This window comes from Adiantum capillus-veneris, chromosome 11 (genome assembly GCF_014529385.1).
Source record: "Adiantum capillus-veneris isolate H3 chromosome 11, ASM1452938v2, whole genome shotgun sequence".
Lineage (NCBI taxonomy): Eukaryota > Viridiplantae > Streptophyta > Polypodiopsida > Polypodiales > Pteridaceae > Adiantum > Adiantum capillus-veneris.
This window is the reverse complement of record NC_140941.1, coordinates 3,640,106-3,712,194: the sequence shown is the minus strand read 5'-3', so window position 1 is coordinate 3,712,194 and position 72,089 is coordinate 3,640,106. Positions and strand designations below refer to the sequence as shown.

Here is a 72,089-nt window from a genome sequence, read left to right as displayed (position 1 = left end):
TCGGAGCTTTGGACAGCTAAATTTTTAATCTCCTAAAGGCCAGATCACATTCCTACGTCCATTCAAAAACTTTGGCATGCACTGCCTGATTAATAGGGATTGCCAAATGCGCGATAAACCTCAAATGCCTCCCATGGCAACGAGCTTGGCCCAGAAATACTACACACTTCTTCGAATTCACCGGCAGAGGCGCTTCCATAATGCAGCTATTTTATCCGGATCCATTGAAATGCCATCCTCAGAAATTACATGACCCAATAATCTCCCACTTCGCACTGCGAATGCACATTTTAGAGGATTTAAACTAAATTTCACCTCTTGGCATTTCATAAAACATAACCACAATTGCTTCAAATGCTCTAATTGCGCTCCAAAGACACTGAGATCATCTAGAAAGATTTGCATAAAATCTGTCAAATAGGGACCAAAAATTTGAACCATATCCCTTTGAAAAGTTGAGGGCACATTCCGTAATCCAAACCACATTATTGTGCATGCAAAAACAACCCATGCTATAATAAAAGTTGTTTTAGCCTGATCACCTACAGCCATCTGAATTTGGTTATATCCACTGAAGACATCCAGAAAAGAATACATCTCATGCCCTGCCACATCATCCAAAATAGAATCTAGAAATGGAAGAGGAAAAGGATTTGGAACAGTAGCTGCATTCAGCTTCCTATATTCCACACAAATGCAAATTTGCTTGTTTTTCTTTGGTACCACCACAATAGGAGAAATCCATTCAAAATTATCAATAGGGGTAATAAAACCCACCTGCAACAGACGATTAATTTCCATCTTAACTTGCTTTGCTACATTCGGATTCATCCTATATGAATGTTGCTTCATTGGCACCGCATCTGGTTTTAAATGAATCGTATGCTGATAAAACTTTGGATCCAATCCATTCATGTCCGCATACTCCCATGCAAAAACATCCTTGAATTCTGTCAACAAATTAATCAAGTCTCCTCAAAAACTTGCCTCAAGCTGTTTATTAATATGAATGGGCTGAGACTCTGCTTGATCTCCTAGAAACCATCTCCAGTTCATCTTCCTTGACCCTAGTAATTTTACCCATCTGTGCTTCAAACACACGTTCTTGCCTAATAATTTCTTTCAATGATTCGGGAACAGGCAAGACTTTTTCTTGCTCCCCTGGCTCTGCTATTTCTGGGACCCCTAAAGATTTCCCCTCCAAAACCATAGAGACATCTACAAGATAGGGAGAAAATAAATCCGGGTTAGCCTTCAAGAATTGCTCCTCTTCATCCTCTTCTAATCCTTCCACCATATTCAGTGTCTCTGCTATCACAGTCCATGCTGCTTGAACTGGTTGTCTGCATGTTCCCAACATCACCTGAACTTTCCTGCGACCCTTTTTAACTACCTATAAGCATATTTGACTCCCAATTATTCTTTACCCTGTCTTGATGTAACCATGGTCTCCCCAAAATAATATGATAATCCTAACTGTGATCCTCAATATTTAAGACTACTAAAAAAACAGCAAAAGACAAGCCAGGTGCATCTAGCACAATGCCTCGGAGTAATCCTACTGGTTGTACTCTTCTCTGATCTGCCATGCGAACTACAAAGGGTGCAAGTTCCCAATCACTAGGGCCAAAATCATTCACAAGTCGCTTGAGTAATGATATTCACTCTTGCACCTCCATCTAATAGCACTTTGGCAATGTATGTGCCATGATATCTTACTGAAAGCTCCGAATACGAGTATCCGTGATTCTAGTTGCCGGCAACGGGACTGACTCATCTCGCTCACCCTCAGCTACCGCAATATCAACTTCCATCTCATTCATTGCTTTGGACTTCTGACTTAGCAAAGCATTATGAAAATTAGGAACCAATTTCAATAACGAGCCCAATCGTACTTGTAATAGTGATTCTAAAACCTCTTTCCAAACTGAATCCCAATTATCCTCTTCCATAGTATCTACCTTATTTTGCACTTTACCCTCTTTTGTTTCTAGAGAAGAGGTTGATGGTCTTGATGGTTGCAATGGTGGTACTGAATGTGGCATCCAAGTTACATTCTTTTTAGTACATTCTCTTGAGCTGCCCAATCCAAAAGCTTAACATCAGCTGTTGGTACCACATTTTTACCAGAACAAGTAATCAGTGAAACCGCCGGGTTTGATTCCTCTAGCCCCTCAATCTGAACCATAGCCACACTCGGCTGCTTTCTACCAGCATGTTCCTGTTTCTTCCGAACATACTCCATAGCCTCTGAACACTCGGACCGCCAATGCCCATCTCCTAAACAGAAAATGTAGGTCTTGGGTTGATTAGGATCTCGGCCACCTCTTCCGCGATCGCGAGCCCCTCCTTGACCCCATCCACTGGCTTGTCCTTGAAAGGGCGTCTCTAATGTATGAGCGTGAGCCATTGCCACCACGGGCTCTTGTCCATGCCCTGACTGTTGTGTCTACCATGTAGAAGAATCCCGACTACTAGGACCACGACCATTGTAATAACATTTCATTGTATTATGAGTGTTGGCTGTGCAAATTGCACACCATTTCTAATTCATTGCACACTCTTGAGCGGCATGTCCCGGATTCCGGCACTGAGTACACCACAGTTCCTTCAAACTTTTAACTATCACAAAAGATTCCGTCGGCGATCTGGATGCAACACCTTTCCCTTGACACTAGGATTTTCTTCGAGGTGCTTCCTTTGATTCTTTCACCGAACCACTGTTGCCTGAATATGAGGATTTTGAGTCTGCAGTCTTCGACTCCAAACTATCACTGCCACTTCCCTAAGATTTACGAAGAGATTTCTTGCGATCCTTTTTCTTTGATTTCTTTGGGAATTTTGTATCCTCTAAAGCCTCTCCTGGTACTATAGCCCTTGCAATCACATTATCCAATGGAGTGGTTACCTTATCTATTGTTGTCATAGCAGTTCTGAGATCCTTATTGAGTCCTCGCAAAAAAAACACCTTGGCTCTAGCCGTTGTGCCTGAGGTACCCGCTGCAAAAGCATCCGAAACTTTGCACCATAATCCTCCACTGGCAACGACTTTTGGCGTAGCGTCTGAAGCTTTTCCAAATGTTGAGGGACCGTCTTTTTCGTTCTAAATCGTCGCTTTGGACCCTTCGACATACGTCTGAAAGTGATCGTCAGGATACTCTGACAGCCATTTTACGGCTTTCCCTGAAAGTGTGTATTCAAACACCGATTGTTGATGGAGAGGAACCACTACGCCAGGATGATTCAATCCATACACTTTATTGAATTGTTGAAAATGTGCATAGGGTCTTCCTTTGAAAGACCTCGAAAGTGGCTATACTTAATTTGACCACCCACCACTGACTGTGCTATAGTCCCTTGCCCAATTGTACCCCCTCTTGGAGAAAGTTGTCGAACAGTAGGAGGCGGGGACAATGGCAATGAAACCCCAGGACTGCTTACTAGAGTTGGTGGTGAAGCAACATGAGTGGGTGAGGGAGAGCTCACGGTAGGAGGACATGACTGACTACGTGGAGTATGCCGCGCATGCCAAAAACGCCTACCCCGCGCCAGACTTGGTGATGGAGACACATGTTCCTCAGCCTATGGTGTAGAAAAAATGAATTCATCGAACCGCCTCTCCTCCGACGTCTCCCCAAAATTGGAACCACAGGGTCAGGAGGACCCTGCGGCCTAATACACATGCATGTTCACAGCAAATCACCCATCATGCATCGTGGTCGCTAGATGTAATGCCTAATGTCCCACAATGGAGCAATAAGCATTACGGGAGTGGATACCCTCACGCTGCCTTGAATGGGTCGCTCTTGTTTCCCCCATGATCGGAATCCCATTTAGCTTTCTTGAAATGAGATATACCAAAGTCACTTAAGATATCTTTGGCTCTTTAAAATGATAAGTCTTTATTGTCATCGGCTCATGCTCAAGTTCTTGTGATCTTGCAAACTTTGGTTTAGATGACATCCTTTCTCTTGTAATCGTTAGATTGTCTTCTAATTGGATTGCATTTGTAGTGATTGCTTTCCAGGTAGTGATACCTCTAATGATTAGGCCATTCTACATATCCTTAAGTAGCAACACTCTACTTATGAATCTATCAAGTAGTTGTTTATTGTTGAAATGCTCATTTGGAGTATAGCAAGAATATAGATTCTTTAAATGACTAATAAAATCTCTCACCAACTGCCCTTCCTCCCGTTTGGCTTTTTGGAGTTGAGATGCTACGTCCCAAAGCACACCCTCTCGTATGTACTCTTTCAAGAATAATCTTCTAAGAGTAGGGTAATGCGTGTGCTCTTGAACCCTTGAGGTTCTAAACCAATCTCCAACCTTTATGCGAATCCCTAGCCTTCTCGCTCAGGCTCAAACCGAAGGCCTTACATTTATGTAGCTCATTGTGCTCTTTTAGGGAATCACATACGTGTTTGAATACCCCAATATTATTTCTAACATCTGTTTCATCATTGAATTGTTGTGTGAGCTTAGCCACTTGTACCATCTTGCTTTTAGACACTCTCTCTCTCTCTCTCTCTCTCTCTCTCTCTCTCTCTCTCTCTCTCTCTCTCTCTCTCTCTCTCTCTCTCTCTCTCTCTCTCTCTCTCTCTCTCTCAGGTATGCCATGCATATTCTCTGTAATAGATCGACTGATAGTTTAAGCAAATGTTGCAGATATAGCGGTTGTAGGTGCTCCCAAAACTACATGTGGAACAGGGATTAGCATTGGACTTGGCATATGCATGGTCCTCGGGTCTCATGCTTGGTATGATGTTGTTGGGTTTCCAAGCCCGTGGGAAACTCCCCATATGGCATGCAAGCAGGCTCAGTTAAAAGTGGAGTTTGCATGGTTAAAATCTCTTTATAGCTGTAAGGTTTTTTTTACAAAATATACACAATACAAAGCGTTGTTTTTTTGTTGTTGCTATTTTGACTCCTGCTCTCTCGTTCTTTGCACCTACACCCGTCTCCAAGCTCGCCATGGCCCTATGACTCCATCCTCCCTAGCCTCAAAGCCTAGACATTGGTATTAGAGCTTGGTGCTCTTGGCACTGGCAAGGCAAGGCCAGCCTTGGAAGGCGTTTTAAAATGCTGCAGAAGATGCATGCAAAACTGTCATCAAGGCAAAGCGACATCTCTTGAAACGTTGCACTGGTGCAGAGAAGAGGGTAGACAAACACACTACGTTCTAAAAGGTTGTAGTGCTTGTAGACAGCAGTCCTGATTGGCAGTCTTGTGTGGGCATATCAAAATGCTCCCCAACACTCTCAAGCGGTTCCTAAACAGTGCAGGAGGTGGTGAATTGGTGAGGAATTTTTGCAGCATATCAAAAGGCATCCAAAATAGTTGAATAAGGCATTAGTAGTGAAAGACAAAGCATCTCAAAACAGATGTGAAGAGGGAGTATAACACATCATAGTCGACAAGCACACTCATAAAGAGATTGACTAGGGTGGTTTCTTGCATATGAATCATAGAAAAGCATATCAAAACGCTGCAAGTCAACGATATACACGAGGTGAATCAACCCGGGTCTATCGAGAAAGACAACCTCTCAACATATAAACAAGAAGGTAAAGACGGTGTAATAACCAACAATAACCCTCGTTACCAGGCTTCTTGAAGGCTTCAATATGGCATCAAAAGTTCATACGTTTAATGGATCCGGCTTCTACACTTGGAAAATCAAAGTGAAGGGATATCTGATGCGAAAGAATCTTTGGAGCATCGTCAAGCCTCTATCAACAGACGAAGCAGGCACATCTGTTGTTACAAGAGTACTATCTGCTGAGCAACAACGCAAGGGCGAGCAAGCATCAGGTATTATTCTCACATCTCTCGAAGACTATTTTATTCATTACTTGGATGATGTGCAATCTTCTAGTTGTGCATGGATACAGCTAGAGAAGGTTTTTGGTGCTAAAGTTAAGTATTCTATGATGAGTCTAAAGATGGAGTTGTACTCTCTTGCTATGCATGCCGATAAAGACATTACATCTTTAGTTAACCGACTGAAGAGTATTAAAACTCAACTTGTTTATGTCAAAGCCCCAGTGCCAAAAGAAGATCTCATAACTGTTTTGTGAAAAAGTTTTAGTAATAAATTCCATCAGATTGTTACTATTGTAAAAGAGAAAGATCCGTTGCCCTCCTTGGATGGTATCATCAATTCATTGCAGGAAGAAGAAATAAGGATATCCCCTACCAATTCTCCCATTATTCCTAGTGCATATACAGTCTCCCCTGCAGTATCCCCCATAAGTTCTTCTGGTACTCCCAGTGCCTATGCAGTCACTAATTGTGCTTCTACGTTAGCTTCAACTCGACCATCCATTAGTACAAGATCTTGTGCCATTTGTGGACGCAAAAATCACCACACAAAGGACTGTTTCAAGAAGAATCCTTGTGTTCGATGTGGTAAAACAAATCATCCTTCAAATAAATGCTTTCAAACGGGTAAAAACCAGTGATCCGAGCCTATCACAAATTTTTTGTTTACTATATTTTGTTGGTTTTCCCTGCTTCTAGAGGTTTACAATAAAAGAAAGAGTGAGAACAACCTCTTGGAAAAATTCAAAAAATGACTGGATGGGAATTTTTCCTTGACTAGTTCACAGGAGGTGAAAGGTAGAACCTAGTGGTAAAGGGAAGGGAAAAAATGTAAATGTGAAAAGAAGGATATGATGTGTTTGTGGAGCCATGCACCCATGATTCAAGGGTCATGAGGGGTTCATATCATCATGGCTTTGGAGCCATATGATGATTCAAACAGATGAGACCCAGGTGGAAGACTTGGTGAAGGAAGGAAACAGACACATGATTTTGCTGGATTTTTTTAAAATACGTCCACTCTGATCCAAGAAAAGTTGTCTTCATCAAAGTTGTAGCTTATGAGCTAGAGATTTTGACCATATTTTTTTATAATTTTTGCAACTACGGTCTAGGAATTATGGCAAAAATGGTGGACGCCAGTTTTTTATACTGTGGTGGAGACCACCCCCTCTACCTTTACACACACACCCTTCCTTTTCCACATTGATTCCTTCTCTAAAAATCATCCATTAGTCTCCTCACCCTCCCCTCCTTCCTCCTCTCTCTCAAGCTCATAAAACCATCACAAATTCCTCTTCTAATCACCTCTCAAATCATGCTTAATCTTGTTGTAATTCATAAGTTGTCATTCAACCCCTTCCTATTATCACCAGATATGCATTGATTTTATGTAGATTCTTTACATTTTAAAATAAGGAAGCTCTTGGACTCAAGATATGGAGGAAGGAGTGAAGACAACACAAGTGATGATGGAGCCAATTAGTTGCAAATTGGTCAACAAATCACTTGGAAGGAGCTTCTTCATTGGTGGAATGTCCCTAATCAAGCTTCATTTGTACAAATTGCACTTGGATCTTAACCTCACTCCTAATCACTCTCTTGCCTATATAAAGAGCCCCCCCCCCCCTTTGTAATTTCAAGTCTCCCTCAGCCTCCTTGAGTCTTCGTATCACTCATCATGAGCCCATAAAGCTCATTCATTCACTCTATTCTTTGCACATTATAGAGTGCAAATTGTTTTATGCTAGTAACCTCCCCTCCTCTTACTTATGTTAATTAAGAGAGATCTTTTATGTGTGTGTGAGAGTGATTGATGTGATTTTGGCTAAATCTTGAGTTGTTGTTTAGTAATCTACATGCTATTTGTGTTGGGAGTGCTTGAAGTTATCCATTCCTTGTACACACATTGAGCTTAATGCTTCATTCATAGTGATAGCTCTCTCTCTCTCTCTCTCTCTCTCTCTCTCTCTCTCTCTCTCTCTCTCTCTCTCTCTCTCTCTCTCTCTCTCTCTCTCTCTCTCTTTGTGTAGCGGTTCTAGTCCACGCTTCCAAGACTAGCTGGTGCCCTCATCTCATTTCCCTTGTGGCGTAATGGAGTTTGTTTTGGTGTAGAGGCTGCCATTCCAAATTTCCTTTGTCATAAATTGGTGCCCCCACTGAGGAGTTCTCAAGCAGCGCTCTGCCAATCCTATGAAGGAAGGTCCATCAAATTCTCCAAGACTTCCACTATGGTCTTCCCAAGAAGCTCAAGAGAAGAAGCGTCTTTATCGACAAACGGCACGTATGCGGGTAAAGAGAGTTAACTACATATACCCTTCTTTGGTTCAAGGAAAATCTTGTAGTCATCAAGTCCCTAGGTCAAAGCATTGTGTTGAGTGCTTCGTGGCTAGTGTGAAGACACTTCCTTTGAAGCCTCGACTTCAGGTGGTGAAAGCACTCTCAAACTCGGGTATTAATAATTTTTCGGAGGGGGAGCTACACATCATGTTAGGAAATAAGACGTAGCTAAATAGATAATTGAGTAGATTACTTAATGGAGAGAGACAGATTCATATACACAAGATTATAGAGTAGAGAGAGAGAGAGAGTACACACGATATACGTGGTTCACCCAATGTGGGCTACGTCCACGGAAAAGCAGCCACTCAATGGCTTTAGTACTTCAAAACAAGAAGTAGTTTACAAAGGGATTATACCCTTAATGGAGCTCCCGCCTTGCTTCACTCTCACCACCTCACACTCACCTTGTTGCATCAACTTCACACAATGAAATGTGTGTAAAAATGGCCTCCTTTTATAGGCCAAAAGGGTTGCCCTCTCTTATGAGAGACAGCCATGTGTAGCCGCCCTTGTGCGAATAAGTCCAAATCAGACCCTCAAATCCCCATGTGTGGCCACCCTTGAGAAGACAAGTCCGCTTTTGAATTCGGCCATCGGCCACCGGCCATTGACTTCCGACCACCTGCCACCGGCCATTGACTTCCGACCACGGGCCATCGGCCATTGACTACCGGCCACCGGCCAACCGACCGGTTGTTTTCTGACCACTTTCCGGCTGCCGTCCGGCCAAAATATTTCGACGAAAAAGAATATTCCGGCGAAAAAAAAGTCTCGGGGGCCTCCGCCCCCGAGGCCTTTAAAGTTGCCCCTGATTCTTGTCCGTGAAAATTTTGGTTTCCGGTGAGTGATTTTCCTTCACGCACGATGGCTTCTCCTCATAATGGGGGCCTTACAAATCTGCGCTTTTACCGCAGAAAATTACAAGGGAAATCAGGCTCCATACTTAACAATCTCCCACTTGGAGACTGATCTCCAAACCAAACCTGTGACTGCTTTCCATTCTGGCTTCTTATCCTTGAATGCCGATTGAAGATGAGCAAAAGCTCAACTTCTCCTTGTTGACCACCTTTGTAAACATGTCTGCAGGATTTTCACTTGTATGCACCTTTCCTAGCTTTAGTTGTCCCTCTTCCAAAAGAGTGCGTATGAAGTGATATCTCACCTCAATGTGCTTTGTCCTTGAATGAAAGGCTGAGTTCTTCGCAAGATGGATAGCGCTTTGCCTATCACTGTACAAGACACAATTGTCTTGTTTGAATCCAAGCTCTTCTAAGAATCTGTGAAGCCACAGAATTTCTTTGCTTGCCTCCGTCATTGCTACATACTCTGCTTCCGTGGTAGAAAGTGAAACCACTTTCTGCAGCTTTGAAGCCCACCTTACTGCTGTGCCTCCAACAGTGAACACATAGCCAGTAGTGCTCCTTCGAGTATCTTTGTCACCTGCCATATCTGCATCAGCATACCCTTCTAGAAAAATATCAGTTCCTCCAAAATACAAAGCGTTTGTTGTTGTCCCTTTTAGATACCTAAGTATCCACTTCACAGCTTGCCAATGCTCTTTACCTGGGTTGTCCATGAACCTACTCACAACTTCCACTGCATGTGCAATGTCTAGCCTTGTCCAGACCATAGCATACATTAGAGAACCTACCGCTGCAGCATATGGCACTTTAGACATATAGGCTATCTCCTCTTGTGTCTTTGGACACATATCCTTCGTTAGTTTAAAATGACCAGCCAAAGGTGTAGAAACTGGTTTTTCATTTTGCATTGCAAACCTTTCTAGTACCTTCTTGATGTAATCTTCTTGAGATAGCTTTATTGTCTTCTTCGTCCTGTCCCTTGATATTTTCATACCAAGTATCCTCTTTGTAGCACCTAAATCTTTTATTGAAAAAGATTTGGACAGCTCCTCTTTTAGGTCTTTGATGTCCTGCATGTTAGCACTTGCAATCAACATGTCATCAACATACAACGTTAGTATGATGAATTTCCCATCTCCCAAATTCTCCGTGTAGACGCAGTGATCCGAGTTGCATCTTGTGAATCCATGATCCAACATCCATCGATCAAACTTCAAGTACCATTGTCTTGATGCTTGCTTTAAACCATACAAGCTCTTCTTTAATCTGCAAACCATTTTCTCCTTACCTTTTACTTCATACCCCTTTGGTTGAAGCATGTAGATTTCCTCCTCTAAGTCACCGTGAGGGAATGCCGTATTTACATCCATTTGCTCGAGATTTAGATCATGAGTAGCCACAAGGCTTAAGACAAGCCTAATTGAGTTCATTTTTACAACACGAGAAAATATTTCATTGAAGTCAATACCTTTCTTTTGAGAAAAACCTTTTACCACAAGCCTAGACTTGTACCTTTTCTTCCCACCTTCTTCTTCCTTTAGCTTGTACACCCATTTGTTTTGAAGTGCCCGCTTACCTTTAGGCAACTCAACCAACTCCCATGTTTGGTTGCAATGTAGTGAGTCCATCTCCACTTGCATGCTCTTCGTCCATTCTTCTTTGGATTCATGTTGCATAGCTTCTTCATATGATTCCGGCTCTCCAGAATCTGAGATCAAGAGATGGTTGAAGGAAGGAACAAACCTTTCTGGAGGTCTACTTGCTCTTGAAGATCTTCGAGGAATAGGTTGAGGCTCCTCATTTGGTTGACGTTGTTGCACATCGTCACCGTTTGCAGTCCTTGAGTCTTCACCATCCTCAAGCTCCATGTACTCATCACCTGTTTCTTTTGTTTGTTTTCTTTCCAAGTAATCTTTGTACATATTTTGTTCGTTAAAAATTACATCCCTACTCCTTAAGATTTTACCATCTTCAGGATTCCATAGGCGATACCCAAAGTCTCCTTCTCCATAGCCAATGAAGAAACACTTTTTGGACTTTGCATCTAACTTTGATCTTAGGCTTCTATCTATGTGCATGAAAGCCTCACACCCAAACACTTTGAGAAATGCATAATTCACCGGTTTACCTGTCCATGCCTCTTCTGGAACTCCCCCATCCAATGCCGTTGAGGGTGACCGATTGATTAAGTACACAGACATACTTACAGCTTCCGCCCAAAGCTCAAGCGGTAGGCCTGCATGTAGCCGCATGCTTCGTGATCGTTCCATGATTGTCCTGTTCATCCTTTCCGAAATCCCATTTTGTTGAGGTGTCCTTGGGGTTGTCCTTTGCCTCCGAATGCCATTGCTAGCACAAAAGCTTTCAAAAGCTTGGCTGCAATATTCGCCTCCATTGTCGGATCTGAGGCATTTAACCTTGGTACCTATTTCATTCTCCACAAAGGCTTTCCACCTTTGAAATATGGAAAATACATCGGATTTATTCTTCATGACATAAACCCATGTTTTTCTAGTCACATCGTCTATGAATGTTACATAGTACAATGAGCCACCAAGTGATGGTGTACTTGCAGGACCCCAAACATCAGAATGAACGAACTCAAGTTTTTTATTTTTTCTTTCATTTCCTGATTTTTGAAATTTTACCCTCTTTTGTTTACCATAAACACAATCTTCACAGAACTCTAAGTCCACTTCTTTCAAACCTGGTAGAGCTTCTTTGTTTGAAGGATTTGCATTCCTTTGGCACTCATGTGCCCAAGTCGGTAGTGCCACACCGCACTGTCAACTTCTGTAGTTGCTGCACAAGCTGAAGGTTGCGTGCTAACAGTACACAAGTAAAGTGTACCGACTTTTTCACCCTTGGGAGCCACCAAAGATCCCTTTGAGATCTTCCACCGTTTGTTTCCGAATGCAATGTTGTGACCTTCATCGTCCAATTGTCCTGTAGAGATCAAATTTTTGTGAAGAGAAGGAACATGCCTAACATCTTTAAGCTTCCATTCATTTCCGTTAGCAGTTTTGACAGAAACTGTACCTTTGCCGACAATCTCACAAGCTTCATCATCTCCCAAGTATACATACCCAAAATTACCTTTGGTGTAGTCTTGGAAATGTTGCTTGTGTGGTGTCGCATGGAATGAAGCCCCGGAATCTACTATCCAGGAATTAGACACATTGTCTAATGAGAGAATTAGAGCATCTTGCTCTACTTTACCTGCCACATTGGCCTCCGATGTTGGCTTATTGTCTTGAGACTCTGTCTCCTTCTTCTTCTTGGACCAGCAATCCTTCTTGACGTGGCCCTTCTTGCCGCAGTTCCAACATTCAAGAACTGACTTTGTGCGTGACTTGCTCCGCCTTGAGCGATCACGACCCTTTTGGTTTTTTAACCTCTCCTTAAGCCTTCCTCTTGTTTCCACTGATAGTGCAGCACTTGATGATTCTCCTGTGCTTCTCCTTCGCATTTCCTTGCTTAGGAGAACACCCACAACATCATCAAACTTAAGAGTATTTGTGCCAGAGATAGAATTACTTACAGCCATCACAAGGCTGTCCCAACTATCCGGTAGAGATGATAGTATAAGGAGAGCTCGCACTTCATCATCGAAATTGATTTTCACTGATCGAAGTTGACTTATGTTTGTGTTAAAGTCATTTAGGTGTTCTGCAACTGAACCATTCTCTGCCATCTTTAGATTGAACAAGCGCTTCATAAGAAATACCTTATTGGAGCCGATGGTTTCTCGTAGAAGTCGTCAAGTGACTTCATCAAGTCCTCGGTGGTCTTCATCTCCGAAACATTGAAGGCCACCGTTGACGCCAAGCTTAACCGGATTGTTCCCAGTGCCTTTCGATCAAGGACAATCCATGCTTCATCTGCCATTGTTGCGGGCTTCTTCGCAAGACCGCCTAGTGGCAAAAAGAGGTCCTTCTGGTAGAGATAGTCTTCAATCTGCATCTTCCAATGTTGGTAGTTTTTGCCGTTGAACTTCTCAATCTTGAGCTTCCCTTCCTCCGCCATAACTCCCACTCAATTCAAGGAATCCTTTCCTTGAGATAATTTAGCTACGAGCAAACCTTGCTCTGATACCAGTTGTTAGGAAATAAGACGTAGCTAAATAGATAATTGAGTAGATTACTTAATGGAGAGAGACAGATTTATATACACGAGATTATAGAGTAGAGAGAGAGAGAGAGAGAGAGAGTACACACGATATACGTGGTTCACCCAATGTGGGCTACGTCCACGGGAAAGCAGCCACTCAATGGCTTTAGTACTTCAAAACAAGAAGTAGTTTACAAAGGGATTATACCCTTAATGGAGCTCCCGCCTTGCTTCACTCTCACCACCTCACACTCACCTTGTTGCATCAACTTCACACTATGAAATGTGTGTTGAAATGGCCTCCTTTTATAGGCCAAAAGGGCTACCCTCTCTTATGAGAGACAGCCATGTGTAGCCGCCCTTGTGCGAATAAGTCCAAATCGGACCCTCCAATTCGCCCATGTGTGGCCGCCCTTGAGAAGACAAGTCCGCTTTTGAATTCGGCCACCAGCCATTGAATTCGGCCATCGGCCACCAGCCATTGACTTCCGACCACCGGCCATCGGCCATTGACTTCCGACCACCGGCCATCGGCCATTGACTACCGGCCACCGGCCAACCGACTGGTTGTTTTCCGACCACTTTCCGGCCGCCGTCCGGCCATAATATTCTGGCGGAAAAAAAAGTCTCGGGGGCCTCCGCCCCCGAGGCCTTTAAAGTTGCCCCTGATTCTTGTCCGTGAAAATTTTGGTTTCCGGTGAGTGATTTTCCTTCACGCACGATGGCTTCTCCTCATAATGGGGGCCTTACAAATGTGCGCTTTTACCACAGAAAATTACAAGGGTAAATCAGGCTCCATACTTAACACATCAATGATGTGCGGTATTGGCAAGAGGCTACATATGGTGATGCACTCCAACTACTACTAGCAAGAAGGCTCAAGGTGGTTGAGAAGGTAGCCATTGAACCATATGAACTCTACAAAGCTGAAGATGGTCACACCAAAGCTAGGCTAATCACTGGTGAGCAAATTCTTCGCATCTCTCAAATGGTGGGATCCAAGAGAGCTGAACTCCAATGAAGTGCTTCTATGGAAGTTTGTAGATAATGCACAAATGAATAATCCCATTTTATACAACTTTCAATCAGTTCAGAATATTAGGGTGAATGTGCGCATCGATAGAAAGATTTTTTTCCAACAAAGATTGGTCTTCTATTTTGGAGCTGAGAGGTTGAGAGAGATATTGTTGTCCCCTGACCCTATAATATTTCCTATTTTGGAGTATAATGTATCTTTTGATGTTCACATCTTCATCTTGCTTTAAGCATACTCCATGAATCATAGGGATTTATATGGACCTATCCAACCTCTTGCTAGACAAACTGTGCATATAATAGCTAGCACAAAGCTTAGGTTCCAAAACATCATAAGGAACTTACTAGGCCCTCGTCGTCTAGCTGAGATTAATGCATCTATCAATCCATTTATTCTACCCTTAATAAGATATGATTTGGGCCTAAACGTTTTCATCTTTGTGCTGTATTGAGAGGAAGGCAACCCGTCCTATCATGGCTTTCCCTAATTTTTTTGGGCGTAGTGGGGAAAATGCTGGGGATTTTTGGATAACTTGGAGATGGCTTTTCTTGTCTCTGGGAGGGATGACGAAGCATTGAAATTGAGAGCTTTTCCTTTGGTGCTCAAAGAAGAAGCTAGGGTATGGTTTCAGGCTCTAGATCCAACTCAAAGAGCTGAATGGGAGGGATTGAAGGCGGCTTTCCTACGAAGATTTCAACAAGCCAATTCAGCAGAAGAACTATGGCAACGGCTTCTGGCCCTTCATCAAGTTGACCCTCATGGTTATGCAACCTATGAGGAAGGTTTTCTGAAACTTTGGGGGCAATGGTCAGACTCACTAAACCCTGGTGAGCGAGCTCCCAATTGCCTCCAAAAGGATCGATTTATCTCAGGTTTGTACCCCTTGCTAAGGGAGAAGGTAAAGAGAAAATTTCCAAATACTTTTGAAGATGCCTTAAGAATTGCTAGGGAAAAGAATCGAAAGATTCTCTATCAAGCCCAAGCTGGCCAACTAGCTTTGGGAGGCAATATCACAACTATGGAATCTTCTCACGTACCTCCAAATGTGCCTAATGCACCAGGCCTCAATAGAGGTCAACAAGAAGATATGCTCCAACAAATAAACAATCTCACAAACCAGCTAGAGGGTTTGAGAGTAAATCTTGTGCAAGGTGCAAGAAGGCCTATTGAGGGGAATGGTGGGAATTGGCCACCAATGCGACGTCAAGCAAGGGAAATGTTGTGTTACAATTGTGGGGAAAATGGCCACGGCATGTATAATTGCCCTCATCCCAGAAGATATGACTACCCTGTCAGAGGTCCTCGACAACAAGTAAGTCCTCCCCGTGCTAGAGCTCAAGCACAAGAGCAACCGCAACCTCAAATTTTGCAGCCACCTCGTGCTCAAGCTCATGCCCTTGCTACTCAACCCAATGTGAGCATCATAAGTATGGAGGAGGTCGTCAAAGGTAGAAGCAACGAGGAAGAAATAGTTAAAGGGAAGATGAAGATAGATGAAGTGGCTACAATGCCTATCAAGCGTGTGCGTGTCCAAGATGAAGTAAGTAAAGAAACAAGCAAAGATGCAAGCAATGAAGCAAGTACATCTCGGGCAACTAAAGATGAAGCCAAGAAGAGAAAGACCCGTACTAGGTCTCAAATTGACATCTCTAATTTCCCTATGGGATCTCGGATACAACCTTATGACATGACAGTTGATCTGAGTTCTCAAGGACCAAAGATTACTTGGCCACAACTACTTCATATCTCCCCAAAGCTGCGACGACAGTGGTCAAAAATGGTGACCACGAGGGCAAAGCGAAGTAAGGTAGTAAGTGTAATCAAAGCCTATGGTCTCAAGGATATAGTGCCTTTGGTGGAGGCTCAAATCAAGGGACAACGAATTCCAAAAACTTACATTGACAGTGGACCAGAGGTTTGTGTCATGACAGAAAAGCTAATGCAGCAATTGGGTTTAGAGGTAATGGAATCATCAAACTTTAGGGCAAAAATGTCCAATAATGTCTCTGTCACTTGTGTGGGTGTAGTGAAAGCTTTGAGAGTTTTTGTTTTTGGAATCACTATAGAGGTTGATGCTTATGTGATGCCAGTGAAGGGAGAAGGATACCCCCTTATTTTAGGACGACCTTGGCTCATGGGTATAGGAGCTAGGCAAGATTGGGCAACAGGAGACTTGGAGTTGAGGCCTCGTGTGGGTGGCCATAGTCGGAAGGTGGTTTATAACTTGAAGAATGGGCGACAAGAGAACCTTGACCTAGAGACGTCAGCTGATGAGTGGAGCTCAAGTGGATGCTCCTCATCCATGGACGAGGAAGAGAGTTCAAGTGAAGAGAGTGATAGCACTCTCGAAGTCATGGGCGTCACCATAAAGGAAACTACCTCATCAGAAGACAACCCAAGGATCCAAATGGAGAATGTGTGGGATGCCAGCCTAGAGAAGATGTTATCCAAGGATATAAAGCAAGAAGAAAGGGAGGGTTATGTAAATGTTCTCAAGAAGCATGCATCATTGTTTATTTTTTATTACACTCACATTACAGGTGTCACTGCAGTGAAGCATCATATCCATCTAAAAGAAGGGAGCAAGCAAGTAGTACAAAAACTAAGAAGATTAGGAGTTGTGCAACAAAATGCACTATTGTCTGAGGTGAAGAGACTCTTAGAAGCAGGATTCATATACCCAGTAGAAGATTCAGAATGGGTCTCCCCAGTAGTGGTGAGGCCAAAGAAGAATGGTAAATGGCGAGTGTGCGTGGATTACAAGCCACTAAATGCTGCAACAAAAAGGGACCACTTCCCTCTCCCATTTCAAGATGAGATTCTAAATGAAGTAGCAGGCCATGAGAAATACACAGTGTGTGATGGATACTCCGGCTACTTTCAAATACGCATTGCAGAGGAGGACCAGAAAAAGACTACTTTCATCACACCATGGGGATGTTTTGCATTTCGAATCATGCCTTTCGGTCTCACCAACGCTCAAGCCACCTTTCAACGATTCATGAATATGGTCTTCCAACCTTACTTTGGTAAGTCCATAAGGGTTTTCATAGATGACTTTTGTATTTACAGCTCCAAAAGTATGCATCTCGGCAAGATTGATGAAGGATTTACTCGTTTAGCTAAGCTGGGTGGACAACTAAACAAGGACAAATGTCACATTGGGGAAAGCAAGGTTACACTATTGGGGCATGTAGTGTCCATTGATGGAATCGAGGTAGATCCTGAAAAGATAGAAACATTGCTAAATCTACCTTCCCCAACTTCCATCAAACAATTAATCTCTTTCTTGTAAAAGCTAAGATATTTGAGTAGATTCATACACTTACTCTCCCAAGTGATATTTCCTCTACAACAGCTGACTCGTCAAGAGACGCTTGTTTGGAGTGAAGAAAGTGATGGGCGTTTTAGAGAGATAAAAAAATGTTAGGGTCACTCCCTATAATCCTCCAACCTTGTTGGGAAGAAACATTCTTTGTAAACCCTAGTGTAGGAGAAGAAGCCATTGGAGCTGCCCTCCTACAAAAAGATCCAAAAACATCCTTTATGAGTCCTGTGTATTTTGCTATCCGCCTCATGGAAAACACAGAGAAGGCCTACACCCTGATGGAACAGCTAGTGTTAGCCCTCATGTTTGCGGTAACCAAATTTTGGCCATACTTGCTGCCAAAGAGGTTTGTAATTATCACTGTGGAGGATATGTTTCCCTATGCACTACAACATATGGAAATCTCTGACAAAATAGCAAACTAGGTGGTGCGACTTCAAGAGTTTGATTATACAATACATGTTGAAAGAACAACTCGAGCATGCTTAGCCGACATTTTAACAAACAAGTGCTATGAAAAAGTTTTCCATTTGAAGAGAAAGAAACTTCCACCACCACCAGCTCTAGAGGCTCTGGTCAATGCTTATAGCCTCTACTTTGATGGAGCATACAAGAGAACCAAGGATAAGGCAGCTGCAGGCATTGTGGTCTTATCTCCATTGGGAGAGAGGATCCATGGTGAAGGGATCACTCTAGAAGATGTCCACTCCAACAATGAAGCAGAATATCAAGCTCTAATTCATGGCCTTTGTTGGTGCCTGGATAATTCAATTGAGAGATTAAATGCTTTTGGTGACTCCATGCTTTTGGTAAGGCAAATGCAAGGTACATGGGCTTGCAAAAATGCCAGTCTCTCTACTAAAATGAGAGAAGCCAAAGCTCTTATGAGGAGATTTAGGGAGGCACAAGTACATCATGTGCCAAGAGACCAGAACAAGGATGCATACCACCTAGCATCATCGAAGTTAAATGAGTCAATAGTGGGAGCAATGTCCATCCAACTTCCACTTCAGAAAGGCAAGGAGGACTTAGAAGATATTATGCACATTCTGGAGCAAGGAGAGGCTCCTAAACACTTGAATGCAGGGGAAAGGCGATGGTTAGCTAGGAAGGCTACCAGGTATTGCATAGTAAATGATAATTTGTATTGCCTTGGTAAGGATGGTGTGCTTAGGAGAGTTCCTTTGAAGAGTGAAATTGAAGAGATTTTAAAATCTTATCACGATGATGTGTGCGGAGGACACTTTGCACACGACATCACTAGTAGAAAGGTTCTACAAGCTGGGTTTACTTGTCCAAGTCTTCATCGTGATGTCAAATACTGGTGTCAAACATGTGATGAATGTCATAAAGCAGGACCATGACGGCTCATAGCTAAACCTCAGAACCCAATAAAGGTATATGGGCCCTTTGAGAAGTGGGGAATTGATGCCATAGGGCCTCTACCACGCACTCATTCAGGTAAAGAGTACATCATTATGGGAGTAGACTACATGACTAGATGGGCTGAGGCTATGCCAACCAATAGAATTACTGCTAAGGATGTGAGTCAGTTCATCTTTGACCACATCTGTTGCCAGTTTGGCACCCCTCTTGAAATACTATCTGATAGAGGACCAGGGTTTAGAGCAGACTTGGTAGGAGAACTCATGCAGAAGCTAAGTATTCAGCATCAACACTCTACTCCTTACTACCCTCAGTGCAATGGCTTGGTGGAAAAGGTAAATGGAATCATTTGCAAAATTCTCACCAAACAGGTACATGCCAGGCGCCAAGATTGGGACAAACACGTGAATGGAGCTCTATGGGCCTATAGAACCTCCTTCAAAACCGCATTAGGGTACACACCCTGTCATTTGGTTTATGGAAAGGAGGCGCTTTTGCCCATTGAAGTGGAGTTAACAAGTCTTTGAATATTGGGTAGCCAAGTAGGCTCTCAAAAGGAGAAAGTACATCAAAGGATCATGGATCTAGAGAGGTTGCAATTGGATCGTGAAGAAGCCATCAACCACTACTCTCAAGAAGCAGAGAAGCGCAGAGAAAAGTTCAACAAAAAGCTAGCATCTAAAGACATCAAAAACGGATCTCTAGTGCTTCGATATTACAATCGCTTCGACACTCGTAAGGATGGAAAGTTTCTTTTTCGATGGGAAGGCCCATTCTTGGTCACCAAAAAGTTCAAAAATGGCTCTTACAGACTTCAAGACATTGATGGTAAAGTGCACAAGACCAGGAAAAATGGATGGCATCTAAAGTCTTATCACATCAGAATAAGGTCAGCCCAAGATCAAAGAAAGTAGGCTAGAGGCATAAATACCTCTAGCCAGGTTTGGGGGGGCTATGATTCGAGCCTATCACAAATTTTTTGTTTACTATATTTTGTTGGTTTTCCCTGCTTCTAGAGGTTTACAATAAAAGAAAGAGTGAGAACAACCTCTTGGAAAAATTCAAAAAATGACTGGATGGGATAGACTGACATCATCTAATCAGACGTCTCATTGCGTCCAAGCGGCGTATCAATCGGATTCTATAGAGAAAAACAATAAAACTTTCTGTAAGTATAAACTTATAATTACAAAACAATCTATTTTCTTAGCTTATCATTAAAATACAACAAGATATAAAAGAGTAAAGTGAAATACTAACCATGCCGCCAAGAGAACTGAGAATGTCCATCAGGGTGTTTAAGCCCTTTCTGCCTCTGTACCCGTGCTTGTACAGTGTGGGATCATGTCCTGTCATCGACCACTATTCAAAACATACAAAGAATACATTATGTTAGAATTTAAAAGTACAAATAGACATAACTATCAAACCTAAATGGCAATGCAAAAACACTTACAAAATCGGCCTCAAATGATGCCCACCCGCCGCTCTCCAAGTGGTGTGAGCTCCCTGCCTCTTTTTGCACTTTGGCTGCCTCCTTTTGTTGCTTCCACTTGTCAGGATTCTAGCACACTGCTCGCTTTGCATTCTTCCAATCTTCTTTGGCCAGCCAATCCGGTCTGCTCCACCCATGCTTTATTGCTTTTTGTACTTCAGAATGCTTGTGCTTGCAGTATTCGTGCATTCGAACCTTCATTAGGTCTTCATTGAAGCGCTCATCTCGACTTGACACGGGAAACTCGTCATGCAGCATGCTGATGACTCTGTCTTTTAATTCAATTGCCACTTCACTCCAGGTGTGTAGTATGTAGTGTCAAAACACCTGAGAGCTAGGGCCGCGCATGCGCGAGATCACCTTCTTGTCGTCGTCATCCAAGATGATGTCGTCGCTGATGTCGACCAAGTACGGTAAGCCCTGTCACCTGTGACCTGCGAACTTGGGTGTCTCGGCAATGGTCTCAAGTGGCGTATCGAGTGGCGTCTCAATGGGGGTACCGGCGGCAAGTGTCTCCATTGGAGTTTGGGCCCCAAAGCGAGGAGTGTCGCCTGGGGTGACTCCCGGAGGAGTAGCGAGTGGTGTGTAGTCAGGAACGGCCTATAGCCACGCAAAATCTGGAGTAGATGGCAATGCCGGGGCTGGTGTGGGGGCGGGCAAAGAAGGGTAAGATAAGGAGCCTCGTCGACTACGAGGCGATGTCGAAGCATCAGCGGCGGCATCTCCACAACAAGCACCTCTGCCACCACTAGAACGTCGGTGCCTAGAAGAGTGTGTAGATCGTCTCCTTGACACCAAACTCTTGGATTGCACTGAGTTCTCCAAAACAATGCAAGACATTGAAGGAGTGGAACGATGCGACGGTGCTCCATAGCGATGACGCTCCTCGTACCACCTCCTCTGTTGGGGTGACAAGGAAGAAAGAAACCAATCATCATCCATACATGCATTAAATACACAAACATTAAATCTTTATGATGAATGAAAAAGAAAATCTGATTGAGTTATAATCTATACTATAGATAATGGGCATTAGGAAATTTCGGAGTTCATTTGGAGGGCCTTCTAAGAAAAATAGAATTTTGAATTTCTCTCTCTAGAAAATAGGTGTGGTAAAAGCAAATGTAAAGTTGCAATAACCATTCGAAAAGTGTACTTACAAGTAGATTCTTGCCACAGTGTCATAACGGTCGTGATGATTGAAGAATAAATCGTTTTCAGTTGCATTTAGTGAACGTCCTAGAATTGGAGGGAGTTTCCTGCACATGGAATGTATGAGTAAAGGAAATATCCTTCCAAACCTGCTCTCTCCTTACTCTCACATTGTTTGTGTGCTGACCTTAAAGAAATCCTCCCTTTTTTGCCATGTGCGCACACATGGCTTCTTCTTCCACCCCGACAAATGTCCTCCTTAAGAGACCCTTCTATCATCTACCCTGTCACATTCGAAGAGACGGGTGGCGTTCTACATTTTGTTTTGAAGCTAGATGAGTGTGAGATTCTTAAAGAGAAGAAGCTAGAGCGAGTTACAATCACATTAATGAATAGGGCCCTTTCCAAATGTCCCAATGATGACCCTTCATACTTCAATGTTCAACCAAAAACAAACATATGGTGGCTTGGTACATTTCATGTAATCCAGTTATCTCCAATTTTGCAGCTCTAGCAAGCCCTCTATTGTACCTAAATTTTAGATTTAATTTTTGTATCTCATAAGGATTGATCTTGCAGGTAAAGAAAGAAGACCATGACATTTTATTTTGGGTGTTCCATCAAACCCCTATTCCAGATATCATTGATAGGCAAATAAATCGAGGAGAGGTATTGGCTGTAGATGGGAGAGGAGACTTTCAAGTTCAATAGCATCTTGCAGGTGACCTCAAAACACTGAAGTGTATGTATAATTGTGGAATGGGTGTCATGGCAAAGTCTCCATGCTTGTATTGCATAGAACCTGCAAAAGTGATGGACCCAAAGTGGTGGCGAAAGGCTCCTACTCATCACAATGAAGACTCTAATTTTTGACCAGTTCTGAATATACCACTTGTTAATGTCCATATTTGTACAATGCATGCTCTCTGCCGAATTTTAGAGAAGTTGGTATATCTGTACATTGGGTTTGCTTGGAAAATAAAAAAGTCATCTAAACGACAAGTCGCTCTAGAGGCTTTGGAACTAGTTTTGTCAAATATACCATGGTCTACATGGGGGCAATGTGAAAATACAACAGGACGAAAAAAGGTCAACCAATGAGAAAGATATACCCTGCAAACCATCCATAGGTCAGGTCAAGGCACGCCGTTTTCTATCTAAACCTCAAGGTATGAAAGATGTGAAGCTAACAAAGCAAGGCAGAGTATATCACTCTACCTACATTAGCAAAGTTGAGTATATGCAATGGAAACTTCATTTAGCAGTGAAAGACCAAGAGCCAACAACTCGCAATGCAAAGGGTGATGTGTGGCGTTCCATTGACATATTATTTCAAATGTGTGAGAATGATGATTGGTCACAGGATAATCTCAGCAAGTTTAAACAGAACCTTTCAGCTACTGAAAAAATCCTTCAAAACAGCATGGACTGACATGACACTCAAATCACTCATTACATGGTAAATTCAAAGCGCCTCATATAGCTTTAGTACTAAGTGTGTGTTTAAATTTCTAAATAAATTTCTTCTTTTGCAGCACATTATTTTTAATCATTTGCCATACTTCATCCAAAAGTATGGGAATCCAGGTATATGGAACACCCAGGGCCTGGAGAAGTCTCATTACATGGCTAGAAATGCCTACTTCAAACATACACAACATGGAGGCTCTCGAAATAAGGCAAACAATCTAAAGGAGTTATTTCAGTGGCTTCATCTCGCAGAATCATTCATCGCATGCAACAAAAGCAAGTATCGGCCTCTTCAGCAACCGTACAGGCAATCAGACATTTGCAAATTCAGAAAAGAAAGCGAGTAGACCCATTCAATAACTCAAGTGCTTTGAAACTCAAACCAGGTGGAGAGAAACAATGCAATATGCCAATCATCGGTGGAACAAGAGAGTTAGAGTTTAGACGATCGATGTACCCCAAATTCCTGTAGAGTTAAATTCAATATGTACCACAACTATTTCAACATTTTGATTATTTGCAAATATCATTTGGAACCTCGCCCTTGTATCTGATCATTAAATGTTTTCCATACTCTAAAATTTCAGTAGGGTTTTATTTCCCTAAAGATAATGCCATTACTGTGTATGTGTAGTAATATGTTGCACAGCCCCCAGTATATCCTGGCAAGTAACCAAAACATTCTCTCCCAAAAACCTTGTTGATGAAGATTACTTTATCAGCATTTTGTGGCAGCATTGGACCACCTAAGAAGCGAGATAATGTCTTGAAAGCATAGGTTGCAGTATTCCCCTCTTGTGACATTCTGTTGTGGAAGATTAGGATGGGTGCCTCGCATAAACTAGGAAGATATTGTCCTAGAGCTGCATCCCTACCACGGAACTGTCTTCTTCGATGACGAAGAAAGTTGTCCTTTTCAGCAATCCATGATTGTAAACAAAAGAAGTGTTTGTGTATGTGTATGTGTGTGTGTGTGTGTGTGTGTGTGTGTGTGTGTGTGTGTGTGTGTGTGTGTGTGTGTGTGTGTGTGAGAGAGAGAGAGAGAGAGAGACGGAGATTGGGGGGGGGGGGGGGGGGGGGGGAGGAATTTATACCATGAAACTCTCATCTTGCAAAAAAATATCATCCTTCCATAGGTTAACTGATCCAGTTGACTCTTGTGATGGGCACTTAAACCAATCCTCCATATCCTGTTTACTAGTTGATGGCTTGAGATTATTTCGAATAGCTTGAAATGTGGCTTCATCAGGAAGTGTTTCTTTATACTTTTCTACCTTTTCAAAGCAGAGTTTAAGACAGTCCGGTGGGTTATTGGAGATATCCATTGCCTCGTCATCACTACTATCATCTGAGACAAATCCATTCCTCTCCTCCTGATACTTGGAAATAGTGGCCAGTGCAAAGTCCTCCCGCAAACAAAAAATACTTTGTATATCATGGAGGAAAATGTAGGACCTATCTCCAAATTTAAACTCTGACACTCCCGGTAGCATTAAGGTGGCTTGCCGCTCATTGAAACCTGACACATCTAGAGGAAGCTTGATATCTGAGGTTTTCACTAAGAGAAGATTGCTTCGTTTCACCTCTTTTGCTTCTTCTTCAAGATCAATGGACTCCTCCATCTCTGTCACTTCAATATATTCCTCATTCTTTTCCTCTTTTTCATCTGCTGGTAAATCTTGTTCCTCCATGAACTCCTTATGATCTTTCATAAGAGTTGTAGATAATCCATTTAAAAATATTAGAAATCCAAAGGACTCTTGAATCAGCTTGCACTCCCGATCATGTAAGCTGCACCAATGGGGCCTGTACATAAGAGGCAGCTGATTATACTTCTTGTAAGACTGTCTTTTAGGATCACAGTCCTTTAAATGGACTAACACCATTTCACCAACAATAAACCTTCCCTCTTGAGTGTAAAGATCAACTTCTCTCGTTCCAGCTTCAAGTGTTCACTCTGTTCAGCTATGAACACATCAAGATTAAATGGAGCATTAAACATGCAGGAGACCAAATCAAACTTATCACCAGCCCCAGAAGTAACTGCAAAATCTAAAAGCCTTTCATCAATCACTGTAGGGTCTTCATAAATAATTGTCTCTTTTTTCTTTTGGATTGTTGCAATACATTGGGCACTCTGCAAAGTAGGTGTTGAAAAATCCACTTCTCTCTTAAGTGAGTTGGGTACATTAAATTTTGGAGTAGAAGGGGACTCCAATTCTACAGATGGGTCAGTATCAGGCTCCTCTAAACCTATAGCTGGCTCCTCCAAACTACTGGCAGGCTCTGCAGCAGTTATATCAATGGGTTCTGTGAAGTCTACATTCCTCTTCATTGATGTTTTTAACAGCTCCAGCAGTCTTCTTGGAAAGTTTTCTTGGCCACCAATGCGCTCAGAATCAATTTTCTGCCTCTTCCTCCTATGTGATCTTAAACCTGCCATTTATTTCATAATCACAAATATAAGATTCAATGAGTATATACAAAAAGAAGAGCACCAAATGATCATATAAGTTTTGAACAAACTATAATTAGGTATCCCACAATTGTTACCAACTAATCATGTAGTCAATAAAATAAGATGATTACTATGGATTCAATGCAAAACTAGGCAAAACTGGGTTATATATGTGAGGAGTAAAATCCATACAAGTGGATTACGGCGCGAAGAGTACAAAAACAAATATCCATAGAACTATAGGCGCACCGTGATCCACTTGGTTGGCTTTCAGAAAATAGAATAGCTACAAATACATAAAAGCAATTGTACTTTCAGCAGATTGCTATGTACAAAGTCAAAAGAGGATCACTGCGTGCGGAATATGTAAATTCACGTTGAAAACACTCCTCGCGCGCCGTGATCCACTTTGCAGGCCTTTATAAATTGAATAGCTACAATATAGTAATACAAAAATTGTACTTTCAGCAGATTGTTATGTACAAGTCAAAAGAGGATCACGGCGCGCGGACTATGTAAATTCACGTTGAAAATACTCCTCGCGTGCCGTGATCCACTTTGCATGCCTTTATAAATTGAATACCTACAATATAGTAATACAAAAAATCCCTTTGTAAATATGAGAAGTGGATAACAGCGTGCGGAGTATGTAAACTCATCTTTGTAACGTAACTGGTGCGCCGTGATCTAATTATGAAATTTGGAATGTCAAATGATCTTTCACATTTTGAAGCACACTTACAAAACACAACTAAATTGAATACATAGTAAAACTGCAGGGATTTGCTTTATGTTTGCCAGCACTAAACATTGTTGTTGGAGTAGAGGTTTTGGACTTGGAATGTAGTTTGGAGTCTTCAAGCTTCTGGTTTCTACACCTTGAAGGAAGCAGAGGCCTTCTTACTTGACTCTTTTTCCCTTCCTCACTTTCTCTCTCTGTCTCTCAAAGCTTTATATCCGTCTCTTTCGAGGTCTGTAATAAGCTTGTGCACACTAGTTAATCCTTCTTTCTCTCCCTCCTTCTCTCTATCTCCCTCTCTCTCTCTCTCTCTCTCTCTCTCTCTCTCTCTCTCTCTCTCTCTCTCTCTCTCTCTCTCTCTCTCTCTCTCTCTCTCTCTCTCTCTCTCTCTCTCTCTCTCTCTCTCTCTCTGCCCTTTTGCATGCAATAATAGATATTACCGTTGTGTTTTTTACGATGCAAGCGCCGCATGTATTGAACGCGTGTTACAAGGACATGCATTTAATATGCGGTACGACCAATAAAGTGATTTTTAACTACCCAAAAAAACGTGTACATTTATAATAACAATGCGCACTTGATTTCATGACAAGAGAGAGAGAGAGAGAGAGAGAGAGAGAGAGAGAGAGTGAGAGAGAGATATATATATATATATAGTGAAGTACAAAGAGAGAGAGGGAGAGAGAAAAAAAGCCTGCATAGATGACCTCTGCGAGAAGGAGAAGGAGATAGCTAACTCAAAAGTCAACCTCTACGAGCGATAGGAAGAGACAAAGAGGACACATACAGCCGAGATATCCTCTACAACCAAGTCCCAAGGCTCCTACACGCGTTTCCGTCCATTTGAATTCCTCATAGAAAGGTATTTCCATGGTGATATTTGTAGATGAAGACCCAAAAAGAGATAAAAACAGAGAGAAAGAGAGAGAGAGAGAGAGAGAGAGAGAGAGAGAGAGAGAGAGAGAGAGAGAGAGAGCTATATTTGCTAATAGTCTGTTAGGTTTGGAAGCTAAAGACTGAGATAGATCGATGGAGAGAGTGTTAGAGATAGTATTTTTGAAATTTTGCTTGGTTTGAAAAAAGAAGAGGCAGAGACAGAGAAAGCTAGACAAGGAGAGGGATTTCATAGAGTGGATCACGGCACGCTGTAGAGTGTCCTCTTTGCTTGCATTTGTGTACGCGCGCCGTGATCCATACAAAGAGAGAGAGGGAGAGAAAGAGAAAGAGAGAGAGAGAGAGAGAGAGAGAGAGAGAGAGAGAAAGAGAGAGAAAGTATACTACAAATGTTTTTCAACACTCTTGTGGATCACGGCTCACGGACAGCTAGAAGCCTAGCCTGAAGACAAACCCGTGCGCCGTGATACACAAAAAACGGGGTGATAAGAGAGAGAGAGAGAGAGAGAGAGAGAGAGAGAGAGAGAGAGAGAGAGAGAGAGAGAGAGAGAGAGAGAGAGAGAGAGAGAGAGAGAGAGAGAGAGAGAGAGAGAGAGAGAGAGATAAGGAGATAGAGAGAGAGAGAGAGAGAGATGGGGAGAAAGAGAGGGAAAGCCAGAGAGAGAGATTGAGACAGAGAGAGAGAGAGAGAGAGAGAGAGAGAGTGAGAGAGAGAGATAAGGAGAGAGAGAGAGAGAGATAGATAGATAGTTCTATTATCGTCCTGGGAGGTCAAATATGACCTATGGGACCAAATGAACATGTCACGTGGTGTGAGTGGAGTTCATAAGTGACTCTCGATGCTCAAAAATGGTTGAAATGAGCCTCGCAATAGAGAGTCCACATCGTGGTTGGGAGAGGAAGGTATGTAGGGAGAGATCATGGCTGAATATATGGGGAAAAGAGGACCTAATGTGGTCAAAAGCTGAGCACTCAAGTAGTGTGTGGTACTCACTCTCTCGCACTTGACGAGGGCATAAGGTGCAAAGACGATGACACTCCTCGCCAGTGCCCCAACGTCCTGTCTCACAGCATAGAGAATGGGAGCTAAGACGAATGGAGGCAATGGTGCGGATCGCACTCAACGGGATGTTATATACAATGCATGGATTTTCATCATTGAGGGTCTTTACAAGCATAACCTTGGTTTTGGATCCATTCACGATCATCCCGCTATGTAGGCAAAAACGTTCCAAGACACTCATAAGCTTTTGTGCATCTTCTAAGGTATGTGCCAAGAGCACTACATCATCGGCATAAAGCAAAAGCATGATCACCGCATTTCCAATCTGAACCTCTTCTATGCCTTCTTGCTGCATAAAGTCAAGAACCATGCATTCCAATTCATCAATGAGTAGCCCAAAGAGGGTTGGGGAAAGTGGGCATCCTTGTTTGACACCAATAGTGCTTGCAAAAAATTCTGAAATTCCATCTCCCATACGTAATCGACATATCACTTTTTGGTAGATGCGAAAGACTGCATGCATAAATTCTCTCGGCACTTGAAGGCTTTGCATACGTCTCCAAAGATTTCCTCGCGGTACCATGTCAAAAGCTTTCTTGAAATCCACAAAGCAACAATACAACTTTTTTCCTTTCAATCGAGACGCTTCCATAAGAACTCGAAGAGTGACAAGGTGATCAATAGTGCTATGATGCTTTCAAAAACCTGCTTGGCCAAGTGCACGTTTGCCATTCTTTTCAGCCCATTCACTTATCTTCATCTCCATGATACATCCAAATAACTTTGCCATTAAAGAACCAACCATTATAGTGCAATAGTTGTTCACATTGTTTACATCTCCTCCTTTGTGCAAAGGTTTGATCCAATTTGCACTCCAATCATGAGGCATGCCATACTGAAGTGCAAGGTTAAACATATCGCATATCCAATATCGTGTTTTCTTGCTTGTCCATTTAATCATTTCAGCCTTGACACCTTGAAGGTCAAAGAACATCGTCATTCGTGGAGAGAGAGAGAGAGAGAGAGAGAGAGAGAGAGAGAGAGAGAGAGAGAGAGAGAGAGAGAGAGAGAGAGAGAGAGAGAGAGAGAGAGAGAGAGGGATGGGGAGAAAGAGAGGGAAAGCCAGAGAGAGAGATTGAGACAAAGAGAGAGAGAGAGAGAGGGGGGGAGATAGAGATAAGGAGATAGAGAGAGAGAGAGAGAGAGAGAGAGAGAGAGAGAGAGAGAGAGAGAGAGAGATAAGGAGATAGAGAGGAAGGGGAGAAAGAGAGTGAAAGCGAGAGAGAGAGAGAGAGAGAGATTGATAAGGAGATAGGGAGAGAGGGAGAGAGGGGCAGAGAGAAAGAGTGAGAGAGAGAGAGAGAGAGAGAGAGAATTCCCCTTGTGGATCACGACACGCAGTAGGCTATTAGCCCATGTCAAATCTGAGCCCGCGCACCATGATCCCAAAAAAAGAGGGAGAGAGAGAGAGAGAGAGATAGGGATTAGAGAGAGAGAGAGAGAGAGAGAGTGAATCTCTGCTTTTTTCTCTTTTAGGGTAATGGCAAGAACCAAGGCAACAACAAGGAAGGCAGGGAAAGGACGAGGGCTTGCAAAGAAAGCATGTGGAAGTTATGCTAGTAAGAAGAAAACTTCAAGTAAAGCAATGAAGATATTGAAGGGGCCAAGAATGAAGAATATTCAAAGAAACATGGGTTTATTTAGGGAGATCAAGAAAGCTGAGAAATGTATTGAGCTCTGTGTCCCTAAACCTCCTTTTCAAAGAGCAGTGAAACAAACCTGTGAGGAAGCATGTGCTGGTACAATGAGGTGGAAGGCAGTTGCTCTGCTGTGTCTTCAAGAAGCAGCAGAAGATTTTCTTTTAGAGTATTTTAATGATATTACTATTGTTGCTGCTCATGCTCGCCGTTTGACAATAATGGACAAGGACAGTGACACTCTTAAGAGAGTGCGTTGGAGATATGATAAGCTCCTTATCCCTAATGAGTTTATTGATCCCAAAATGAAAGATATACTGCTAATAGCACCAGGCCGGTTAGCTCAAGGGGTTAAGATTCATGAGGTTACTCATGAGGTGAACACAAGAGCCAGAGCTAAGCAAGAAGAAAGACGGCTCTCTGAAGCAGAGAAGTTAAAGAGTATACAGTCTGCTACAGCTGATGAAGAGGCCCAGAGGAGAACTTATGGGCAAGTTACCACAAAGCTAAATGAAAGAAATAATGATGTATTACACTCCATGATAGAAGGACTGTTATCAAGCATTCCCCTTGCTGATGGCAGTAGGCAATTAGCACTGGACTGTGTTGATATTGGGCTATTGAAAGATCCAAATGCACAAATTAGCGACACTATTGTTTATGTACGCCTAAAGTAAGTGCTCATCTCTACCTTTAAGATCTTTCTTTGTTGGTACTTGGCCTCTAATTAAATCCTTGTTTGTGATTGTAGCTTAATAAAGAGCCAGCTCCCTTAAGAAACCCAAAATGAAATTTTTATTTTAGATCCACAAATGTCTGTACTCCGAATAAAGAACACCCCACATGGCACATTGGAGAGATGGTTTATACACTATCCAATGCTCCAGGTGACAACACTGGTGTTGCCATACGAACCAGCAAATCATTGGAGCCTTGTATGTATAGAATTGGACAAGCAAGTGGTATGGACTATCAACTCCATACAAGCAACACATTCAGAGATAAGAGTGTAAGTGTTGATAAAACCTTTAGTGTTTATTTGGGGAATGGTTGATGTCCTGAATATTGTTAATAATAAATAACCTTCATTGTTTACAAATGTAGAAAAAGATTACTTCATGTATATGGAAAACTCTGTGGAAATCATGAACTGTACAAGTCCACCTTTAAAGCTGTCAAAGTGCCTGAGTTGGACAGATCCAAATTCCTGCGGTTGGAGATGTCTTCTCTATGCAGAGTATATACTCCAGAGTTTTTTTGCTCTTCATCCATTTATGTCAAAGGTATTTCCTTGTAATGGTATGTTCCAACATTAGTGCTATTATTAATTAAAGTATTGACCACAAGTTAACCTTATTTTGCAGAATGCTCTGGAAAATTATACAATAGAATATTTACAAGGTACCGCGCTTCAATGATTCAACATCTACTATCTCTTTCAACCCCAAGAATTTTAGATGCAGAGGACAGTTTTGTCGCCGACCATATTATAGCTTTAACAATGACCGGTGAAGAGGTAGTCAAGCTAGTTTCCAACACCTTAAACCAAATTCCTCAAACTGACCCCATATTAGAGGAAAAGACATCGGTAAACTTTGCAGTTGGAGCGGCTGAATCCGAAGCTGGGGTTGAGCAATGTGAAGTAGACCAAGTCCTTGAAAATACATATGTAAAATGCTCCTCGGAGACGAAGAATGCAATAGAGGTTCTAGTCGAAGCAGAGGAGAATAAGGGAGTGCTAGGGGAGGAGGCCAATATTGCAAATCAAGGCCAAGAACAGACCATAGAACAGGTTAACCATTTGGCCATGCAAACACAAGAGTCATGTACTGCACAAGCACAAGAGGTGGATACGCTTGGCAATACACAAGGAAACATCGACACTCAACAACAAAATGTCAACATTAGAAATGACCAGTATGGACTCTTGCTTCAAGTAGATATGGTTGTTCCGGTAATATCCATTGTACTTAAATAATTAATGCTTTTTTGTTTCTAACTACTTATATGTATGCACACAATGATTGCAAAGACTGATTATCTTGGATCTCAATGGTGCTACTCCTACGACAGTCGTACAGTGAACATACAGAGTTCTCCGATTTACGAGTATTACTTCGACCAGGCACAAAGGAATTTTTGAATTTTTCGATTCCAAGGTTTAGGGTGGCTATCTGGTCTTCAATGCAGGCCCATAACCTGAATCCCCTTGTTTCCATAGTTTGTAATTTGGCTAAAATTCAGCGATCGGCTTTTTATTTTGTGTATAGTCAAAGAAATTGTAATACCATTGCGGGACATTTCCACCCAACTAAACCTATTGTACCACTTTTCTACAAGCCCTTTGAGCAGATCAATGTACCTTATGATGCTTTCAACACTTTGTTGATTGATGACACACCACACAAGGGTTTACTTAATCCATCCGGCACTTCTATATCCCCACCTTTGTTTGAAGGGCATCTTCACGACATTTACCTAGAGGATATTTTGGTCCCATATCTGCAAGCAATGTACTTAAGCGCATTAAGCACATCGGAATTTGTACTTACAAATGTACTTAGTAATTCATTGATTATACCTTAAATTGATATTGTCTATCTATCTATGTGTTTCAAATACTCAGAGAGAGAGAGAGAGAGAGAGAGAGAGAGAGAGAGAGAGTGAGCCTTGAGCAAACACTTGATATTAAGATTAAACTAGTCAAAAATGTTACATTTCATTGAAGCCATTCAAGGATGATTACATGGGCACAATTTGAATACGGCCAGAGAGATCTCCACAGAAAAAATGTTTCTCCCTTTGTTGCATTACTCTTCGTCCATTCAGCAAGACAGAAAAGTTTACGGAGTCAATGTCAGCAGTCTCCTGCACTATGTCATGTCGAAGTTGCAAAAGATTGCATTGCTGCCTTATTGTAATTACTCTCATAAGATTTAGGTCTTTGTCCACCACTTCCACGTCCATGACAGCATTGTTTGCCAAACTTGCTGCCTCTTGATCTAGAGGCACAAAGCAACCTTCAACAATGTGAGAAGGCTTGTACCAAAAGGAGATTATTAATGTATGTGTCGCAAGCATATACTTGACAATGAAAGTGTCAAGAGCAATCTCGCAACATATGCCATCTGTTTCTTTCACATACCACCCTCGATCAAGAAGCTTATCACACAAGAGGGAATCAAATGATTTGCAGAGCAGTATTTTTTTATCAACATGTACTTTGCAGGTATGAAATAACTCAACAAAGAGACCAATAGGACAAAAATTTGCAAGTTTCACCAATTTAGTAGGTACAGAGTTTCGGAGAGACCTCTGAGCATCCCTATAGAGCTTGCTCCTCAATGCCTCACTCATTGTTGTGTCGCGAATGGGCCAATCCACAGAGTTCTAGTTGGTTGGTAGTGGAACCTTCACCAACACTCCTCTCTGATTCCTTTGATTGAGTTGGTAGAAATGGTCATAGAAGAAAATACCCTTGTCTGCCAGGCTTTTGCTAGTTCTGCCAGGATATTGCAAGACTCCAATATGAGCATGGGTCACAGAGATGAGACCTATAATGCACTCCAGTGGCTCCCATTCCTCATATGACGAACGATAAACATCTGTGAATGTAATAGAATAGAAACAAATACAAACATCTGTATAACCTAATTATATACCTGTGATAAAAGAAGAAAAAACACAGATTCTCATTTGAAATTAAGATAACATTTATAGAGGAGTACTAAATAATTAACTTACAGTTGCACCGTGGATTATGTACCATGGATACATCGCCGCCATTAGCAATCACATCGGAGTGAGTGAAAACATGTTGAACAAAGACTTCTTTCACAGTCTTCTTACCGACCTCGACTTTGAAATCAAGAACTCTTGCTTTCCATGCAAAACGAAATATGTTTGTTGCTTTCGAGCTTTTTCTCCTTCTTGGCTGCATAAGAACCCAACAACCTTTGCTTATCCTATACTCTTGCCACCTATTATCTGTAGTGAGAGAGTTTGAGATTGAGATAGTGCTTATGCTACTACATGGTCTTCTTGGAACACTAATGGTGAGGCTGGTTGGGGACAGTGTAGAGCAACCTCTAGAACTTCTTGGGCGGGTAGAAGACAAAGCCATAGGTAAAATGGAGGGAGAATGAGGTTTGAAAGCCTTTCATAAAGGTAGTGGATATCTTTTAATGAAGAGAGAGAGCTAGCTATCAATCAGTAGTCAGGTGTCATGAACTTGAAGGCTACTAGCAGTGGGCCCTACTTTGTGAAAGCAAGAAGTTACCTTACGAAAATGGGACAAAACTCAATATTTTAAAATCTTTTCTTTCATTTTTGTGTTGCTTTCCATGTATTTCTACGTTACATAAGGTTGTTGCTCATTGGCTGCGCCTTCTTTTCTCTCTCTTCAATAAGGCCCTGCAAATGACCTCCAAAATTTCCTAATGGGGAGGGAGAGAGAGAGAAAGAGAAACAGACTTTTTCACTACGTCGAGGAAGGTGTCCAACAACAAGGCCAAACTTTGGCAGGTAAAATTGGGCACGCCTTTGGTAGACTGCATGCCTTCAGGCGGCAAAAATCCCACGCACGGAGAAAGTTCCTTACAAATTTGGCGACGCTATAGTGACAAGGTCTAGTGGATCTAACCGTGACAGCTCAGAAGCGGGACTGAGTAGTTCCCTACCGTGTAAGGCCAAACAGTGGCGACGACGAGTTCAAGCTGGCTTCAAATTAAACCTTAGTGAGTAGCGATACACGCTTCCTACTTCTTCATTAGAAGAGCAAGTCAGATAATGCATCGGTGGTCGTCTTCCCCGTGTCCACTCGATTCGTGCCCTTCCTCGCTCTTGCTTTGCATCCTCATATTGTGAAATTCACTTTCATCACTAGATTGTGAAGCATACAAAATCGATTGATTTTAGCCTCTAGATCTTCCGTCGTCTTCTTCTCAACACCGAGATTGCACATGACAATCCCAGATATGCGCTCATCATCTATGGTTCACCATAGCGTGTCTCGGGCTTTATCAAATACGTCTAGCCACTCTCCAATGTAAACTAGGGACTTTGATACCAACCAACGTTCTGCCATGCTACCCTCTGGACGTGCCTTCTGACACACATATCCCTTGAGCGTTTTTATGAAATATTCTAAAAAGAACATCCATCTAGAATATATTGTGCCAGCTATTTCCACCTCATAAACTATGTGAACAAGAAGATGCACTTGAATGGTTAGCATGATAGTAGAAAAGTGTTTCTCCAACATGCACACAACCTCCACAACGTTTAGTTTGGCGAATGGTATGGAGTCTACATGGATCTCCTTTTGTGAGATCCATTGCACCAACTTTGCAAGTTTGTAGATTGTGGTACGGATGTCGAGAGACAAACATCCCTCAATAGCCACCGGTAAAATAAACTGCAAAACACGTCTAGCCATGATATTAAAGTCCACACACGAATTTGTTACACAACTCTCACTATGATATATTCCACTTCAAATATACCTGACACATTTTATACCAGTCGTGTGACTTCAAACAGTAAGCTTTCCTTCTTTAGTGAAACACGTTAGAAGCAAGTGCATTACGCCAGTGGGGTCCACACAAATCGAATGGTCTCTTTTACTTTGCCTTCTTGGGCTCCTGTCAAAATCCATGACGCTTTAGGAAGTTTTATTGATCCATCGAGTGCTGTTTGCGGCCAATATTTCTCCATACGATCCACTTTTCTAAGGTCAACTGTAGCTCCCAAAGTATCTTTCTTGCCGATCAGGATGTCCCACATCAGATTACCCACTTTCTTGAATATGTGCATTGGATCGAGGAAGTGATTGATTATGAGTATGGGTCAACATGGTAACTCGTACCATAGATAGAGTCTCTTCATCCCTGGAGGCAAACCATCATCACACATCTCCTTCTGCTCTAACCATGCTTGTGCAGACATCCTCGGTGGCTCTCATTAGGCAAAATTTGGACTCACAACGAGGCCTTTTAAGGAGTTTGACTTACCTCTCTCTACCAAAATGGGCGCATGGATAAATTTTTGCAAACAAACTCCAAAGTTGGCGGAGGTTTGACAGTTAGAATGTCCTCTTCAAGCTCTATCTATTGATATATAGCACGCCATGAGATTCCTCATATTTTAGAAGATTCTTTTTTGATTCACCTATGATGTGACAACTCTGTCGGAATCTAAGTGAATCAAAAAAAGAATCTTCTAAAATATGAGGAATCTCATGGCGTGCTATATATCAGTAGATAGAGCTTGAAGAGGACATTCTAACTGTCAAACCTCCACCAACTTTGGAGTTTGTTTGCAAAAATTTATCCATGCGCCCGTTTTGGTAGAGAGAGGTAAAGTCAAACTCCTTAAAGGGCCCCTTTGTGAGTCCAAATTTTGCCTAATGCTTCCAAAAAACCATCGCGTAACTCATGATTCTCTGGAAGGTACGCTTGATGACCTTCGTAAATTTTCTTCTTCAGTGAGGGCGCCCAACGTGCATTAAGTCTAGGTCCACATGTGACACATGATCTGTATCTGCTTGTTTGAAGCCCTGCATGTATACACATGACAATAGATAAGCTTGAGAAAAACCAAGATTTATAGTGTTTGAGTTTGAGTATAAATCACCTGAGCATTCTATTAGTCTGGGATAGTCATGCATGGTCCACATTAGAATGCCTCTGATCAAAGCATTCCGTCGACCCGGTGTGTCGGCTCATATCCACCACTTCTATGCCAATCCACAATTGTTGTAGCTTTTCCAATAGTGGACGAAGATACACATCCATATTATTCACTTTATACCACCCCAGCACAATCAAGCTTAGAAACAAGTGCCCCTTCTTGGTAGTCAACCACGAGAGAATGTTGTAGTTGACGATGAAAACAGGCCATACACTATAAGATGTTGACCTCTGACCAGATGGATTTACGCCATCCATAGCCAAGAATATGCGTAAATTTTGAGCTTCCTTGGAAAAATCCGGCCATGTGTCCTCTATATGTTTCCAGGCTGTGCAATCTGCAGGAATCCGTAGCACACCATCCGAAGATCTATTCTCCTCGTGCCATGATGCTAGGGTGGCCATGGACTTGCATTCGAAGAAATGCTTGATGCGAGGAAGTAGAGGAAAGTGTTGCAAAATCTTTTGTGAAATTTTTTGTCCGTGAAGATCTACTCAAAATCTCTCGGAATCACATTTCAGACACTTCTCCATGTCTATGTATTCCCCTCTGAAAAGAATGCAGTCGTTAGGACAAGCGCGAATCAAATTGTAATCCATTTCCAAGTTTTGCAAGATCTTTCTTGCTTCCTCTTTGGAATATGGCATCACATTATCAGCTGGCAGTATGTGCTCTTTGAGCAATCTACACAGCAAAAAAAATGTGGTACACTTGTGTAAGTAATCTATCAAATCATTATACATCTAGAGTTTTTTATTGAAGTAAACACATTGTAATAGATCACCTGAAAAGCACTGTGATGCTAGTGTCACTCCATCCAAACTTTTCCTATTGTTGAGGAGAACCACGAGCACCTTCAATCTAGACACACGTGCTCCATCATACAATGGCATATCGGCTTCACTTTCCATATCATCATAGATAAGCCTTTTTGAATCCATGATCGTCTCGATCATTTCATCAATCTCGGGCCCAAACATAACCTTGTTGGGAATGTGGTCTGCATGATCATCCTTCGAGCTGTCAGAGGCTACATCTTGTGGCCTCACGTATGCTACTTGACCAAAGTGCGTGCGAATACGTCTATTGGGTTGCAAGATTGTTACATGTTGCCCAGTGTAAGAGTCCAACGAGTTATAATTGGCAACAACTCGATCTATAATAGATTGTTACATGTTTCCCAGTGTAAGAGTCCAATGAGTTATAATTGGCAACAACTCGATCTATAATAGATGGATCAAACTCACCAAATTTGCGAACGTGCTGCAAAGAAACGCGTCTTGTTCTTCGCACAGCATGTTTGCGTTGATTACAAGGACATAAGATCCTTGTTGAGGGATAGGTGTTTTGGTTGGACGGCCCCACATCGTCGTCACTACTCATAATGAATGTAAAAAAATTATAACCTAGACATAAATTTAATCTTCTATGCATCCTCTGTCTTTTATCTCTCTCTCTCTCTCTCTCTCTCTCTCTCTCTCTCTCTCTCTCTCTCTCTCTCTCTCTCTCTCTCTCTCTCTCTCTCTCTCTCTCTCTCTCTCTCTAGCTTCATTCACTTGGGAGTCAATTGAAGCATCATGTAGCAAGTGTAATGCATCCCATCTCCCAAACCACTGTATTACTTGGGAGAAATTCAGTGGGTCACGCTTCATACATTACACCACCCATATTGCTCTGAGTACCACACACTACTGAGTGCTCAGCTTTTGGTCACATTCGAACTTATTTCTCTCACATTTTTTCATAACTTAGACCTACACACTTTCCTCTCCCAGCCAAAGTGTGGGCTCTCCATTGCGACTCTCATCACCACAATTTTGGAGCATCGAGAGTCACTCATCAGCCTTACACATACTAATCACATGTAACTTTGGTCCCATAGGTCATATTTGACCTCCGAGGACGATAATAAAATCTCTCTCTCTCTCTCTCTCTCTCTCTCTCTCTCTCTCTCTCTCTCTCTCTCTCTCTCTCTCTCTCTCTCTCTCTCTCTCTCTCTCTCTCTCTCTCTCTGATCACACAGTAAACTACCTCACATTCTCTAGTCATGTCCGATCCCCACACACCTCGGTCTAGAGGTGCACGAAGATCGGAACCACCGGGTTATAATCTTGTCTTTATTGGTCAATGCCTATATTTGTGGATACGAGAAATCTACACACCCACGTCTACATGACAATGCCTATATTTGTGGGTACGAGAAATCTACACACCCACGTCTACATGACAATGCATGTAGTGGACAAAACCCCTTTGCCTCTTCTTTAGTTGTAGCAATTCACAACATCTTAACATCTTTTCACAGCAGATCCTTGTTCAAGGGATTACTGTGCACATTACATGTTGGCCTCCAATCTGAGTATCATGCCGTTGAAAGCTTTCCAACTTAAGGTGGCATCCATAGAGAGGAAGAGAGGGATCATTGTTGGCCTAACTCTAATTTTTTTCCATAATCCCGAAGGTAGACTTTAATATAAAAACTTAATCCAAAATCTAATTTTAAATCTAACCTAATTGAACATATGGTGATTCTGAGCTAATTGAACATGGTTAGGGGTAAGTTAATTGGTGTCAGATTCTGATAGGAATATACATATTGTTGTGTACCCAGTGTTTGCTCTTTGGGCAAAGCCTTGAGCTTAGCTGGAACTCCCCCTTCATTGACATGCCCTAAAATCTAACGTAAATCTAAATCTAATCTAATCTTAAATATAACCTAGCTAACATTAAATCTTGCCTAATCTTAAATCTAAATCTAATCTAATCTTAAACCTAAATGTAATCTAACTTAATCTTAAATTCAACTCAAATGTAATCTAACCTAATCTTAAGTCTAACCTAATTTTGAATTTAGCATAAATTTTAATCATAAGTTAAATGTAATCTAACATAATCTTAGATCTTAATCTAACCTAATCTTAAATGTAATTTTAAATCTAACCTAACCCTAAATCTTAATATAACATTTCATTTCATATTTTCTCTACTTTTTTTATCTATCTCTCTCTCTCTCTCTCTCTCTCTCTCTCTCTCTCTCTCTCTCTCTCTCTCTCTCTCTCTCAATGTGTGTGTGTATGCATTCTTTGTTTATGCATGTGTGTGTAATTTTCACACACACAACTCTTTTCCTCTCTCAATGTGTGTGTGTATGCATTCTTTGTTTATGCATGTGTGTGTAATTTTCACACACACACACACACACGTTGTGTCTTATAGAGAGAGAGAGAGAGAGAGAGAGAGAGAGAGAGAGATTGAGAGGGAGAGAGAGAAAGAGGGGAAGGGAACATGAGAGGGAGGAGAGAGAAGGAGCATACCTAGTTCTCCTTCCTCTCCTCGTCAGTGTGTGTGTGTGTGTGTGTACATGTGTGTGGGGGGGGGGGGGGGGGGAAGAGAGAGAAAGAGGGAGAGGCGTCGGTTTACCTGTTTTGCTAGAGCACCGAAACTTAGATCTGAGATTTGAGTTTTTGGTGCTCTCGGTTTATTTTTTACCCTTGTCGGCGTTGGTGCAGCCAAAGTTGGTCCGAGCTAGGACATGGTCTATGCCAGGCAAAGGCAACAATCGAGTGCAATGCAGAAAGCTAGGGCAGGTGCCAAGGCCCTAGGCAGCCAAAGGGTAGCAGGAATGTATACTTGAAGTGGTTTTTTAGGCCAAAAATGGGTGTCATATGGTCCAGATGGGATGGCAGATGAAGGTGTCTGAAATGCAAAGTCAGTGTCCAAAAGTGTAGTGCTCAGGGTACTCTAGAAGCTAGTCCAGACGGCTCGTCAAACGAAGCCCCAATGCTCAAGATATTGCAGTTTAAAGGAAGAGTGTGTAGCAGATCCCCGACGGACAAGGCAGTTGGGGACAGGTGGCCCAGGCAGGTGTGAGCGGATACATGTGTAGAGCTTGAATTATGGAGCATGCCTGTCTTCTCGGATTCCGAATCGGAGCTCCGATGTGCAAGGTATGAGTTGTTGAATGTTTTTCGGGGGCCGGGTCTGAGCCCACTTGCCCGCCTTGAAGAATGTGCTATCTGGCATCTTTTGAGCCTCGCCAAGGTTCTCAATGATAGGGTGAGTTATATGGAGCTAGCATGAATCGACTACGCATCAATCGGATGCTTGGTTAGCCGGATACAGAAAGATGGAGTTGGGAACCGTGGGCAGTGAAAGGTTGCAGATGATTTTTTCCGTTTTTGGTTGCCTCGGATCACGGGCCTGGAAAAGTCGAGAAGCGATGAGGATTATGTTGAAGCAAGTCAGAAATGCAAATTTTCATCTGGGCTTTGCGGCTTGGCAGTAGGACATTGGAGCAATGGAAGGGAGTCTGGAGAAGAGGGCCAAAAAAAGGGTTTTTTATATACTTTTTCGAAGGTTTTTATGACCCTTGGGGATGCAGTTAAACGGGGAGCTGCCACGTGGCACCGAATAATCCCATAGGCGGTGCTCGGGCTTGGGGTGCGAGTCTATAAGGCCTGGACGACAGCACCTCAAAGGGCATCAAAGGGGGAGCGTGAGCTCTTGGCTATGGTGGAGAGCGAGGGCGGCATTGCGTGAGCGCACGGCTGGTGGTGCTGGGCGGATATGCCAGGGTTTTAGCGGTGGCCGGCGAGGAGGGGCCTATAGGGCGCCCGCGCGTGAGGGTTTGGTAGCGTCGCGATGACGTGGCAACTCTTGGGAGGGGCACATGCCCGTGGCCATCAAAGGCCCGCCATCTTTTAGAATAGAGGGAGTGTGGGCAATAGCGACATCGCTATTGCCTCCCCTCCCCGGTGTGTGGATAAGGGAAGCTTCCCACAGAGGTGAAGAGAGGTCAAGGTGGCCAGGGGATTGGGTGCAAAAGGAGGAGTTCTCGCAGCGGGCAAGGTGAAAGAGACAGCTCAAAGACAAATGAAAGGAGCAAGAGGGCGTTCCAAGGCCAGGCAAAGGCAAAGAGCAAAGGCCGTCCGAGCAAGGCATCCTAGGGGCAAAAGAGCCAGTTGAGGCCGGACAAATCAAGACCGGACAAGGCAAAGGCCGGAACCAAAGAGGGCAAAAGAGGAGTCGGATAGAGAGAGGGAGAGACAAAGTCAAGCATATAGGGCAGTGCAAGGTTGAGGCCATAAGGGTAAAAAATGAAAAAGATAAAAAATAAAAAGAGCCAGGGGCAATAGCGACGTCGCTAATGCCCCCCCCCCCCCCCCCCCCCCCCCCCCCCCAAGTGCAAAAGAGAGAAAGAGGGTAGATAGAGAAAGGCGGTGCCCCCCTTCCCAAAAGATACCAAAAAAGGGTGCCCCATGGACCAATTAGATAGCAGTTTCCTCAAATTAAACCCCCCCCCCCACTATAAAGGCCAAAAATTAATCAAATGAGGGGCTTCTTCTTAGGCTTTTTCCTTGGCTTGTGGAGCCCATTGGAAGCCTGCAAAGGGGAGCTTTTGGACAGAGGAGTGTGCCTATCAAGCCCTTTGTATTTTTTCTTGTGTAAATGGCCATGGTGATGGCATTGTAAGCATGTGTGCGTGTTTTGCGAAGTTCAATCTAGTCACTGTTGCCCTTTCTCGCTGTTGTTTCCCCTTCCCCCTTCTCTAATTTCTCCTAGTTTCATGTTTCCCCTGGGTGCTGGCTGTGTGGAAGTGTGTGCCCCCCCGGACCGACGGTGTTTTGAGTGAGAGAGTGAGATTGAGTGGTTGTGTGTGTGTGTGTGTGTGTGTGTGTGTGTGTGTAAGGGTGGAGACAGACCATGGCAGTAGGTGTGCGTCGTATGGTGCATTTGTGGAGTGTGTGAGCAGTGGAAATGGAGCAAGCAGTGCTCTGCTGGTGTGAGTTATATGTTCAAAGGTGTTTTTCGAGAGGATAGGGGTGTTGTGGATACCCTGAGCTATAGAGAGGCCCTTGTGTTTGTGCCGGGCGTGTTCCCCCATTCCCCCTCTCCATCTTCTGGTGCCCCCACTGAGGAGTATGCTGATGCTACTAATTAATTCAAAGCGGTGATTTTTGTGATGCCAAAGGTGCGGCCTTTGAAGAGCAGGTGCTGCTAGTGATGGCTTGGGCGAGATTTCCCATTTTCACTGGGGTTGAAGATGCGGAAACTTGGTTTCAAGACTACGGATTGTTCGTGTTGGAAAGCGGTTTATCGAGAGAAGATGGTGCGGTACAGCTGTTCCCCCTCCTAGTTCGTGGTAAAGCAAAGCTATGGTTCAATAGCCTTGGTAAAGAAGAAAAAACTGATTGCGAGGCCCTGGAGACAGCTTTTCGAAGCAGATTTGTTGCGGATGCGCAGCTGGATGAAGTAAAGCGGAAGCTAGACAGTTTGAAGCAAAGCTTGGAGGGAGATTTTCAAGTGTTCAAGTGGGAGTTCGAGGCCCTTTGGGGGAAATTGATCAAGGTAACTGCTGCAGAGAATGCCAATTTTTGAAATTGTGTAAATTCATGGATTGCTTGCATGAGGAGGTGCGAGATAAAGTGGAAATAGATGGTCCAATGTCATATGAAGAGGCAGTAGCTCTAGCGAGAGGGAGAACCAAGAAGATTTTGAAGAAGCGCGAGGCAAGGCGGTGTTTGCAAGGTGTAATGATGCCAAGGCAGTGTGAGGCGATGGTAGCCGAGCCACAGGTGATGCAAAGAGGAATGCAAGTGCGAGAAGAACCAGGGGTTCTTTGGCTACAAAGAGACAAGGTGGTTCCTATGCCAAAGATGCTGCTAGAGCGGTTCCAGTTGTGGAGGAAGTGCAAGTGGTTCCAGAGTGGACAAAGGATGTGCTGCCGAGTTCGAGTGCGGCTGTTGAAGCTCCATGAAGTGCGGTAAAGAGCAAGGAGTGCGGTTTGCAGACGAGGTTGAAGCGGTGAAGCTGGAGGAAATTCCTGAGCTTGAAACCGAAGAGGAGACTGGATCGAGTGATAGTATCTCTATGGATGCAGACACGAGTTGGGAGACCGGGCCATCCCAATCCAGGTATGATGAGTTTGACCTCTTACATGTGAGTGGAGAGGCAGTGAATATGTGCAAGGAGCAACATGAAGTGCAAGCAGAAGTGCTTAGTGAAGACCGAGTGGAGCATTCTAGGCCTACAAGTGATAATGTGCAGGTAAAGCTGGTGTGTAGTGCCATGCTAATGGCCATGTTGGTGAAGATAGCAGTAGAGTATGCCATAGTGGTGCAGCAGGTGCAAAGTTTTGCCAAAGGGTTAGGGCAATTGTACCTATGGAAGAGAATGAGGAGGAGGTGATAGAGAACAAGTTTCTCTCTTCCTTGGCAGAGATTGATGATGCAGCAGTAGAAGAGCAGGTGGTTGAAACGGACAAGCAGGTGGTGCTTATCGACCTTGAAGGGCCAATTGATGAGGAGGAGCTCGACAATGCTGGAATTGAGTTCATGACAGGTGAGAAGGACAGAGAAGAGTTAAAGAAGGAGGTGCTTCCTATGCAGTTGGTGCCCTCTATGGCAAGTGATGCGGACTCCAAGGCGGTGTCCAAGCTTTGTAAGGAGGTCTGTGAGTGGTGGTTGAAGGGAATGCTAATCAAGGTAGCTATGGAGTGTGTTGTCGAGCAGGTACAGGATCTGCTAGACGAGGATCTCGCTTTACATGGATGGGAGGGCGGGTCAGGTAGGTCGCGAGTGTTGATTGAGCAGGATGGTGAGCACGAAGGTGCTCTATTTGGTGTTCTTGAAGGTGCTTTGTTGCGAGTGGCCAGTTTGCCAAGGAGTGCTTGGAGTGGTAGAGGTATGATGTTGACAGTTTGGATATGCAGTTGGATGTGTGCCTTAGTGTGGCACTATGCGAGGGTGTTGCACGTAGATGGAGAAGACCAATGCAAGGTGTTGGAGGGTGATGACAGATAAAGCAAGGGGTTGGGCAACCCGCATGAGCAAAGGTGGCGGGTAGCAGATATCATTTTTGTACATATGCTAGGTGGTTTTGCAGTGTACAGGGAGTCTGTTTTGGGTGTGCAGCTTTTTAGTGCAATAAGTCCATGTGTGGTTGAACATAAATGTTCAACGAGGGGGTGGGCAATGATGGTGCAGCCAAAGTTGGTCCGAGCTAGGAGATGGTCTATGCCAGGCAAAGGCAATAGTCGAGTGCAATGCAGAAGGCTAGGGCAGGTGCCAAGGCCCTAGGCAGCCAAAGGGTAGTAGGAATGTATGCTTGAAGCGGTTTTTTAGGCCAAAAATGGGTGCCATATGGTCCAGATGGGATGGCAGATGAAGGTGTCCGAAATGCCAAGTCAATGTCCAAAAGTGTAGTGCTCAAGGTACTCTTGCAGCTGGTCCAGACGGCTCGTCAAACGGAGCCCCGATGCTCAAGATATTGCAGTTTAAAGGAAGAGTGTGTAGCAGATCCCCGACGGACAGGGCAACTAGGGATAGCTGGCCCAGGCAGGTGTGAGCGGATACATATGTAGAGCTTGAATTATGGAGCATGCCTGTCTTCTCGGATTGCGAATCGGACCTCCGGTGTGCAAGTTATGAGTTGTTGAATGTTTTTCGGGGGCCGAGTCTGAGAGCCCATTTGCCCACCTTGAAGAATGTGCCATCTGGCATCTTTTGAGCCTCGCCAAGGTTCTCAATGAGAGGGTGAGTTATATGGAGCTAGCACGAATCGACTGCGCGTCAATCGGATGCTTGGTCGGCCAGATACAAAATACAATTAAAAAAATGTTTTGCACCTTCTCTACTCCTGCCTACCTTGTGCAGTAAACAAAAAATAAACACCAAAAGATTGAACCTTGTCTTCTCCTGCTCCCATGATGAATATTGCGTGGCAACAATAGTGGATAGAATCTTTAAAACAACACACACACCCTTTCTAGCCTTTCCTATAGAATACACAGAACCTCAAAAACAGCAACACAACCTACACTTAGAGTTTGCACACAAGATGTTCTTCGGCAAAGGTGCCAAAAATGTCGACTACGGGTGCCTTGACATGCGTTGTGTGTGAGCCACCAAGGTTGCAAGCACAAAATCTTGCTACAGACAAACTCAATAAGTGTGGACGGTGTGTCACTCACCTCTCTACGTTGTCGTCAAAGTGGGAATCTCGTGTGCTGCAATAAAGAAGGAGCTCGCCTCTGCTGCTCAACCGCCTCGCCGTTGCCATATTTTTGTTGATGCTCGATTGCACACACCCTCTCTCTCTCTCTCTCTCTCTCTCTCTCTCTCTCTCTCTCTCTCTCTCTCTCTCTCTCTCTCTCTCTCTCTCTCTCCTCTTATCACCAATCACCCAATCAATGATCATGCACATAAGGGACCGACAAGCTTGGTCCATGACTAACTAAAAATAATAAGAATGATGTCATGGCTTAACAAGAGATTTCCAAATTGAATGTCTTTGACCATCTATTTATATAAAAGGACAACCTACAAATAATCAATTTACCCGTGCTAAGCACATTAGACGCCACGTCTGGGTCTTTGAAGATGAAGAGATGATGGTTTATTTAGGTAGAGATTGGTTGTTTCGAGTTTAGCCCCCATACTACCCCAGTTTGTTTTGATCCACGGTTTGAGGAACTTAGCTAGAAGGCAGGGTCTTGTAGTAACCCTACCATAGATCTTGATTCCATGTCCACTACAAGCTTCTTAATCTGAGTAGCAAAGAAGGTAAGAAGGGCTTATCTTGAGGAGGTTTTTCCTTGCAATCCCAAGGAGGTCCCCAGCTTTCTGCACAGAAAAGTTTTTGGGCAGGTAGATGGGTGGGCCCATCGGGATAGACATCAGCGGGGTGCGGATTCGATCCCGCGTTGCTTTGGAGATTTGACTACCCACCATGGCTGGGGGAGGACAGCTAGAAAGCCTTTGTAAGCCTTTCTCTCCACTCAAGAGGAAGTACCTGGTACACCAGAATCAAAGACAGGAGGGGCAAAAGACATAGAGGGTACATTCGGGAGAATGAGTTAACGATGAGGGAGGCTATTGCCAACATCCCAAGCGTTGAAGGAGGAGTTATTATGACAAGAGAGAGGCAAGGGTCACAAGGGCGACGATTTGACTACGCCCTAGCCCCACAGGTTAGCTCTCTAGGGTTAACTCCTTCGTGCTCATGAAAAGTCATCACCACTTACTTTGCTTCGTTCTTTGTGCTATTCTTTACTGTTTATGAAATAGGGATTTCCCAATGGGGAGGACAATTGGCCTCTCTCACCATAACAAGAGAAAAGAAACAAGAAAAAGACAAAGACCAAGTTTTTACTACTAGCCTACAAGGTTGGAACAAAAGACTCAATTATTGGAAAAGAATGAAAGCTTGTACGCATCAAAAGGGCCAAGGGGAGAGAGACAAGGTGGCCAAGGATGTGGCGCCTCTACTTCCTCTAAACCCCCGTCACCTGCATGCAGCTCAGCCTTCTGCCTTGAGAATTACACCTGCCCACTGCCCAGTGCCCACCATTGCAAGCCTGCAGGCGCCAGCTCTTGCTCTCAATTCTAATTTGACTCACTCTACTCTCTAGCTGCTACTTGCAGCTGAAGATTGCTGCATGCACACGCACCCGCGCTCACTCACAATTGGATGCCTCTGGTTGCGAATGAGCTGACTCATTAAAGCGCACCCATTATTCTTGATCATCTACACGTCAAAGAAAACAACTCTGCAGAGCAAGGATCAATCCAGTCATTCAATTATAAAGCAAACCAGGATCATTAATCCAAATTCATCATAAGAAGAGATCCAAGGCAATAGCCTGTTTAATGATGTTATGCCAGTTAGGATTTTCCCATGTTCTTCAACTCCAAAGAGGACCATTCCTTCAGACCCATGAGTAACAGAAGAGAAGGCAACAGCTTGTCCAATCTCTATCACAATCTGGCTATGTAGTGAGAATTGTTTGTGTGGGTGCCTACAGACCCGGTCTCGATTCACAACTAGGTCATCATGTGCCTCTTCACAACTCCAACTTCCATGGATATGAAGCCTTGCGCCATGCTTTCATTAGAGTTTGATCACTTCTCCTTGATGTATGAATCAACAGTACTACCATACTCATAACCCACAAACTTGCCCTTCTTCAGTAAGAGGTAGAAAATGTCTTGCCTTGCCTTTGACACCAGTCACCCCAAAATTGAGTGCTAAACCAAAAATTGTAGACTGCCTCAACATGCAAGACTCTCTCTGTGGCAGCATGAATATGGGTGTTGCAGCGGCACCAAGGTCCCCGGCCCATAGCTCATTCTCTAAGGATCTCATCATCCTGGATGCACCCACCTCTCCTTTACATGAATCATTCTCAATCTCGGCTATGGCAGCAGCCTGCTGCGATGATCTTGCACATACGCCCATCAACCATTCCACACCATCTAGCTCAAAAGGGGACTTGCAAGGAGCTATGGAAGAGTCTCCAGAAAGCCCTAATTTATCATCTAACTGGCTATCAGACATGATAGATGAGCTCATAGAACCAGCTCTGTATGACTCTCCCATGCTCTTCTCTCCCTCACATGAATACTCCTCCTCTCAAGGTACTTTGACACCTTCATACTCATCAATAAGTGATGACTTTACTCATGATAGCAGACAGGATCTCTCGGGGTCACCCACATTTCTTGCCTCCTCGACATCGACATATGCAGAAGACGGGGTGGAGTCCCAAAACCCTTTTTATCATTTTCATCATAATGATCAGATTCCTCCCAAGCACAATATGCAGCTTAACGATTCAGGATATCTTAGGCGCCAAGTGCATACGCACGCAAGCAAGCATCACACACAAGGCTACCATCTTCACCATCAGCCTAGAAAGCAAAATGGCATCATTGATGATGTAAATAGCCAGCAGAAGCGATATGAAGAGAAATCTCAATTCTCCAAATACATGAATACCGGACACGACAGGACCATGATGCAAGGCACAAAGTTTTCAAATATTGGTCAGCATTCAACTGCACTGCACAAAGCATTGAGTGCACCTCAGTTAAGCAAACTGGATTATGCTACAAGGTCTCCAAGGAGACCAAATCCTCCTCTTCAGATATCTATAGCACCTGGCCAGTCTAGTAAGCTTGTCAAGAAGAACAATACGTTGCAGACAAGCCAGTCGGAGTACGGTGGCTTTTTACGGAGGAGCTCGGGCAACAATATGGTTGGCTCTGAAAGCACCTCCCCTCTCTACCCTCCTGACTCCCCTCCTTGTAACCTTCCAAGTTCTCTACCTTCTCATCTGGGGTACTTGTCCTACAGAGTAGGTGGTAAACCTGGAAGCCAAATGCAGCCACCGCATCAACGAGGAGGCCGGCCAGCATCATCTTTACACCGGAATGCTTCCATGCAAACTTCTATAACTTCTTTTGTTTCAGGCAGTCACATGCGTGAATCGATGGCTCCACTACAGCAGAGTTCCAAGCTGCCCATGGTGCACCTATCTGAAATGGTATGAGTGCCAGCACCCCTCTATTAAAGAAAATGATCTCATCCTCACACAATCATGCAGATTCATGTGTAGATAGCATGGATAAGGCTCTTTATTGCATCCTTTGCATGCATGTGGATAAAATTCATTGCATCAACTTTTCTGGCATATTATGTTGTAGAGGGGCCCATAAAAAATAAATTTGTACAAAACTGTACACCATATTGCAAAAACACCTAATTCAAGGCATTTGCACTTATTGGACCCAAATTGTTATAATCCCATATCTGTGGATTTCTTGCAATATCTGATGCCAGCATGATTTATGTGCAGCAGAGACAAGACAGCGGTTTGCGCCTGGTTCACCTTCTCTTAGCCTGTGCCGAGGCCGTGGCCAAAGAGAATTACTTCGAGGCAAAGGAGATCTTGCTCCATTTGAAGCAGGTGGCATCCAAACAAGGGGACTCAATACAGAGGGTGGCTGCCTACTTCACTGAGGCCCTCCATGCAAGACTGACGCGAAGCGGAGGCAGGTCATATGTGGCTTTGCGCACAGCTTTCGACCCCAGTTCAGCCAACGAAGTCCTTGCAGCTTATCAAATTTTGTATCAGGCATGTCCGTATGTGAAATTTGCTCATTTCACATCAAATCAGGCCATCTTTGAGGCCTTTGAAGGGGAGAAAAGAGTGCACATAGTGGACTTGGACATCATACAAGGATATCAGTGGCCTGCATTCATACAAGCACTGGCGGCACGGCCGGGCGGGGCACCCTGCCTTCGCATAACGGGAGTGGGCACGCCATTGGAGGCGGTGCAAGAGACGGGCAAGCGACTATCCGAGCTGGCAGAGTCATTGAGAGTGCCATTTGAGTTCCACCCAGTGGGGGAGAGGCTGGAGAATTTGAAATCCCACATGCTGCAGAGGAGGATAGGGGAGGCATTGGCAGTGAATTCATGCGATAGGCTACATAGGCTACTATCAGAGCCAGTGAGTCCTCTCTTCGGGGTGCTGCATATGCTGAGGGAGCAGGCACCAAGCATATTCACACTGGTGGAGCAAGAGGCAAGCCACAATGGGCCCTTCTTTCTGGGGAGGTTCTTGGAGGCACTGCACTACTACTCGGCAATTTTCGACTCGCTGGACGCGACGCTGCCACAGACGAGCCCCGAGAGGGCCAAGGTGGAGCAGCTGGTGTTTGCCAATGAGATAACAAACATAGTGGCATGTGAGGGGGGGGAGAGGGTGGAGAGGCATGAGAAGCTGGACAAGTGGAGGCAGATAATGGAGGGCATGGGCTTTGAGAATGTGGCCCTCAGCCCCAATGCCGTCAACCAATCCAAGCTTCTCCTGGGGCTCTACCCTTGTGATGGCTACACTCTCGTGGAAGACCAAGGAAGCTTGCTTCTTGGCTGGCAAGAGCGCCCCATTGTTGCTGCCTCTGCATGGCGCTGCATTTCTTGACGCTAGCTGAGAGCTGTTTCTACTACTAATCTACACTAAGTTAGCTGATCATTTCCTTAGTATTAATGCTTTGACCATCCTGTAATCTTCCCATGATGTCACATATCACATATAGGATTCAATTCTGTTCATCACAGGTTAATAATATTATTTATTCTTTCTAAGTCATAGAGTCACCAGCTCTCTCTCTCTCTCTCTCTCTCTCTCTCTCTCTCTCTCTCTCTCTCTCTCTCTTCCTAAGTCATAGAGTCACCAGCTCTCTCTCCTCAGCTAGCAGGGAAATGGATTCTAGTGTTACTATATGCTGATGATATTGTGCCGATCTCTGACTCTCCAGAGGGGATGCAACGTCATTTGGATGCTCTGCATACATTTGCTCGTGACAGTAGATTGTCTGTCAACCTGGGGAAAACCAAGGTTATGGTGTTCAACACCACACCACAGTGGGTCAGGAGGTCGGCACCCACATTTACATATGGCCAGGAGATTGTGGGGTACAAAAATGCATATACTTATCTTGGGGCAGTCTTTGGTGGACGAGTGTTTTCACTAAGGAGAGCATCAGAGACTAGACTGACGAGAGCATATGCAGCTTTGGGAGGACTGAAGAGGATGTGTTTGCAGGTTCAATTTCAGGAACCGCGAACAAAGCTCTAGCTTTTTGACACTCTAGTGACTGATCCAGCTATGCTCTATGGAGTTCAGGTGGGGACCCTCAGTAGACCACCATGGGAGATATGGCAACACAGATGGATGGAGATGTATAGAGAGGCCTCTGGTCTCTATGATCGCTCGGATGATTTGGGCTAAGGCCTCAGTGCCACATGAGATTATCCGATCCGAGCTAGCCCCCCCCCCCCCCCCCTCTCGTGGTGGAGGCATTGACTAGATCAGTATCCTTTATGCACGGTGTATGGGATCTCCCTAGGGGCAAATACGCTCGGCTTGCCCTGGAGTCATCTCGACAACTAGCTCTATAAGGCGCTACAGCATGTTGGTATGGACAGATGACAGCATGGTTTCAGTCACATGGTTTCAACATGGATAGATTGCCTCCGTTTCAATACTCCTTGGATGCACCCTCCCTATCTCTCACATAGAGAGAGATCATCAGACTCATACACCAGGATCTGATTCAACTAGATACCAGGTTCACATGGATACAGCCGACACAGGAGTTGGGCACAAAGATGGCCTTCTACAGAGAGCATCTTCTCCAACTCACGGAGGACGGTTTTGTGACTAGGCCTGCATACATGGATACGCACTTATCTCATGGCATTTGGCCGATTTTGAGGGGTGTCAATAGGCGCCAGGATATGTAACTTAGAGCCAGAGACAGAGCTGCACTACACATGTCATTGCCTGGTGTAACATTTAATGGTCTAGTAACTTGTGTGTAGCGGAAAATAACATAGACATAGTGAGCATTTCATTAGAATAGATTCCTAATGAGCATAGCGAGAGTGCTTGGATGGAGAGAGCAACAAAAGCATAACATCTAGTTAGATAGGCATGAACAATACTTCAAAAAGAGAGAGAAATTAAGCTATTGACAACTTTTGAGGACCGGATTCACATGGAGCCGGTTCCCCCTCCAAAAGGCTTTGTATTATAGGTTTCCTCCATCGAGGGAGACATTTTACAATACAATACTTTGTGTTCCTTCAATAACTTGCTGGTGCAATGAAGATGGAAGCTTCAAGCACCAAGCTCACACTTGTAAAACACAACAGCAATCCCCTCACGGTCTCAGACCCAAGACCTCACACACCTTCGAAGATGGTGAGAGCTAGCGGGGTATGAGAGTAGATCGAGAGGAAGGAGTATTCTTACGAGAAAGAAGTATGTCTTCTCACATAATCACTCGTAGTAGCTTAGCATAGCTTAGTAATTAGCATGGTAGAGGATATGAGCATGCATTGGAGCTTGGCTCTTGGTTGGATTTGCATCACAAAGCCAAGAGTTGTTGGTGTAGGCCTCTCTTCTCACAAGCTTGGAGTAGATGATGAGCTTTCCATTAAAGCTTGAGAAGGAGATAGTCTTCTTTACTCCACACATGAGATTGTGTGAGTGTGTAAGTGATAATGCCTTGCAAAAATCAGCCCCCTTTCTCTCTCTTGGTCGACTCCTCTTGGTAATTGCACCTGCTGGCATCCTATTGGACCCTGCAAAGCTTAGCCAGTCACAATTAAGAAGCATAAGTGATAGCCTTCTGACATGTGTCCCCCTTTCCCCTTTTGTGAGACCTTTAGGTATTTAAATAATTCAATTAATCTCTCATTGGACCCCTTAGTCTTCTGGCCAATAGGAATCAGGCAAGCCATGAAGGAGTACGAGCGGAAGTGCGACGCGAGAGAGAGTGCGAGAAGAAGAGCACGACGATATGGTGAACTCGCTCTACTGTAATGTGTAGAGCATAGTGAGTTCTTATTAGGTTTTTACAAAAGAATATGTGTACATACCTGGCGACCCGCCCACTTACCTGGGCGACCACATTGGGCTTTATACCCCAACAACCTCCCACTTAAAGTCCAATGTGGTACTTTAAGTGTGAGAGAAGCTACTATACAAGCTAATATACAAGAGATGTAGAGAAGTGATGTACTACCCTACACCTAACTGCTTGCGAAAATGCGCAAAGCTCTATGAGGGAAGTCCTTTTGTAAGTAGATCAGCAGGATTTTCTGTGGTGTGAACTTTGACAAGCTGAAGTTGCTTATCCTCGAGCATTTCCCTGATGAAATGATACTTCACATCCACATGCTTTGTCTTTGAGTGATAAACTGGATTGCGAGCCAATTGTATAGCACTTTGACTATCACAATATAACACGGGCATCTCTTCTTTGATTCCCAGATCTGTTACTAGTCGATTAAGCCAAATTGATTCTCTGCATGCCTCTGATGCTCCAACATATTCAGCCTCTGTAGTAGACTGAGTAACACAATCTTGTAATCTAGAACGCCATGATATTGCTCCACCAGCAAATGTAAAGACATACCTTGACGTAGACCTTCGGCTGTCTAAGTCACCTGCATAATCTGAGTCTGTAAAACCCTTTACACTTAGCTCCTGACTCCCATAGCATATACGCATTCTCTTTGTAGCTTTCAGGTATCTCAATATTCCTTTCACTGCCTCCCAATGTTTCTTGCCTGGGTTTGACATGTATCGACTTACTACTCCCACTGCAAATGCAATGTCTGGGCGAGTAGCAATCATTGCATACATCAAACTACCCACTGCAGACGCATATGGAATCTTATCCATTTCAGCCTGTTCTTCCTCAGACACAGGACAATCTTGTTTGCTAAGCTTCACATATGGTGGCAATGGAACACTCAATGCCTTTCCCTTCTCCATATTGAAACATTGCAAAACCTTGTCAATATACTCTGTTTGAGATAACCAAATCAACTTCGTTGATCTATCTCTCTCAATGCGCATACCAAGTATATGACTTGCCTCACCCATGTCTTTCATGTCAAACGATTTTGCCATCTTTGACTTCAAAGCTGAAATTTCTTCCAAGTGCTTGCCAGCAATCAACATGTCATCCACATACAAAATAAGGATCAGCCAACTACCATCCTTAGCCTTCTTTGTATATAGACAGTGATCGAACTCACTACGTTTGTAGCCTTGAGAAAGCATAAACTTGTGGAATTTATGGTACCATGCCCTCGGTGATTGTTTTAAGCCATAAAGACTCTTTAACAACTGGCATACCCAATCTTCCTTGCCTTTCTCAACAAACCCTTCTGGCTGCTGCATGTAAATTTCCACATCTAAATCACCATGCAAGAACGCTGTCTTGACATCCATTTGGTGCAACACCAAATCTAATATGGCAACCAATGCAAGAAAGCATCTCAATGTAGTCATCTTGACCACCGGAGAGAAGACTTCATCAAAGTCAATGCCTTGTTCTTGCTTAAAGCCCTTGGCAACAAGCCTTGCTTTGTACTTTGGCTGACTATCATGAGCAGTGATCTTATACCTGTAAACCCATTTACAGGGTAGAGCCTTTTTGCCCCGTGGTAATTTAACTAGCTTCCATGTCTGGTTTTTATGCAAAGCTATCATCTCTGACTGCATGGCCAATTGCCACTTCCCGGAGTCCTTCATTTGCACTGCTTCCTTGTAACATGAAGGCTCATTGCAATCAGTCAACATGACATAATTCATAGATGGAACAAACCTATCAGGAGGTCGCGTGACACGTCCAGATCTACGCACAATAGGTGGCTCACGCTCAGCCACAACCTGTGGTTCCACTCTATCCTGTCCTTACTCCTCTTGAGCCCTGACATTTTGTCTTGCACGTGTAGGTCCATCTTCTTGGAAGACAACTCTTCTAATCTCCTCAACCCTCTCTGGTTTAGAATGATATTTGGATTCATTAAAGTGAACATCATTGCTGCGGACAACCTTTTTGGATTCGGGATCCCAAAGTCTGTACCCCATCTCACCAGAATTACCATAGCCTAGAAAGATGCACTTTCTACTCTTTGGCTCAAGTTTGTTCCTAAATTCCTTTGGAATGTGAGTATATGCCTCACAGCCAAAGACTCTAAGATGCTTGTATGAGGGCATTTTGCCTGACCATACCATCTCTGGCACTGAATCGTTCTGCAAAACCTTGCTAGGAGATCTATTTACAAGATGAACAGCTGTTGATACAGCTTCATCCCAAAACCCATTTGGCAGCTGTGCATTAGACAACATACTTCTGACCTTCTCTTGTATGGTCCTATTCATCCTCTCAGCAACACCATTTTGAGGAGGATTGTAAGGAGCAGTAAGTTCACTTTTTATACCTTTTGACTCACAAAAGTCCTGAAAGGCCTTTGAAACATACTCTCCACCATTGTCAATGCGTAAGCATTTAAGCTTCTTGCCACTCTGATTCTCCACAAGTGTCACAAACGTTTTGAAAACACTAAACGCTTCATCCTTGTGCTTGAGAAAGTAAACCCATACTTTCCTCGAGTAATCATCTATAAATGTCATAAAGTAAGAAGCTCCCCCTAGAGATAGGTTAGGCATAGGTCCACACAAATCACTATGAACAAGTGCCAACTGTGTATCTCTTCTACTGCTTCTATGCTTATGTGGCTGTTGTGTTTGCTTACCATACAGACAATGTTCACAGAATTCAAAATCATTAAATGAAAAGCCAGGCAAATAACCAGAACGAGACAAGATTTCCATTCCCTTCTTGGACATATGTCCAAACCGGCTATGCCACAAAGAAACGTTCAGCTGCTCGGTTACATTGATTACATTTTTAGAGACATTTGATACATAAATCATGTAAATTCCTCCAGACTTTACTCCATGTGCTACTGTCATAGAACCCTTGGATATCTTCCACATGTTCTGTCCAAAAGTGGTGACCTAGCCAGCATCATCAAGTAAACCTGTGCTGATCAAGCTCTTTGTAATTGCGGGAACATGTCTCACATTCTTCAGCGTGAAAGAAGAGCCATTCTGAAACTTCAATTGAACATCTCCAATACCTAAGATCTCACATGTCTGCCCATTGCCTAGCCGAACATGATCTTTAGTGGTCACATAAGAAGTAAACCACTCCTTGTTTGGAGACACATGAAGTGATGCCCATGAGTCTATAATCCAGTCACTCAGTGCATTTCCATTAGATACTGTAAGAAGAGCTGAGTCCATTGTATTCTTCAAGAAGTAGATGTCTCCTGACACTAGACTGTCATCCTCTGCAACAGTGTTTGTCACATTTATTTCTTGAATCTTCACTGAGGACTTGTTCTTCTCACCATGGTCTTCAGCTTTCTCTTTGCCTTTTTCTGCTTTCCATTCTCTGCAGTCTCTTTTCATGTGACCCTTCTTGCCACAATGGTAGCATTCTATGTCACTCTTGCCTTTAGCACTGCGGGACTTGCTACGAGACTGATTCCTCTTTTCACCTTTGTACTTTTCTTTGGTCCTTCCCCTGACAACTAAGGTTGTTCCTTTGCCTTTGTCCATTGTCTTTCTATTGGTTTCTTCAGTAAGCAGACTTCCTTCTACACCTGCTATGTTCAAACCATCTGGAGGTGCAGAATTACTCAAAGCTGTGCGAAAAGTGTCCCAACTTTCCGGCAATGTGATCAACAGGAACATAGCTCTAACAGGTTCATCAAACTTGACACCTTGAGCTGACAACTGACTATAGATTGTGTTGAATTCATTCAGATGATTGGACATAGGGGTCCCTTCTTTCATCTTCAAGTCAACAAGCTTCTTAAGCCAGTATACCTGTGAAGCTGCACTCTGCTTCTCATAAAGATCACTCAGCTTTAACCATGCTTGATAAGCCGACATCTCGTCTGCTACATTGAAGTAAACGCTTTCTGCCAAAGTCAGCATAATGGTAGAAAGTGCCAATTCATCCATTTCGCTCCATTCATCTTTGTCCATATCTTCTGGTTTTATCCCCTTGAGCTTTATAGGTTTTATCTGCTTCTTTTGTACCAATACGTGCCAAATCTGCTTCTTCCACAATGGGAAATTGGTTCCATCCAGCTTCTTGATATTGTAAAGAGCAGTGTCCTATGATCCAGCCATAGCTACGCTTCACAGTGGTTTACTTTCCTGGGAAAAATTCGGCAGAGTTTCCCCCGTAAACTGGCTCTGAACCAATATCAACCTGTCAAATGAACCAAGAAAGCTTCAGATTCTGCATAAATTTTGGCAGAGTCTCCTTTGTAAAATGGCTCTGGTGTACTCAAAAAACAGACCAAAAACAGCTCAAAAAACACTGTCTCTCTCACACTGTAAGCTGCGAGTAAACCTGTTCTGCACCTGTACTGTCTCTCATTGTCCTGTCACTGTCCTATAAGCATAGACTGCAACAATGCCTCAACGACAGTACATAGACTTTCCACAAAGTCATACATCCACAAATTTCTCACTGTATGATGTAACCGCTGCGGCGGTTGTTTGCTGCGTGACTCACAGCCAGCAAACCCTCAACAGACATATATCATCTCTGACAATACATCCCATGTGGAAGTACCTGCAATGTCAGGATGAAATCTGGAATATCAAGCAGCAAACACAAGCTACCTGATGAACTAGTGGATGTCGCCTACAGTCTGTGTGTAGATGCGCCCGTGTCGTATGTAACACGCCTCCAAGAACTGTGAGCCGTCCTTCGATGTGTAGACAGCCACAAATCAACACTCTGGGAGTGTCGATATCCTCAGCACCTGCAGTCATAGGCCGAAAACCCCAAATTTGCAGAGTCGGATCTGCACCCGCTGAGACCACGTAGTCGAATGATGGCCTGCGCAGACCTTTGTCGAAGCCAAACGGTGGCCGAGATGACCTCAGAATGAAATTCTGACAACACCGTGTGCTTTGGGCTCTTTCACGAGATTTGGGGCCGTGTCTTCGCCTGTCGAATTTCACTCCAATCTGAGTTGGTGACTCTAGCCTCCTGCAGTGCTGCCCCGAGCCTCGATCTGAGCTCTGATACCAGTTGAAGGAGTACGAGCGGAAGTGCAACGCGAGAGAGAGTGTGAGAAGAAGAGCACGACGATATGGTGAACTCGCTCTACTGTAATGTGTAGAGCATAGTGAGTTCTTATTAGGTTTTTACAAAATAATATGTGTACATACCTGGCGACCCGCCCACTTACCTGGGCGACCACATTGGGCTTTATATCCCAACAAGCCATTGGGCTGTTGGATGCTCATTGGACCCCTTGGGAGACTATCCAATAATCTTCTAGAGAGATTAACTTTTATTGGTTCTTTTATCAAGTATTTTTAAAAGGGCTCGCCCCCTCAAGTATAGGGATGTGGGAAGACTTTTGAGTCTTCCCGCAAGCATCCAATTTACCTAGAGTTTGACCATTAACATAACCTTTGAATTTTGGAACCTTAGCATTTTGGAAGTCTTAATGGGTTGAACCTTAGGGTCTTTGAAGCCCATTGTTGCACATTGCTCTTTGGCAGATGGCCCCTGGGCGGTCACTTTTTAGAATGTGTATGATATCACGTGAGTTAACCGGAGAGGATTATTAAAAGACCAAAATGTATAAAAATGTATACATACAGAGGGGGGTGGGGATTTTTTAAATAGGCTCACAGTGTAAGTATAGTATGTATATTGGGGTATTATTAATTACCTCTTAAACGCACGTGATATAGGGGTCTTTTGATAAGTGACTGCCCCGGGCAGATGGCCCCCCCTTTGGATCCCTATTTTCCCTCTTTTGGATTCCTATTGTAACTGGTCTGCCAACTTAACCAATATTCTAGCTTTTTCTCCCCCCATACTTCCCCGTATTAAATGATTAGTTTAACATGAGAAAATCATTTGGGAGAATTAGATATTAGTTATTATGACATTACCTCTCTCTTGAAATCATAGCCGTCCTCGACCATGGGGTAGAGAAGATAAAGCCTAGTCATTAGTCCTTTTCCTAGCGGGTAGAGGATCCCTATGTTACCCTACGACATCGTTCCAGAATGGATGACTAACCCATTTGGCGCTTGAGAGCCTAAGCTACCCGCAAGCATGTCTGCGCATTAGTCCTATCAATCTTCCATAGTAGAGTGACAAGCTCTACTTGGTGTTTGGAAGACTTCGTCTACGCAAACTTGATCCTAAGCATGCATACTTCTTAACATTTGTGCACAATAAAGAAAAGAGAGTCTTATAAGACAAAAACTTTGTTCATTTTAAACATTTTTACATTTGCTTACTCTAGGGAAGCATAGTAAGCATTGACAAGGTTTAGGTTATCCTTTGATTGTATGCCTTGCATCCATCTAGCATCTTCAAAAGGATAGTTCTTAAACTTAATAAGATACCATCGGATAATCATTACCGCCTCTCAATACCTTGTCTTCATGTCGGAGAATGGATTCGGGCTGCAGCACCTCTTCTTGGTCCTCAATCTCCGGTGGGTCTTCAATAGTTGGTTCTTGAGGTGGCTCTCCTTTGTAAGGCTTTAGTAGGCTCATATGAAAAGCATTGTGTATGAGCCAATGACTAGACAACTTGAGTTGATAGGCCATCTCATTGATTGGTCTAAGAATCTGGAAGGGACCATAGTACCTTTTTTCTAACTTAGCATAGCACTTTTGGTGTCCCGTAGGATTCTTGCCCGTCGTGTGCCTTAATCAAGCCTTGGGAAATTTAAGCAAGACCCAAATCATTTTCTTTAAAGGCTTAGGCTCTTTTGTGCTTATCAGCAGCAGCCTTTTGCCTTTGTTGTGAGATACAGATAGCATCCTTAATCTTTTGGAAAGATTCTTGTAGGTCTCGGCTATACTCATCTGCTTTTAAGATCTTCCCGTGTACCTTAAGTAGCAGGGGACTTTTGGATCTTCCCTCGATTACCTCGAAAGGTTCTTTTTCCGTGGAGGTATGTACAATATTATTGTAAGCATACTCTACTAAGGGTAAGTACTTCTCCCATTGGGAGCTTTGATCTACTTCCGTTACGTAGGCTTTTAGTAGATCAAGAATTGTTAGGTTAGCTATTTCACTTTGGCCATCCGTTTGTGGGTGATAGGCCGAACAAAAGTTTAGCCTTGTTCCTAAAATTTCAAAGAGACCCTTCCAGAAATTATTGGTCATTCTATGATCTCTATTCGACACTATGGACATTGTCAAGCCATGGTACTTGAAGATTTGTGATATGAAGAGGGTTGCCATTTGATGGGATTTGATAGTCTTTTTGACAGGTATAAAATGAGCTTGTTTGTTGAACATGTCTATTATCGTCCATATTCCCGTATTCCCGTATTCCCATGGATAGACTTAGGCAATCCAAAGAGAAAATCCATGGATATGCTCTCCCATGGTGAATTAGGGATTGGCAAAGGTTGAAGCAATCCAGGTTGCTTCCCTCTATCAAACTTCGTCTTTTGGCATACCACACATCTAGAAACATACTCTTGTATGTTTGCTTTCATGGCAGGCCAATAGAAATATGTCCCTTTTAGGGTAGACTGAATCCCTCTATGCCCCGCATAAGGAGGAGCATGAGATTCATACATTACTTTCTCACGTAGTGAGTTAGTAACGCATAGTCTATTGCTATAGAGAAGATAACCATCTTGTAAGGTAAATGGTTCCTCTTTCTTCCCTAGTGCAAGGACGGAAAACACATCTCTAAAATCAGGATCAATTGCGTACTCATCTATCATAGAAGATAGATCATTGTGAGTTGCTATGGAAACCACATTCACTCTCGGCCATCTTGAGAGTGCATCGGCTACTTGATTATGCTTGCCAGCAATGTGAGCAATATGAAAATGAAATTGCGAAAGGAAATTTTCCCACCTTGTTTGTTTATCGGAGAGCTTGGTCTGCGTCATGAAGTAATTAAGGCTTTGGTGATCCGTCCGCAGAATGAAAGGAGTCCCCAATAAATAGTGCTTCCATGAGTCTAAGGCATGTAGAACTGCAAGGAGTTCCTTTTCATGTATGCGTAGAGCTTGCTCAACAGGGTCGAGCCTTTGACTTTCATAGGCTATGGCATGCCCTTCTTGGAGCAAAACAGCTCCAAGGAAATCACCACAAGCGTCATATTGGACCTCAAATGGCTTTGAGAGATCCGGCACTATAAGCACAGGTTGAGAGATAAACTTTTCTTTAAGCTATTTGAAAGCATTGTTCTACTTGGCTGACCATGTATAACTAACGTTTTTCTTTGTTAGGTCATGTAATGGTCCCGCAATTTGTGAGAACTTTTATATGAAGCGTCTATAGTATGCACACATACCTATAAATCTTCTTAGTTCATGTAGATTCCTTGGAATAGGCCATCCTTTTATTACCTCTAGCTTTAATGGATCCATTGGGATGCCATCTTGAGAGATAATGTGACCTAAATACTGAATCTCTTGTAAGAAAAACTCACTTTTCTTTCGATTAATATAAAGTTTATTCTCTTGTAAGACTTGAAATATTACCTGGAGATGTTGTTTGTGTTCGTCTAATGAATTAGAGTAGATGATTATATCATCAAAGAACACTCCAATAAAGGTTCGGTGAGGCCTCAATAGCTTCTCCATCAAGCGGTTAAATGTGGTTGGTGCATTGGTCAAGCTAAAAGGGATGACAATGTATTCGTAAAGACCAAACGTAGAGCGAAATGCAGTCTTTACAATGTCTTGATCAACTATCCTTATTTGATGGTAGCCACTTCTTAGGTCAATCCTACTAAAGTAGGTCGACCCTTGTAGCTTATCAAATAGGTCTTCTACCCATGGAATGGGAAACCTATTCTTGATAGTGATCCTATTTAGTTCTCTATAGTCGACACACATACGATATGTTCCGTCTTTCTTTTGCACTAATAACACGGGTGAGCAAAATGGAGATGAGCTAGGCCTAACCATGCCCTTCTCAACTAACTCATGCACTTGCCGCATAATCTCCTCTTGTTGAGCTTGAGAAACTCTGTAAGGAGGTTTATTAGGCGGTGAAATTTCTGGAAAAAGTTCAATTGCATGGTCACTCATTGCCTCATTTAGGAGGTAGTTCACAAGGGATGTTGCCTACACACATACGGTATGTTCCGTCTTTCTTTTGCACTAATAACACGGGTGAGCAAAATGGAGATGAGCTAGGCCTAACCATGCCCTTCTCAACTAACTTATGCACTTGCCGCATAATCTCCTCTTGTTAAGCTTGAGAAACTCTGTAAGGAGGTTTATTAGGCGGTGAACTTTCTGGAAAAAGTTCAATTGCTTGGTCACTCATTGCCTCATTTAGGAGGTAGTTCACAAGGGATGTCGTCAATAAAAACATCTTGAAATCCCTTGAGAAAATTGGATAACTCTAATTCCTTGTGATTGTTTATATATTCTTTTGCTAAAGCATAGGTTCATTTTGGGAATCTTTAACAAAAATCATGTACATGGAAATAGAGCTCTTTATTGACTTATTGAAAGCTTGTGTATGTACAATGGGTATGGTGTTACCCAACTCTTTGGCATCTATGTACATATCTTTTTCTCTGAACCTAAAGTAGATTTGCCTTTCAAGGAATTTAACATTGGTAGCCGTGCGATCAAACCATGGTGCTCCTAGGATTACATCCTTGTGCTTGAGAGGAGAGATGAAGAAGTCCTCTTTGTCCACATAGCTTTGGACATGGAGCCTCAATTTCCCAATTAAGGGAGTCACTGAAGCTTCTTGCCCCTTGAAAGCACCATCCGGTGGTGGCAAATTTAATTTGTAAGCACATTCACCACTCTTAATTTTAATTATAGTCTAGAACGAAACACGATAACTAGGTGAAATTTAGGTGATGGGCCAATTTTTTTACTTTCTCAATTCTCTAATACCAATGAAAGACCAAGATGCCTTCTTGGGTGAAAACTAACACTCCTCCCAACCAACCCCTTCCTAGTTTTATAGCTCTTGTCCAAGGGATACCCCCATGCATTGTCCGTGTGTGGTCGTGCCATGAGGCTGTGCCCACTTTTCTGTGCTTAGGACCTTAGGAACCTTGTCCTAATAGCACACGCATTTAAGAGGTGTTTATGAACTCCCTATGCACAGACACTACACCATGAGTAAAATGACCCCTTCTTCTCAATAAACCTATAGATTATTTTCAAATTTCCATTTTCCAATCAAATCGTTTTTAACACCTCTTGTACATGTAATTATATATCTCTTTGAAAGTAAAGAAATCCTTTCATGTGAACTCATATGCTACATTTATACATATTTTGATGTGGAACCCCGGGCTTCTCTGCCACCATTTGTGTGTTGGAATTAGGGTTGCAGAGAAACACACACAGCTTGGAGAAGACGAAGGAAGCTCAAGGCACACAATAGAGAGTGTGTTACTTAGTGTGCAATAGAAAGATAGATAGCCCTAGAGTGATGGGCGTATATACAATGCACGGGGGAAAAAACCTCCTAAAGAGGGAAAAAATGCCCCGGCGGTCCTAGTGTGTTCACACACATCACTACCACATGTATATGGTAACAAATCCCCCCTGGAGTGATGCGGTGAACGAGAGCTGGCACATGAGTAAAGGGAAGTGCCATGCCTTGAGGACAGGATCAGTCCACAAAGGGGAGTAAGCCCAAAGCTTTGCGGAAAGCTTCAAGCTTCTCACGAGACAATGCCTTTGTAAAAAAAGATCTGCAAGGTTGTCCTGTGTTGGCACATAAGCCAAGCTGATCTCTCCTGTTGAGAGCCTCTCCCTGACATAGTGGTAATGCACCTCAATGTGCTTTGTGCGAGCATGAAAAACTGGGTTTCTCGCAACTGTCAGTGTAGATAGTGTTGGCAATGTCCTGTCCAACACCCAAATCAGCCACCATAAGGCGTCTGAGCCATACACACTCAACCGTAGCTGTGAAGACTGCCCTGTACTCAGCCTCACAACTCGAAGTGGCCACAATAGGTTGCTTCTTGCTCAACCATGATATACATGAACTGCCAAGCATGAAACAAAAACCACTTGTGGACATTCGCGTGTCAAAACAACCAGCCCAATCTGGGTCCGAAAAAGCATGTAAGTCTGGCGGCAATGATCCCCCCTTGGGATAAAACAAGCCAAGATGTAAAGTGCCACTAAGGTAGCGGAAAATCCTCTTGACAGCCTACCAATGCTTAGACCCTGGGCTATGCATAAATCTGATGACCTGTGAGACTGCAAACCGAATATCCGGCCTCGTGTTGCATACATAAATGAGGCAGCCAGCAGCAGTTTGGTAAAGAGTGACATCAGCAGGATCGCCAGCATCATGTAGACTCAACTTCAAACCTGTTTCCATGGGAGTGGCAATAGGTTTGCAATCCTCAAGTCCAAACTTACATGGCAATGTCTCTATGTAACTTTTCTGACACAAGGCAATACCACCATCACACTGCTTAAACTGTATACCCAAGTAATGATGCAACAGCCCCAAATCTTTCATCTTGAAAGTAGCATTCAAATCAGCCTTAAATTCAGCAATGTGTCTCTCATTTGTTCCAGTGATCAGCAAATCATCAACATAAAGAACCACAATGAGAAGTACATCACCCTCACGCTTTACATACAATGTGCTAATTTCTGTTGGACTGTTACGAAAGCCTTGTTTGACCAAATGAGTGTCAGCTTTCTCATACCAAGCACGAGGAGATTGCTTCAACCCATACAAAGCCTTCTTACATCTGCACGCTTTGTCCTCTTGTCCTTTTATGACAAAACCGCGAGGCTGCATTACATAAACTTCTTCAAATATTTCACCATTCAAGAAAGCAGTAACAATGTCTGATTGATGTACATCCCAACCAAAATGAGCTGCCAATGCACATAGAAAACGCACAGTAGCCATACGACAAGTGGGAGCAAAAGTCTCTTCATAATCTATGCCTTTTTGCTGTGCATAACCCTTTGCAACAAGTCGAGCCTTATGGCGATCGATCTCACCATCCGGCTTGCGTTTCAGCTTGTAAACCCACTTTGTACCAATGGACTTTTTGCCAGGAGCCAAATCACATAAAGTCCATGTGTCATTTTCGATAAGTGCATCATATTCTGATTGCATGGTAGCCATCCAATTTTCTGAATTTTGTGCTTCATCAAAAGTCAGAGGCTCCTCAACATCATGTAAGCTAGACACAGCCAAAGCATAACAATCTGATGCATAAGATGCATGGCGAGAGCCTGAACGAGTACGACTAGACAAAGGTGCATCCAATTTACTGTCACGCAAAGTGTGCACCAGCCATTTTGGCATACCTCTAGCCTGCTCATTTTCAGCCGTTTCCTCATCAAGTACATCATGTACATCTGCATCAGTAATAGGCTAATCTAAAACATTTTCAGAAACCCCCATAGGCTGTACATTTGCCTCATTGGAACTTACATTCGTATTTCCACCACTGAAAAAGAGGCAACAAAGTGTCATAAATGTCATGTGAGCTTACATTATTGTCTCTAGTACATGACAGCAAGGGCTGAACAGAATCTTCCACAAAGACTACATCCCGAGAAACCAGAATACGTTTTGTTTGTGGATGAAACAACCTGTAACCTTTGCTTTCAGCACTATAACCAACAAAAATACATTTTACAGCCTTATCATCCAGTTTTCTGCGTTGCACTTGTGGCACCAAAGCATATGCCAAACAGCCAAAAACACGCATGTACTCAATAGAAGGCTTTCTATCATGCCATGCTTCATATGGAGTAATAGACTGCAAAGCTTTCGTAGGACACCTGTTAAGTACATAAGTGGCACACATAATGGCCTCAAGCCAAAAAGAATGCGGCAAAGCTTGACTTTTGACCATACATCGTGCCATTTCCGTCAGTGACCTGTTTTTCCTCTCAGCAACACCATTTTGTTGAGGTGTATAAGGCACTGTACATTGGTGTTTTATCCCACGACTAGCCAGAAATGCATTAAATTCATGAGACATATACTCCCCCCCTCGATCGGAATGGAGGGTGCCCATAGTACATTTTGAGACATTTTCAGCCATAGCCAGAAATTGTTTGAAGCACATAAAAACTTCGGACTTCGCTTTAAGCGGAAATACCCATGCATGCTTGGAGTAATCATCAATGAAAGTCACGAAGTAAAGGTTATTGCCCAAGGACGGAGTTTGCATGGGCCCACAAACATCACTATGCACAAGCTGCAACCTACATGTGGCCCGAATTGAACCATCCTTTGGAAATTTAGAACGCTGCATCTTACCCAAAACACAGCCTTCACAAACATGTTTGACAGGTGCTTCAAGAGGCGGCAAAGAAGCAACCATATCAGATTTCTGCAAACGTAGCAAACTAGCAAAATTCAGATGACCAAAACGTGCATGCCAAAGTTTTGCATCTGAAATAGCCCTTGAATTTGCAACAGCATTTGCAAAATTTTGTCCATACTTGTCATACAAAGTGAGCTTATATAGCCCACGGCACAAAAGCCCAGATGCAACAATTTCATCACCAAAACTGAGATCATGAACTGTACATCTGTCATCCACAAATTTGACTACAAGTCCAAGTCTAGCAAGTGCGGATACAGACAAGAGATTCTTCTTGATCCCAGGTACATAAAGTGCATCAACAAGTGTGAAGGAACTGCCATTAGCAACAGTGAGCACAATCTTTCCAACTCCCTGAACTGGATAAGAGGCATTGTTGGCACAAGTGACTGAATTCCCATGAGGGACAGACTTGAGAGAGGTAAACAATTCACGATGTGAGGTAATGTGCTTTGTAGCACCACTGTCGAAATACCACACATGTGAATCTGCAGCAACTGACAAGCATGCATCATGGATAGTAGGATTGTAAGTGCACTCTGTGCTAAAAGCCCATTCTTCATCAACATCGGCAACACAGTCTCCTTTCACAGAAGACTCAACAATGGCTGCATTTGTAGTGGAACCAGTATTTGCAGTGGAACCACCCTCTTTCTTCTTAGCCTCTTTTGCCTTCAACTTAGGACACTGCTTGATCAAGTGATCATTAGCTTTACAATAATGGCAACGCATCTTCTTTTTGCCCTTATCACCAGAATTGCCAGACGAAGTGTTGCCATCAGAAACATTAGGAACAGTATTTTTGCCACTCGCAGCAGAACCATAAGAAGTGGTTGCATTGTTGTTACCACCCTTTCTTTGAGAAGCAATAAAAGCCTGTTCAACTGCACGCTGCCTAGTCGTGTTTTTTCTGGAAAGGGACTCTTGCAACAGCAATGTGCATAATGCATCAAACTTGACAACTTCAGTATTTCCTTGGGTCATAAGTCTCCAAGTACTAGCAAAAGTCTGGTAAGAATCTGGTAAGGCATCAAGAACAGTCTGCACTAGGGAACTGTCTAAAATGACTTCACCTGCAGAAATGAGTTGCTCATTGATATCCTTGACACTAGCAAGGAAAGTGTCCATATCATCTTCCTCATGCATAATCTTCGACTCTAGCTCTTTACGCAGCAAAGCAATTTTAGCCTCATTGCGGCTTGCATAAAGACCTGCTAAAGAGGGAAAAAATGCACGGGGGAAAAAACCTCCTAAAGAGGGAAAAAATGCCCCGGCGGTCCTAGTGTGTTCACACACATCACTACCACATGTATATGGTAACATTGTGAGAGCGTTAGACATGGACATTTTGTTACACGTGTAAATAAATTCATAGGAGGACATACCAATAAATAAAAATGGTTACTTGAAGCATCCCATCGTTTGCCTTGAAAGGTCATTCCTTATGCCTTTGTGAGACATCCAAATGAAGTGATAACTGCAAATCATTAACCCAAGCATGAAGTTTTTTTGAAGCCCACTGACAATCCATACAATCTTCTAGCAACTAAAAATGAAAAAGATAGCTATCAATGTCCTTCACTTGCTATATGCAATGAACACCTTTATAAATTCCTTCAAGTACCATGTACAAGGAATCCATTTCTCAAACAAAAGGGTGGTTTTTCCTTTCAAAGCATAATTAGATGCCACTTTGAAAACAAAACTCCAAACAAAGAAACAGTACGAGCCAATGAAATTGTTCTATACATTTGGTTTTACCATTCCATGAGAATGTAGAGAGTGTAGTTTTCCAGAATCCACAATCATTGAAGCAATAGTAAGCCATGTAGCGAAGGACACTACTCATAACAATATATCCCATTCAAACAATAACAAAGTGCCTCAAAAATAGACCACAGATCACCCAATAATCATCACCATGCACTTGAACCATGTAGTATCAATTGCAATCATCGTCGAGTGTAATGTTAATGTGTGGTCATGGGCATGAGAAAGCACATGTAGAGAACCTAGTCCCTCTTATCAATAGGTTTAAGATAAAGTCCCAAGTTATCAGTGCACAAGGTTTGATTTTAGATCTCGAAAATATATCAGTATAGCTTGAAATGAAAGGGAAAATATATACAATCTTTCAATCCAAGACGGGAATATAGTACAAGGTAAGGGTAAAGGATACTTTGAAGGGCAAATATGTACAATCCTCCAACTAAAGATGGGAATATGGTACAAGAAAAGGGTAAACGATCAATGCACAAGGTTTGATTTTAGATCCCAAGAAAATCTCAGTATAGCTTGAAATGAAAGGGCAAAGATATATGATCTTCCAATCCAAGATGGGAATATAGTACAAGGTAAGGGTAGAGGATACTTGAAGGGAAAATATGTACAATCTTCCAATCCAATACGGGAATATAGTACAAGATAAGGGTAAAGAATACTTTGAAGGATCCTCAATCTAGCATGTATGGGCTCTCCGTGCCAATGCCATTGCTATCAATTTAGTTATTTTGGACAATCTTATAGATTTAGAGTGCAATTTTTTATTTATACATGTAAATATTTATTTAATTCTTGCAAACAATTAAACTAGTGTGATTATGTGATGGAGACTCTTCATGTTAATAGAAGTCTACCTTAACTATATTTTTCCAATAAAAAAGCAACTTACTTATTCTATATTGGCAAGAAGAAGTACTCATTAAGTCACACATTGCACATGATTTTCAAATAGCAATCATACTTCGGAGACTCAATGAGCAAGATCAATAATCTAGGAGCATCTTGAGCAGGTAATTTGATGTTTTATCCCCCCTTCAAAGCCAAGAGAGTCCTCAAGAGCTCCATCAAAGCAATTGTTCAAAGGTCATACTTTTGTCATTTCATACATATAGATATTCATTTAATTTTGAGTTGTTGCAATATTTGTTTCACATTATTTTAATTATTTCTTTCATGTTTTGTGTTTATTATTATTGTAGAATCACAAATTTATTAATTTTATTATAATTAATGAAATCCAGATCTTGTTAAAACTGTTTGAAAAAAAAAATCAGCAAGTTAACAATGGTGTCAAAGTCTTAGGGTGGTCCAAATAATGTGTGGAAGCAAAGGAGAGCAATCTCTCTTTTGAGTACATTAACTTGATTTCAACAAAAAGACATCCATAAAATCCATCTCACAAGTGGTGATGATTACATGGGGAAATACACCAATGCACACACACCAATGTCTCTCTATAGTTCAAAGCACCTTTTCACTCAATATGTTGGGTTTCAAGCCCTTTTGTTGTTTATTCTATAGAGCCCATGTGGGAACACCCTATCAAAGAACACATACACACCACTCTTTTTTTTGGTACATGTATGCAAAAGAGTGGGTGGTATCATTACTCTATATATATATATATATAGTAAAAAGATTGATCAATAAAATATAGCGCGTGGTTTGTTATTCTCCTGTTCGTTGACTTCTCTCCCTCTCCTTCTACTTCTGCACACTCCCTGTTAGCACACTACTAACCACGGAGTCTATATATATAGCCTATGATATAATTTCTCACTTTTTTTTATCAATCTAGACGTCTATTGCCTTAGGCCTTGTAGTTCTTTGATTTTTGAACTTAATTTGTAAACAGTTATGTGATTATAAGCCAGACAAAGTGAAGCTAAATGCTTCCAAATTGTTCTAGTGAAATCTTAAGCTACAATAGAGTTAAAGAGTTTCTCATTTTTGAACCCAAAACCTTTGGCTAAGGTATAAAAGCCATTTTTGTTAAACCTAAGAGAGTCTTTTTTGGATAATAAGCATTATGAATGTTCAACAAAGCACTGTTTACTCTTTTGTGATCCTCTCAAGCTCATAACTCCCTCGTGAAGTGTCTATTTGAAGTGTTGTCTGCTTCATCGTGTTCACACGTGAAAGATCTTTGCAACATTGCACGTAAAATTGTGTTCTTGTTGTAGCTTACCTTCTCATTAATATGCTCAATACGTAGGATTTACATAACAATATTGCATTTTATGCATTGGAAAGGTGTTAGGGCATCATTGCTAAGCTCTAGGGTGCATTTGAGGCTGAAAACGGCTAGGTCAAATTTGCCTTGTAGATAATATGTGCAATTTTTTCAAGTGGTCAAAAAGGGGATTTGAGGGCATGGTCATGTGTCTTTAGATATTGCCTACCCGTCCTATAAATTTCATCTCGTTTAAACTGCATTTTTTTTGGTGACTCATTGAGATTTGCATGTAGTGTCATAGTTGGCAATTGTTTCCTGACGTGCAGTTGTCCTAAAACTTCCTCTAGGTTTTCCTGGAGTACAAAAATCAACTTTTAGAAACCGCACGGTCGAGGTGTGTCTACTTCAGCTGTGTAGAGGTATTTGGGGAGTAGTCTCATCGAGAATCTTTAGGATTAGATTAAGTTGTTTTCGAGTGGTTGATAGCTTAGATTATGTCTAGTCTGAGGATTGACGCACTATTCAAGTAAAAACCAAAAAAAAAAACCATTGTTGGTGGACACTTTCCACTACCTTTTGCTGATGTGATTAGGACTAGGGTAAGTAGGAATCCAGGAAGGTTTTCGGTCTATTTCACCCTCTGCTTTAACATCACAGAAGTTGTTTGTAAAAAAATCAGAGTTTTTAGGTAGGGGACTCATAAGGTGAGTTCAAAGTTTCAAAAATAACATTTCTAGTTATCATTGATCTTGGAAAGGCTAAAGCAACCTGTGGATAGGTCAAAGTTTTAGCTTTCAAGAAAATTTTCAAAGTTTGGTCAAAAATAGGCTTATTATCTCCCAAGTGATAGATGCATGCTAAAGTTAGTTTTGTTGACCAAAAGTACTTGCATTAGCTTGTATAGGACCTGAATGCCATCAAAATCTCCAAAAAAATTACAGATTTTGTCCAGTAAATAATAAACGCTTTTTTTCTCAAGCTCGATGGGGGCAAAATTGGGCCAAACAATGAACAAACAGACAACTAGAGAAAATAACACTTGATATTGAATAGAACATGATGAAACTTCTTGACAAAGTGATCTTAAAACACTTTGTTACAACTGTGGAAAGTGAAAAAGTGGAAAAAGTTTACAAAACTTAGCACCTAGATTATTAGTGCACTTAATATCTTGGAGCTTAAAAAAGAAAAATTTGACCATTTTTCAAATCCACAAGCATTAATAAAGTATAAGGAGGCTCTAATTCAAGTTTGGTAGCATTTGGACTTGTAAGTTACCTGTTAGGCTCAGAAACTACTAAAACCAGACGGGAGACACAAAATTTGGCCTAGGAACTTCAAAACTGAACCAAACTTCATATAACTTGATTTGTGACATGTCTAGGGTGTGAATATCCAACACAAACCAAAAAAGGAAAAAAACCTTCATTTTAATCGTGGAGATAATAAGCATGCTTGATATCTCCTGCCTTGAAGTTCATTTTCTGCAAAAGAAATTCAAATGGGACTGGGTTTAGAGTAGTAATAGAGTGCTTGGAAGAAGTTTCAAGTAATGTGGATATTATTTGACTTGCATGACCACATGATTTGCAATTTAAATTTCCAGATACAGAAACTATTGGGAAATTAAACCAGATCGACCAAAAACTGAATAACCTCATTTAGACTGTACTGGTTACATGCTTGACCAGTGTGGACCAACAAAAGTGGAAAATGATCAATTTTTGACTCAGTAGAGAATGAGCACGCTTATTATCTCCTATTAGCAAGATAACTCATTTTGGACATTTTTTTATTCATAGGGTTGATAGACACCTTATACAAATAGCCTAGCAAGTTTGAAGTCATTTGGATACTATTTGCTACTTGAAATTGAGTTTCCTAGATTTGAAGGTTGCAAATTGACCTTGTGGCTACTTTGGCAGGATTGAAGCAAAAAATTTGACTAAGAGTCCTTACATATATGCTTGTTGATCAATAGACTAACTTTATTGCCCTTGATTCTACATGAGTGATCAGAGATTAAAACTTGAGAAACAACCAGATTGGATTTACAACGGCTAAAACGGGTCAATTGGTATTAGTACTAAAGGCCTAGTATTTATT

General features: G+C 42.7%; 1 protein-coding gene and 1 pseudogene across 1 annotated transcript; one reads left to right on the top strand and one right to left on the bottom strand.

Annotated features, from left to right (window-relative positions):
- Positions 1-32,539: 32,539 nt before the first annotated feature.
- Positions 32,540-33,737, bottom strand: LOC147446825 (uncharacterized; annotated as a pseudogene).
- Positions 33,738-49,109: 15,372 nt separating this feature from the next.
- Positions 49,110-50,283, top strand: LOC147446824 (GRAS family protein RAM1-like). The gene has a single exon (XM_086524559.1). It carries the CDS (start codon positions 49,110-49,112, stop codon positions 50,253-50,255), a length of 1,146 nt encoding a protein of 381 aa, XP_086380685.1. The 3' UTR covers positions 50,256-50,283.
- The last annotated feature ends 21,806 nt before the right edge of the window (positions 50,284-72,089 follow it).

Excerpts from the sequence above, each read along its gene's own strand:
- LOC147446824 (XM_086524559.1), top strand. The coding sequence starts at position 49,110 with ATGATTTATGTGCAGCAGAGACAAGACAGCGGTTTGCGCCTGGTTCAC.